Source organism: Amblyomma americanum, chromosome 3 (assembly GCF_052857255.1).
Source record: "Amblyomma americanum isolate KBUSLIRL-KWMA chromosome 3, ASM5285725v1, whole genome shotgun sequence".
Classification (NCBI taxonomy): Eukaryota; Metazoa; Arthropoda; class Arachnida; order Ixodida; family Ixodidae; genus Amblyomma; species Amblyomma americanum.
In genome coordinates this window covers 151,484,920-151,545,867 of record NC_135499.1, presented here as the reverse complement: position 1 = coordinate 151,545,867, position 60,948 = coordinate 151,484,920, and the positions used below count along the sequence as shown (strand labels likewise).

The 60,948-nt window shown below is 48.5% G+C and overlaps 2 protein-coding genes across 35 annotated transcripts in view; both read right to left on the bottom strand.

Annotated features, from left to right (window-relative positions):
- Nucleotides 1–17,940: 17,940 nt before the first annotated feature.
- Nucleotides 17,941–53,402, bottom strand: fbp (fructose-1,6-bisphosphatase). The gene is made up of 9 exons (XM_077658390.1): nt 53,260–53,402; nt 46,460–46,750; nt 32,051–32,181; nt 30,462–30,666; nt 25,738–25,993; nt 25,502–25,642; nt 24,168–24,305; nt 22,242–22,358; nt 17,941–18,228 (listed from the first exon to the last, which is right to left on the bottom strand). The coding sequence occupies exons 1-9, from the start codon at nt 53,385–53,387 to the stop codon at nt 18,037–18,039; spliced, it is 1,599 nt and encodes a 532-aa protein (XP_077514516.1). The 5' UTR covers nt 53,388–53,402; the 3' UTR covers nt 17,941–18,036.
- A 1,037-nt stretch (nt 53,403–54,439) lies between these two features.
- polybromo (protein) overlaps nt 54,440–60,948 on the bottom strand; it is a 92,447-nt gene continuing 85,938 nt past the window's right edge. For all 34 annotated transcript variants that reach the window (XM_077658364.1, XM_077658368.1, XM_077658381.1 and 31 more), the window contains 2 exons: nt 57,071–57,173; nt 54,440–56,085 (listed from right to left, as the gene is read on the bottom strand). In XM_077658364.1, coding sequence (XP_077514490.1) covers nt 55,869–56,085; nt 57,071–57,173 — 320 coding nt within the window. In that variant the 3' untranslated portion in view covers nt 54,440–55,868. The remainder of the gene's footprint in view (nt 56,086–57,070; nt 57,174–60,948) is intronic.

Genomic DNA, 60,948 nt, shown 5'->3' with positions numbered 1-60,948 from the left:
CCTTTCCAGAGCAGGCAGCACAAAATGAACAGTGGAAGGAAGGGAGCCCCGCCGTGGTGGCTCAGTGGTTAGGGCGCTCGGCTACTGATCCGGAGTTCCCGGGTTCGAACCCGACCGCGGCGGCTGCTTTCTATGGAGGAAAAACGCTAAGGTGCCCGTGTGCTGTGCGATGCCAGTGCACGTTAAAGATCCCCAGGTGGTCGAAATTGTTTCCGGAGCCCTCCACTACGGCACCTCTTTCTTCCTTTCTTCGTTCACTCCCTCCTTTATTCCTTCCCTTGCGGCGCGGTTCAGGTGTCCAACGATATACGGGACAGACACTGCGCCGTTTCCTTTCCCCCAAAACCTATTATTATTATTATTATTATTATTATTATTATTATTATTATTATTATTATTATTATTATTATTATTATTATTATTATTATTATTATTATTATTATTATTATTATTAAAGAGAGGGAAGCCGTTAGCCAACGTTTCGACAAGAAGGCTTGTCTTGGTGCCCGGATGAGTCCTCCACTGTAAAACGTTGGCCCAGGGGCGGATTTTGCGTGGGGAGGGGGGGGGGGGGGGTTGAGAAATTTTACTTAGGGAAAACATAATGAACCCCACTTTTTCACGAAAAAGTCCAAGAAGTACATTGTTCCAAGGAACCGCCGCCTCCTCGGATGAACAACAAATCCGCCCCTGCGCTGGCTAGCGGACTGAGGGGTCCCTCGCACCCCTTGTTCATTTCGTGCTGTCAAGAATGCAGATCTTGCCTGCCCTCTAAATATCATGGATCCTCAGAAAAGAGTGGCAGTGCAGAGAAGCATCACTCAAGCGCACTTCTCTGCCTTTACTCGTTAATCGATTTCTCTGTCGCTTGTTCTCAGAATTTCATGAAACTGTGCCCACGAAGTTTCCCAATGTGCAGCACGGAACAAAACCTTAAGAAAACAAATCTCCAGCACGCCGCCGCTCAGCGGTACAACAGCAGCTGGCGTTTAAACTAGAGCGCCAGCTGCCGAAGGCGCGTGATATACTCACGGGCCTCCGAGAATCGCTGATGGTGGGATCGATGCCTGTGGCTTGCTCGGGGAAGATCGACAACGCGCATCATGGATGCAGCAGAAGTAGAGGGAACAGCAGCAGCACGTGCGCTTTTTCGCACACCTTCGTCAGAGGGTCCGCGTCGTCGTCGACTGCGGCTCACTTGACAAACGCGACCGTCACGCGCCACCACATTCGACAGACGACATCTCAACGCGCAGACGAGTCGGAGGTCGCCCGCTACGCCCACACGCTATGCCGCGGTCTGTCGAAATACACGTGTTTCTTCGGCAGTCGGCTTCTCCGGCTAGCTGCGCCGGCACGTGGACAGAGCGCGAGAAACCGCCGACAGGGGGAGTCCTCCCTCGTCTCCTGTTCACGTACTGTCCGCGCATTCCCTTTCGACTCCCCCGGATGTCAGTTTCCCCTCTCCCCGGTTCCCGATTCGTCGAAAAGGAGTTGTGCGCCCCAGTTCCCGTTCGGAGCGCCGCTCTCTCTGCTCTGAATCGGAGCGAGCGGCCCGTCGAAACTAGTTGGGCAAAGGCTGACGGAAAATGCGGGAGGGGTGGCGACGCGTTACTAGGGTGGTAGGACTAATGAAATTTCATCAGCCAACCGCATCTAATGAAGGGATGGCCTAGGAATCGTATTCTAACGCAGTCAGTAGAATAAAAACAATTGATGCAAGGAGAAAAACATGGCAGGAGAAGACCTATACGTAAAGTTGGTATGCTATTGTTGCCGCAGACGTACGCTAAAAAATGCTACCCTTTGTCCGCCCGTCGCGCCTACTGTGTACCACCGGAACTAAGTGAAAAGCCAGGTAAAGTAAGAGCGCTGAGGAAGTTTAGTCTCCCCCTCCTACCCCCAAATTTTCATAGCAGTACATTCGCTGGGCACGCGCCTTCAAGCGCACCCCCTCCCCCGCCTTTAATTAAAGAAACAACCTTGAGCCTCTCTATAAAATAAAAGCATCCTGGTGGCTAAGTGCCTCGCTACGCCGAAAGGTTTTATCGTTGCTTTGTGCAATTACGTGCAAAGTTTGAGGTGTAAATGGGCATGCTGTTAGTGTCCGGATTTAGCCGCGCATTGCAGTCGGCTCATGTTTGTTCAAACTTTGGGCCTCTATTATATTAATTACGGTGAAAAAAAGCTAAAATATCAGTTCAGTTAATAGCTTGTAACTTGAATGACTTAACGAGAACTAGGAAAATTCGAATCTGACTCCTTATGAGCCCTGTGTACGTCTGTTTTAGTGCCGCATTCGCCGTAACCAAGTCCCTTTTTTCTCGTCTTTCTTATTTTACAGAAGGACGAAATGTGGTGACGACAGCGCGATCGAGCGCAAGTGGAGTGCTCACAGTGGTCAGGAACTGGTCCAGTCATGGGCGTGGCACAGATATTCGACTGGCAACAAATAATAACAAAAACTTGCGGTGAATTTACGATATAACTACTACTGTCTTGCTCTGTTTCGCAACTTCGAGCTGGGTCTTTCCTGTGCCAGTGTCGACACACAGAGTTTACTTATTTTCTCTCCGAAACAGATTGTTCTCCTTTCTTGCATGCACAGTTTGCTCGGAGTCATTGTCCATCATCATCAGCAACTGCTCAACTACAGCCCTTTCAGGACAAAGGCATCTGCCATATATCTCCGATCAACCTGGTCCCGTACCAGCCTGTCCCATATTCCTGAAAATGTCCCAATCTCGCCTGCCCACTTGTCTCTGGCGCGCCCTGTTCTGTACGTCCTCCTTCCCTTCGAGTCCCCTCGGCTACTCTGACGAATACATTGTTATGCAACGCCATATAGTGACGTTCAACAATTATGTATTGAAATCCCTCAGAATGCTCGGCGGAGTTAACTTTCAGCTCGGCTGGTGCGGTCCAGAAACAATTTCGGACGACGTCTGCGCAACAAGTGATTACCTGTTGCGCAACCGGGCATGCGGGCACGCGAGCTAAGCAAACTTGGCGCCATCGCTAGCGACGCTTTGAAAGCTGCCGCGTTCTAAATAAGACTATCGATCAGCTGAGTGCAGACAGTCGGAACTCTGGCGACTCATCTCTTCTCCAAATCCCGCTGCGCTCAGCGCATCGAAGGTCACTTGAACTGAGCACGGTTTCGCCATTGTCTGCACGTAGTTTTTTCTGCTTTATTTTTTATTTTCTGCGTTTTTCTTTTTAATTTCAACTTCGTTTGAAATGCGCACACGTCACTAAACAGACGGGAGCTTTTTCCACGCCGAATCATCGGATCTTAACAAACGTTAACAAACGTTAAGAGGAGTTAAAGCTGGCGCGAAATCAAACTTTGAGAAACATGCACCCAAGCGTGACATAACGGCAGAAGGAATAACAAGTGCTAGCTGCCAACTAAGCGTTCCAGTTGTGCTTTGTTTTGTTTCCGTATAGACGCAGCGCTGTTACGAGCGGGGAAGGGGGTCTTAAACTTGAAGGCAAGAAAAAAAGTAAAGGAAGAGACACTGCACTGTCTTCCCCATTCTCCATGTTCACGTAGAGCATAAATGATTTGATTTTATTTGATTTGTTATGTTAAGCGATTCTGCCTGTTACCTGTCCGGACACCGTAGAGTATCTGTTACGGGTCCAACTGGACTTATTTTTGGAAATGTGGCGGAGAGTCTGAAGGATGTTTCACTCCCGCCACCAGGTGGCCCGGTATTGCACTACCGGAGGGATCGGCCTTGTCTTTAGCGCGTCTTTACTATCCTGTCTTTCTGTCCCATCTTTCTACTCTCCTACTATGTGGGCGTGGTAGCGATTGTGGCTCGGCTTGAGCCAGTGGGCAGGCCTGTGGACTTTCCTTTTCTTTCTTCCTGGCAACAACTTCTCTCTCTTCTCTCACCCGCCGTGGTGGCTCAGTGGTTAGGACGCTCGGCTACTGGTCTGGAGTTCCCGGGTTCGAACCCGACCGCGGCGGCTGCGTTTTTATGAAGGCAAAACGCTAAGGCGTCCGTGTGCTGTGCGATGTCAGTGCACGTTAAAGATCCCCAGGTGGTATTATTATTATTATTATTATTATTATTATTATTATTATTATTATTATTATTATTATTATTATTATTATTATTATTATTATTATTATTATACCTGCTTCGCTTGCTCCCTAACTGTTTCTAAGCATTTGGCATCCCGAGCAGTGTATGCTTGCAACGTGAGAGCCCACGCAGAGACTACTATAACGCAAAAAAGAAGTAAAAACAAACAAACAAGAAGCTAAACGTTGTGTGTGACTGAGCATCCCAAAAGGGCTAATTTATGGCCAAACCCTGTTGAAAAATCTTTCGGATACGGCTCAAGGGCCACATTGGGACAATTACATCAGACTGTAAGGATGTCCAGGAAGACCTCGATAAGTTATCCTTATGGTGCTGTGAATGCATGGTTGTTGGATATTAATACTTCAAGGGGCATGCACATGACTTTTTCGGCTCGAAAAGCGCCTGTTGGATGCAATTACACTCTCGCTTGTGAGTGCCTGAAGACAGCAACTCAATATAAGTACTTACGGGTGCATTTAACTCCCACTATATATCTTAGGACGTTCATATCGACAATGTACGATTGTCTGCTGGCCTTACCTTGAGTTCGCCGGCTTTGCGTTGTTCTAGATCCAATAATCAACTCATTTCATACAAAACTAGAATGTGTAACTTTTGGAGCCCTGGTTCTCAAACTCTTCAATAACAGCCTTGAGTCCCTGAGAATAAAGCAGCCGTTGCATTGTGTCCGATTACAACCGAACATCTAATGTGTCTGACATCAAGTGAGCCTTATGTTTTTTCCGCCCCGCTAATATTTTTTCACGAAATAGTTTAGAATGCTCCTCGCCAAAAGCGCCTATTCTCTTCGTCCTGTACCCACACTTCTGCAAGACCCGATAACTCTTGCAAGGTATCTCTTCCACTGGCGCGTACGTATACATTTTCTTCCTCAACGTTGCTCGACCATGAAACAAACTCCCTGACTCAGTTATTACCACAGCTAATACTGAAAAATTTCCCTCATCGCTCACTGATTTTTTGAAGTGTTTTTAATTACTGTTTTTTTGCAAATTATCCATCTGTTGTCACTGCTATTATTGTCTGTGGTGATGGACATTGTTGAATATTTATGACTGTCATTTTTCTCACCAAATTTCTTATATTTGTAGTCGAGAGCTTGTCGGAAAAACATCTGGTCTGGCCCGGTGATACCATGAAAGGAAGGGGTATTCCCTGACCACAGTCGAAATAAAGAAAGACGTTTCGAAACCTGTGCGGGTTTATTGTTCACAATGAGCAGGACAGGAACGATGGCGCATTCACTCTCAACAAGAAACCGGTACAGGTTTCGAAACGTCGTTTTATTTTTTAGATGATGGAATCGGATTTATTATATGCGTGCTAAAACTATGCGACGTTCGGTGACGTTCATGTGCCATCTCCTGTGCTTTCATCGTTGCCCTTTATGCAATTCTCTTGGCACTGCTAGGGGTATAACAAAAGATGAATTAAAAATGATTAAATGATGTGTCCCATGGATAAATGAGGCAGGAGGTATTCTAAAGAAACTTCCATAGGCCCCCTCTCAGTATATGCACAGAAATGCCGCAGCGAGGGCATCATGAACAACAAAATAAAGCAAGGGAGTGAATAGACGAAGGTCAGTGCATGTCTGCTCGTGGTTCGATATTGAAGCGTTGTGAAGGAAGAGTTGCGATTAAACAGAGAACTGAGGGAAGGAAGGCAGGAAAAAAGGAAGCCTTATCTCGAATGCAAATTCAATTCATCCCATATATTGAAGTAAGCAGAGAGAGCATAAATCACGCAACTGCATGCTGTCCCGATTTCGAGAAATGTGTCTCATCCAAGGCGCGAGTTTAAAATCGGGAAGCAAGATCTCAATTCAAGCGTTCCGTATTTTTTTTTAAATACAAAGACAGCGCCATTTTTAATTTTGGCATGTCGTTATTACAGCTCCGGTATAGATCAGAAAAAAATCTGAAAACAAATCTATTAAGTTTTCCAAGTGAAGAATCTGAGGTAATGACTTACAGTTCTGGGATATCGGTACAAACTAAACATGTAAATTTTATCTGGCTTTCGAATGCTCATACAGATGTAGTTTACATAATTCTCGTACGTTTTTATTGCGCAAATAGAGGTATGCCGAAACGAGATTTTATTACCCACTGAACAAGGAATATTTGGCATTCGTTTTTCTTCAAATCAGGGGCAGAAATTAACATTTTGCTGAATACGACCACTGCTGACATTTATACTTAACATCTGAAATGCAGCATGTTTTACCCCTTTCTCATGAGTGGCTGCCAACCAAAAGTCTTTATCTGTTTCCAGGCGTATGAACTGTATTTCCCGCTGTAAAGCTTCCGTTTTACTAAGCTAAGGATGAAGGATAGAAAAAGCAGGCGTACGGGGAATTATTACGCAAGGTATTCCTTCTCAACGTAACCAATAATAATAATAATAATAATTGATTTTTGGGGAAAGGAAATGGCGCAGTATCTGTCTCATATATCGTTGGACACCTGAACCGCGCCGTAAGGAAAGGTATAAAGGAGAGAGTGAAAGAAGAAAGGAAGAATGAGGTGTCGTAGTGGAGGGCTCCGGAAAAATTTCGACCACCTGGGGATCTTTAACGTGCACTGACATCGCGCAGCACACGGGAGCGTTAGCGTTTTGCCTCTATAAAAACGCAGCCGCCGCGGTCGGGTTCGAACCCGGGAACTCCGGATCAGTAGACGAGCGCCCTAACCACTGAGCCACCGCGGCGGGTAGCAGCGTAACCAAACTGGGCAAAAATGACGCGCTACGTGAATATGAGACTAACTTACGGTGCTTTCGAAGGAAGTGTCGAGCATGTAGGGGCATTTTTCTTCTGGAATTCGCGGCTCATCGATTTAAGGGTAATCAATAAACGTTTTACACTTTTAAGTTGCGCGAAATTTTCTGAAAAGAAGGTTAATGGAAACTGTGCCTCCTTGCGCATGCATTTTTACGTATTGGACGCCTCTGTTTTAAAGCTTTTATATACCATTCTTCTCAACAAGCTTCGCATAAAACTGTAACCAGCCCAAGCCACAAATATGCGTGATCATACCACTTCCGAACTATTGGGATGCCAATACGTTTTCAGATCCATACCGTAATCATACCGCTTCCGAACTTTTGGGGTGCCAATACGTTTTCAAATCCATCACGTTGCGAATCGCGCTAAGTTGCACAGGACGACGTGAACACACACAGACGAAGCGCGAACCGCGCTTCGTCTGTGTGTGTTCATTTGTGAGTTGTCGTAAGTTGGAACCAGCTGTAGTCAAACTGGACAGGGCCGCTTTGAAATAGAGTACCGCTTTCGAGTTGTAGCTACCGTCAGCTCAAATTCATAGCCAGTGGCGCTCACGCCGTAGCATATTGAAAATGAAAATTGGTTTTTGAGGAACGGAAGTGACGCAGTAACTGTCTCACATATCTCGGTGGACACCCGAATCGCGCCGTAAGGGCAAGGATATAGGAGGAGTCAAGAAGAAAGGAATATTTCTCTTTCCCCAAAAACCAATTTACCAATTTTACCCTTTCAATATTTGCGCACTTTAAGCATGAAATCCTGCTAGCTCTCATTCTCGGCAAACTAATGCAAACATTATCTAGAAGCTGCGGCGAACATGAGGCCGAACTGATCCGAAACATTCCGGAACATTCTGTCAGAAATTCGAGCCAGTGGGGGCACAAACAGAGCAGTAACATTTCCCGATGCCTTGGACCACTCGGCCATTGCCGCAGTTTCAAGAGCGTTAGCTCTTACTCATCACGTTTCTTGATTTCTTGGGATCGGCTACCACCTCCCTTCGACGTGAAATTTTCTAATTTATGGTGTATGGTTTAACGTCCCAAAGTGACTGAGGCTATGAGGGCAGCCGTAGTGGAGGGCTCCGGATAATTTCGACCACCAAGTCCGAGGAATTCAAGATGGCGGCCTTCATAGTAAATCGATATAGCAACCAAATTGGTGATGGATTGGTGACGTCAATTATAAATCCAATATTTCGACCAATAATTGTAATTAATTGATGACGTAATTAATTCATCGACGATGGTGGCCTACTTAGACCGACACGTGACTATGACGTCATAGTCTAAGATGGCGGCAAAATTCGGGTTCCAGTGATTATGTCAAAATCCAATGTGGCCGACAGAAGTGAAACTACGTGACTATGACGTCATATTAATTCTAGTTAACCAAACAGCTAACGCTCGTCACTTCAACGACTTCCAGATATGGTGGCGGCAACTTTTTTAGACATGATATTTGTTACAATGAAATAATCTTGTACGCACATGAGCTATTTAAAAATGTAGTCGTTGTTGCTGTTGTAGTACATGGGTGCAAGGTACCACGACAGCAAAGTTCAGCATTCACTTGGCAACAGTAGGCTGTAACTGGTAGCCCCTCGCTCTGCGTGTTCGAAATTGCCGTCTTCGCCATCTTTCATCCGTTCGTTCAGCGCAGAGAACAAGGCAGCTGAATAACGGGAGAGCGCTATCGCCCATCAAACAGTGAAAGCAGCGAGAGGCGCGCAGCCGCGAAAGCAGCCAGGGAGACCAAGCACGCTGCATAGCTCGAAGAGCAGAAGCGCGCGATGAAGGGTGAAGGGAACACGTTCAGCAAACAAAGAACCTGTCTGATTAATACCCGTTAGGGAGTCTTCATGTGCTTAAAAAAAAAAAAAACATATGAAGGCTCCCTAATACCCGTGCGCAGCTAGCGCCATCTATGAACCATCCTATGGAATGCGCTGCGCCTTTCTTGCATCGCGTGTCATGCTTACACTTATTCAAGACGACGAGCAAAACTATTATTTCTTTGTTGTAAGAAAAAAATAAGAAAGATAGAAAAATTTCTTTTAAGTTAAAAATTTTTTTGCACAATAAAGTTAGCCAAGTAAGCATTGCGATCAGTGTAGGAAGTTGAGTGCGCATTTATATACCGGAATTCGTCTGCCTACAAGACACTTTTCTTCCCCGCACGCTGTTACGCACATGGCAACACGGAAGTCGTGCATGCAGGCTGCGCTGGGTGCACAAGGATAGGCAGCAGAAGCGACACTAGTCTTTATACTATGCTGCATGGCCTTTTGAACTGAACAGTCCGAAATTGCTTACACAAGTTTGCTGTCAGCAAGAAATTTAAGATTATTTAGTCGCCCCCTTATTTCATGTATACACCGACGAATGGCTTTAAGAGCACTGTTAAGGGACAATGATGGCGCTATTCCATAGCCACCGACAGCACGCAAAATATGTGCAGTCAAAGACAAAAGTTTGCGAGGCGCGGATTCGTAGAAAGCAAAAAAAAAATACTTCCGCGTGGTCAGAAAACCAGTTCACAGAAAAGCATGTATACATGGACATATCTACATGCTTCATGTGGTGAAAAGAACACCAGCTGACTGGGTAGTGTGGCAACGCAAAAATAATTACTTCCTCGCCAAACCAAATTTTGTACACTTTTGTCCAAGTGTGTACAGCAGTAAAACACAAGTCACCGTAGAGCAGCATTTCTCAGAAAAACACTAGGCTACCAGGCTTTCCTCTTGAGGTGTGTGTATCGTATACTAGTTCTCGAAGGTACGCGAACAACTGTTTTCATCATCCCTCCAGAGCTCAGGACCTCCACTGCACGGACCACTAGCATATATATCTCGTGGATTACATGCAGCTATCGACAAGCGGTACACGCAGTCTGGATCCAGCCCACGGGGCCACGCAGGCCGGAACTATATCCAGCCCGCATAGTCTCGTATGACGGGTTGGCACTATCCAGTCCTCGACGGAATTAACGAGATGCTCTCGCTCCCGTTTTGCGCTAGCGCTTGAAGACTGCAAAGCACCTCCGAACCATCGCCACCTAGACAGTGTCGAAGCTACGTGCCTCAAATTGAAGTGGTCGGAAAAGGGAGTGCATCCCTTCGGCAGTAGCCAATTATCTGAAGCGTGAACTTCCAGCCAGGTTGCTGCTGCAGAAATGCAGAGGAACTCGGCACTCGCAATTTCACATCGGCGCAAATAGGCCACGCTAAACTCAGTTAAATCAGTAAAGTTAAGTGAATTTTCAGTGAATCAGTTCGAACCGTTGATTAACCCATGATATGCTTGGGTATCGGGACCGAGGTCTTCACCGCATGACGATGAACTCTGCAGACGACGGAGGGAAGCCTTCAGGAGGGTTGGTAAACTTGAAAGTTTATTTACATATTTACAAGAGAAGCAGGGAGACCAAAAGTCAGAGATGAAGTGCCGTGAAACCAGCCAAATCACGGCTTAAATACAGTGGATATTCCCTAGGCCCCTAGCTAGGAAAACCGGTGGCTGATAAAGCGTCCAATGGGCAGACACACTCTTCATAGTCTCTTCCCTAACCCCGTGACCGCTCCGCCCCCACAAACACGTGCACAGGCGATAAGGAATCCTGGCGCCTTGAGGTCCTGGAATGCTGTTTCCGACCGGTTGACCAGGTGCATAAGGTCGTTGGCTTAGCAGGCGGTGATCCCCTCCGTGGGAAAGAGGCGTCCTGGAATGTGGTTTCCGACGGGTTGACCATGTGCATAAGGTCGTTGGCTTTGGCTTTGTAGGCGGTGATCCCCTCCGTGGAAAAGATGCGTCCTGACGGCCCCGGGATTCCAGAGGGTAAGATGAATCAGCCGTGTCCGCCCCCGCTTTGTCTGGCCGCGCAGGTGCAAGCGAGCGAGGCGGGTCCGGCGCCTTTGTTCGGGTCTTTCTGCCGGTCCACATGAGGGCGCAGTTCGGGAGAAATGCCGCATTCCATACTCCGGACGAAGGGATGAGAGGCCTTTCGTCACAGCTCACCATCGTCAGGAGCCGTTCCTAATCCTCTTCTCAGGACGACAGCACCTTTGGTCAAACATAGTTCGATGGCGCCTGCCGGGCTCGTCTGTTCCCGCTGTCGGGGTCTCCGATCACAACAATCCGTCCGCCGCCAAAAAGACGCCACGAAGTGGTTGCAGCTGGTCGGTGCACCACGAATGGGCGTCAGAGTCCCAGTCAGCCTCGTAGTAGTCAGTCCACTTGACCTGCACAGCTGGCAAGGGTCCTCAACGGAGCATTAGCGATCCGATCGGAGCTCAGCCCCTACCTCCGGCTAGGCAGCACGCGGCCAGCCTCAGAACATTGTCAGGTCTTTAATACAGAGCAATATGGCTGCAAATTTTGGATGACTTGACCCTCGCCAACAGCTCACGCCTGGAAGTCTGCTGAACCAAAACTAGTTCCTCTTTTTGTTTTTCCTTTGTTCGCAAAGACATGCGTCGAAATCTCGGGTGGCTCCTGGGAACTTTACAGTGCAAGGGTTGGACAGGGCCACTTCCTCCTCTCTCTCTTTCTTGCATGTTGTGTCCCCCTCCGACCCCTGCGCGTTCTGTGGCGCCCTTTTGTGTGGCAGCTGCGCGCCCTTCTGCGCAGCACGCCGCACACGTAACCTGTCTCGCGACAACTCCTGTCATGGTCCCATAATGGAACAGGTGGCTTTCGCCCTGCACGCTTAGTTGGTTGGTATGGCACGCGACGCCTTTCTGATTTCCTGTGCCGCGGCGAAGATGTCGGGCCGTTACACTGCTGATTAGTTTTCACACTTCCGGTGCTTTTGACCCGCACATCTTTCTTTGCCTGCAGCCGCCTTCGGGAAACTACCATTGTTGATTTTCCCTTTCTGTCATCAGTTCTCGCGGTGCCGTCGCGTGTTGTTAAGCTGCCGGCCTTCGCCTCAACACCAGTAGCCGACGTAGCATTTGGCAAATGCTTGTCGCGTTCTCTGTTTTTCTCGCGCAGCGAAGCCACTCGCTTTTTGCTCTCAGTACCCGGTGACGGTTTCCCTGACGAGCCGGTCGCTGCTCTTTCTTCTAAACAAGGTAGCTCATTTTCTTGCGGTCGGTCACTAGCCGCTGTGATTTCCTCATCACTGTGCTTCTCTTTGTTTCGATGCAGCGCTGAGCCGCATTCTGCGCTTACAATCGAACTGTCAGCGGGCGCTATCCGTGGGCCACTACCCGTCGGCAACTCAATACAGTCTGCCCGCATTTGCATCTCCGCAGAGCGTAACACTTCGCTGTCCATAATTCTGGATATCGGAGCAGCGTCATTGCCATTCCGGGTTACAGTGACATCGCACTTTTCAACTAACGCTGCGCTCTGTCTGGGCGCTTCAACGCTGCTGTCAAGTGACTCTGCGTTGCGCTCTTCGACGGAAAGCTCTCTTTCCGTGCGGTGACATACAAGTTCGCCGCAGTCTTTCTGGCGCGGAATCTGTGCCTCATTTGCCATAGCGGCATCTGTATCAGGGCTATAACCGGCCCTTTCTCTGCTCTTGCGAGCAAAAATTGTGTCCCTAGCTGACCAAGCGGGGTTCGTGGGCTGGTCGCTGACACCCTGATGGGAGCGCGGCCCGCTGCCATCACTACGATCTTTAGAGTGCGCCTCTGTACGTATGCTGAAAAAAGTGGAAGAGGGCTCTTTTTTCCATTTCGTAGTTGTCGGCATCCTCGTCGGACAAACGCGCTAATACGGCGCTGACATAAAAAGGGTGATGGCCGTCAACATCCGTGGCCAGTCGCCCTGGTCTACCTGCTCATCTGCGCAAAGGTTTCAAAATTTGCGAGAAAATTTTGGAAATTTTCTCCTCTTCCAAAAATTCTCAGACGCGCTCTCGCTCTTTGCCATCTGAGCAATTTAATTTTACGCCTGAGCTCTTCCAGTTCTCGTTCGCGTTGCTTCTCTATCTCTGCCTGGCTTGCCACTGTGTTCGGCACCTCTATATCCTAGTGCGTTCTGCCTGTGCAGCATGAGCTATCTGTAGATCGAGCCGTTTTTTCTCGATCTCTCTTTCATGCTCTCTTTCCTGCTCTTCGCGCTTCCTTTCGTGCTCCCTTTCCTGCTCTTCGCGCTTCCTTTTTTCTTCATCCTCTCGCTTCTTTTGTTCATCCTCTCGCTTCTCTTGTTCCCTTCCCTTCTCCTCCTTAATTAGCTCCCAACATTCTACTATCTCCTCCTCGTCCGCACCGAAATCCTCAATTGCCCTAATCAATTCAGGTTTTCTACGGATCGACCCATAATCAATGCCCAATTCCCCGCATACGAGAACTAGGTCTGGTTTGCGCAGCTTCTTCCAGTCCATGACTATTTAAGCAACGGCAAGTCTCTACTCACGTGGTCAGAGGAGCCCCGGCTGCGTCTTATACCAACCTTCGATTACCTAGGCTAACAATTTTCCAAAGTTGTAAAACCTGGCAATGCTCCAAGAGAAAGACCGCGCACTTACCATACCAGAGTCAGGACCAGGCGCAGGGCATCCCACCGCTGCCAACCAGTTGATATGCTTGGGTCTCGGGACCCAGGTCTTCACCGCATGACGATGAACTCTGCAGACGACGGAGGGAAGCCTTCAGGAGGGTTGGTAAACTTGAAGGTTTATTTACATATTTACAAGAGAAGCAGGGAGACCAAAAGTCGGAGATGAAGTGCTACATATTTACAACAGAACCAGAGAGACCCAAAAGTCAGAGATTGAGTGCTACATATTTACAACAGAAGCAGGGAGACCCAAAAGTCAGAGATGGAGTGCCGTGAAACCAGCCAAATCGCGGCTTAAATACAGTGGATATTCCCTAGGCACCTAGCTAGGGAAACCGGTGGCTGATCAAGCGTCCAATGGGCAGACACACTCTTCATAGTCTCTTCCCTAACCCCATGACCGCTCCGCCCCCACAAACACGTGCACAGGCGATAAGGAATCCTGGCGCCTTGAGGTCCTGGAATGCTGTTTCCGACCGGTTGACCAGGTGCATAAGGTCGTTGGCTCAGCAGGCGGTGATCCCCTCCGTGGGAAAGAGGCGTCCTGGAATGTGGTTTCCGACGGGTTGACCATGTGCATAAGGTCGTTGGCTTTGGCTTTGTAGGCGGTGATCCCCTCCGTGGAAAAGATGCGTCCTGACGGCCCCGGGATTCCAGAGGGTAAGATGAATCAGCCGTGTCCGCCCCCGCTTTGTCTGGCCGCGCAGGTGCAAGCGAGCGAGGCGGGTCCGGCGCCTTTGTTCGGGTCTTTCTGCCGGTCCACATGAGGGCGCAGTTCGGGAGAAATGCCGCATTCCATACTCCGGACGAAGGGATGAGAGGCCTTTCGTCACAGCTCACCATCGTCAGGAGCCGTTCCTAATCCTCTTCTCAGGACGACAGCACCTTTGGTCAAACATAGTTCGATGGCGCCTGCCGGGCTCGTCTGTTCCCGCTGTCGGGGTCTCCGATCACAACAATCCGTCCGCCGCCAAAAAGACGCCACGAAGTGGTTGCAGCTGGTCGGTGCACCACGAATGGGCGTCAGAGTCCCAGTCAGCCTCGTAGTAGTCAGTCCACTTGACCTGCACAGCTGGCAAGGGTCCTCAACGGAGCATTAGCGATCCGATCGGAGCTCAGCCCCTACCTCCGGCTAGGCAGCACGCGGCCAGCCTCAGAACATTGTCAGGTCTTTAATACAGAGCAATATGGCTGCAAATTTTGGATGACTTGACCCTCGCCAACAGCTCACGCCTGGAAGTCTGCTGAACCAAAACTAGTTCCTCTTTTTGTTTTTCCTTTGTTCGCAAAGACATGCGTCGAAATCTCGGGTGGCTCCTGGGAACTTTACAGTGCAAGGGTTGGACAGGGCCACTTCCTCCTCTCTCTCTTTCTTGCATGTTGTGTCCCCCTCCGACCCCTGCGCGTTCTGTGGCGCCCTTTTGTGTGGCAGCTGCGCGCCCTTCTGCGCAGCACGCCGCACACGTAACCTGTCTCGCGACAACTCCTGTCATGGTCCCATAATGGAACAGGTGGCTTTCGCCCTGCACGCTTAGTTGGTTGGTATGGCACGCGACGCCTTTCTGATTTCCTGTGCCGCGGCGAAGATGTCGGGCCGTTACACTGCTGATTAGTTTTCACACTTCCGGTGCTTTTGACCCGCACATCTTTCTTTGCCTGCAGCCGCCTTCGGGAAACTACCATTGTTGATTTTCCCTTTCTGTCATCAGTTCTCGCGGTGCCGTCGCGTGTTGTTAAGCTGCCGGCCTTCGCCTCAACACCAGTAGCCGACGTAGCATTTGGCAAATGCTTGTCGCGTTCTCTGTTTTTCTCGCGCAGCGAAGCCACTCGCTTTTTGCTCTCAGTACCCGGTGACGGTTTCCCTGACGAGCCGGTCGCTGCTCTTTCTTCTAAACAAGGTAGCTCATTTTCTTGCGGTCGGTCACTAGCCGCTGTGATTTCCTCATCACTGTGCTTCTCTTTGTTTCGATGCAGCGCTGAGCCGCATTCTGCGCTTACAATCGAACTGTCAGCGGGCGCTATCCGTGGGCCACTACCCGTCGGCAACTCAATACAGTCTGCCCGCATTTGCATCTCCGCAGAGCGTAACACTTCGCTGTCCATAATTCTGGATATCGGAGCAGCGTCATTGCCATTCCGGGTTACAGTGACATCGCACTTTTCAACTAACGCTGCGCTCTGTCTGGGCGCTTCAACGCTGCTGTCAAGTGACTCTGCGTTGCGCTCTTCGACGGAAAGCTCTCTTTCCGTGCGGTGACATACAAGTTCGCCGCAGTCTTTCTGGCGCGGAATCTGTGCCTCATTTGCCATAGCGGCATCTCTATCAGGGCTATAACCGGCCCTTTCTCTGCTCTTGCGAGCAAAAATTCTGTCCCTAGCTGACCAAGCGGGGTTCGTGGGCTGGTCGCTGACACCCTGATGGGAGCGCGGCCCGCTGCCATCACTACGATCTTTAGAGTGCGCCTCTGTACGTATGCTGAAAAAAGTGGAAGAGGGCTCTTTTTTCCATTTCGTAGTTGTCGGCATCCTCGTCGGACAAACGCGCTAATACGGCGCTGACATAAAAAGGGTGATGGCCGTCAACATCCGTGGCCAGTCGCCCTGGTCTACCTGCTCATCTGCGCAAAGGTTTCAAAATTTGCGAGAAAATTTTGGAAATTTTCTCCTCTTCCAAAAATTCTCAGACGCGCTCTCGCTCTTTGCCATCTGAGCAATTTAATTTTACGCCTGAGCTCTTCCAGTTCTCGTTCGCGTTGCTTCTCTATCTCTGCCTGGCTTGCCACTGTGTTCGGCACCTCTATATCCTAGTGCGTTCTGCCTGTGCAGCATGAGCTATCTGTAGATCGAGCCGTTTTTTCTCGATCTCTCTTTCATGCTCTCTTTCCTGCTCTTCGCGCTTCCTTTCGTGCTCCCTTTCCTGCTCTTCGCGCTTCCTTTTTTCTTCATCCTCTCGCTTCTTTTGTTCATCCTCTCGCTTCTCTTGTTCCCTTCCCTTCTCCTCCTTAATTAGCTCCCAACATTCTACTATCTCCTCCTCGTCCGCACCGAAATCCTCAATTGCCCTAATCAATTCAGGTTTTCTACGGATCGACCCATAATCAATGCCCAATTCCCCGCATACGAGAACTAGGTCTGGTTTGCGCAGCTTCTTCCAGTCCATGACTATTTAAGCAACGGCAAGTCTCTACTCACGTGGTCAGAGGAGCCCCGGCTGCGTCTTATACCAACCTTCGATTACCTAGGCTAACAATTTTCCAAAGTTGTAAAACCTGGCAATGCTCCAAGAGAAAGACCGCGCACTTACCATACCAGAGTCAGGACCAGGCGCAGGGCATCCCACCGCTGCCAACCAGTTGATATGCTTGGGTCTCGGGACCGAGGTCTTCACCGCATGACGATGAACTCTGCAGACGACGGAGGGAAGCCTTCAGGAGGGTTGGTAAACTTGAAAGTTTATTTACATATTTACAAGAGAAGCAGGGAGACCAAAAGTCAGAGATGAAGTGCCGTGAAACCAGCCAAATCACGGCTTAAATACAGTGGATATTCCCTAGGCCCCTAGCTAGGAAAACCGGTGGCTGATAAAGCGTCCAATGGGCAGACACACTCTTCATAGTCTCTTCCCTAACCCCGTGACCGCTCCGCCCCCACAAACACGTGCACAGGCGATAAGGAATCCTGGCGCCTTGAGGTCCTGGAATGCTGTTTCCGACCGGTTGACCAGGTGCATAAGGTCGTTGGCTTAGCAGGCGGTGATCCCCTCCGTGGAAAAGAGGCGTCCTGGAATGTGGTTTCCGACGGGTTGACCATGTGCATAAGGTCGTTGGCTTTGGCTTTGTAGGCGGTGATCTCCTCCGTGGAAAAGATGCGTCCTGACGGCCCCGGGATTCCAGAGGGTAAGATGAATCAGCCGTGTCCGCCCCCGCTTTGTCTGGCCGCGCAGGTGCAAGCGAGCGAGGCGGGTCCGGCGCCTTTGTTCGGGTCTTCCTGCCGGTCCACGTGAGGGCGCAGTTCGGGAGAAATGCCGCATTCCATACTCCGGACGAAGGGATGAGAGGCCTTCCGTCACAGCTCACCGTCGTCAGGAGCCGTTCCTAATCCTCTTCTCAGGACGACAGCACCTTTGGTCAAACATAGTTCGATGGCGCCTGCCGGGCTCGTCGGTTCCCGCTGTCGGGGCCTCCGATCACAACACCCAGCAGTGCACAGCCCAATCTCTGAAACTTACCGCCGTGGACTGCGGTCCCGAATAGTGAAAATTCTATCCCACGCTTCCAGTTGAAGGTGAGCGCTCCTTTTTGCAGCCACTGCCGTGGTTGCGTAACACCGAGAGAGCACTTGAAAGCATGATGGCATGAAGTACAATGGGCACAACACCGCCGCATCATCATGGTGGCTTGATACGATCCTATAGGTATGAAATATTTTTTATCTTATATTCATGCCTTCTAGACCTCGCTTGGCACTCAGGCTGGCAGTATTCTAAATGAAATAAATCGCATGCAGAGGAGCAGCAACAAGTGTGTCTAGTGTTTATTGAAAAAGAAGAGTGAGTAGAAGAAACGAGTGCAGGTGGCTGCAATTTCTTTTTTTCTCCTTGGCGCCGCTGCCCTCAGGCCAGCTTGTGCTTCTTGTAGAGCTCGGCCAGTTCGGCGACGTCCTCCTTGGAGCCGAGGAAGATGGGGCACCGGCCGTGCAGCGTCTCCGGCTGCACGTCCAGGATGGGAATCTTGCCCGAGTGCGCCATGCCACCAGCGCGCTCGATCAGGTACGCCATCGGAATGCACTCGTACAGCAGGCGGAGCTGCGAGGACAAAAAAAAACCGAAAGTAATCGAAAAACACGACACAGGGGACAGCTTCAAAACACAAGGGAGCGCAGTTTTGCGATGCTCAGAATGGCTGTCACCTCTCTTTGATGGCCCAGGGTGTGTAAGACCTACATTGCCAACTAGACCCGTTTTGACGCTCAATGCGCGTCTCTCGGGCTTCTCGGTTCCTATTTCCGAGCTTTAGCGCATCACAGGACAGTTAAGAATGGAGAACAGCGCTGTGTATGTAATTTCTTGTTCTCCGCTTTTCTGGAACGCTAAGGCGCCCGTGTGCTGTGCGATGTCAGCGCACGTTAAAGATCCCCAGGTGGTCGAAATTATTCCGGAGCCCTCCACTACGGCACCTCTCTCTTCCTTTCTTCTTTCACTCCCTCCTTTATCCCTTCCCTTGCGGCGCGGTTCAGGTGTCCAACGATATATGAGACAGATACTGCGCCATTTCCTTCCCCCCAAAACCAATTATTATTATTATTTTCTGGAAGCTCCCGCGTTGCTTCATCATGAACTAATCACGCGCGCAACCTGTGCACTTTTCTTATTGTGTAAATAGTTTGTGTATATTACCTCTCCCCCTATCCTCACTTCCTGTCCCCTCACCTCTTTGATTTCATCTCTCCATTCTGCCTGCTATCCTTCATTTCCGCTGCCCCAGCTCAGGTGCTTCAGTATCGATGGCAGATGCCGGGGCTAGCAAACATCTTATCCTTCCCTTTTATTATTATTCTAATAAACCACTACTACTACTACTCCCGCGAAAACACCCGTAGCGAACTCGCGCTGAGCGACCAAACGCCACAAATAAATTGCAGGAAAGGAACGACGAAGCTGCTGTCAGACTTTCGGTGGACACTTAAACCAACCGTGAGGGAAGAACCGCGTTTCGACGGAGGCGAAACGCAGAAGGCTCCGGTGTGCTGTGCGATATGTCAGTGAATAATAATAATTGGTTTTTTGGGGAAAGGAAATGGCACAGTAACTGTCTCATATATCGTTGGACACCTGAACCGCGCCGTAAGGGAAGGGATAAGGGAGGGAGTGAAAGAAGAAAGGAAGAATTAGGTACCGTAGTGGAGGGCTCCGGAATAATTTCGACCACCTGGGGATCTTTAACGTGCACTGACATCGCACAGCACACGGGCGCCTTAGCGTTTTTCCTCCATAAAAACGCAGCCGCCGCGGTCGGGTTCGAACCCGGGAACTCCGGATCAGTAGTCGAGCGCCCTAACCACTGAGCCACCGCGGCGGGGCGCGATATGTCAGGGCACGTTAAAGATCCCCAGGTGGTCGAAATTACTTCGGAGGTCTCCACTACGGCACTTTCTCTCTCCCTCTCCTTTCACTCCCACCTTCCTTCCTTCCCTCATGGCGCGGCTGAAGTGTCCATCGAGAAGTGAGACAGATACTGCGCCATTTCCTTTCCTCAAAAACCAATATACTGAGAGCACGCTCAACGGCCCAGAGTTGGGTCTTCGGGCTGGAGCTGAGCAGCACCTCCTCCCACCGCTCGGAGGCCCGAATTATGTGATCAAGAATATCTGTTGCCTGGTACCTGCTGGGGAGTACTGGCCAGGGTAGACGAGAGGGGGGAGGGAATGAGTAGATTTGATAGCGGGACAAGGTGGTTCCTAGGCCTTATAGGTATACCTCTCATAGACCTCTGGTTAAAGTCGCCCACAGCCCGGCTGACAAATCCTTGGGCATAACTGCGGTCGGCTCAGTGGCTTGATTGATGGAGTGGGCCGGAACCCATTCCAGGGTGATGGGGCGAAGGGGGGCAGTGATGGTGCGGAGAAGGGAGGGGGTAGTGGAAAAGACTCATCCATTCGCAAAGTTGCGCACGGCTGTTTTAGAATCGCTGAGGACGAGGTCGGCACGAGTAGAAGTTACAGCGAAAGCTATTGCTGCTGCCTCCTCCATTTCTGGTGACGTAGTGCATGTTGCTGCCGCGGATACGAGCATACAGGTCTTAGGCACCACGGCTAGGGCAAAGGCCCGGCGGTCGGGGTGTTCCCGTCGTCCACGTGTGTTGCTGTAGGGCAGAGTCCGTATTTCTTGAGTAATCCCTTGGTCCGTGCTCGGCGTTGCCTGTCATGATCCACAGGGTGCATACTAAGTGGTAGGGGAGGGATTTCGAGTGCTTAGTGAATGTGAGGTGGGAGCTGTATGTACCGCGGGTACGAGTGATGCGACTCGTATCCAATGTTGAGCCCGAAGTACCGAGCGCCCCAAAGGCTCTCATATTGAGACGAGATTCGCCTCGCAGGTCTCGCGTGCAGTACTTTGTAATCTTCGACCAACTAGGCACATTCGAAGCTCTTCTTTATACTTTGTATCCCTAGTGGATATCCACAGGGTGACGTATCTGCCTAGAGCGAATGATGAGCTTCTGCGGTAGTGTAACGGGGGGTGAGGTTGAGGAAAGGGGTGTCCCTCGGCTGCCGATAGGAATAATAATTAAAATTGGTTTTTTTGGGGGAAAGGAAATGGCGCAGTATCTGTCTCATATAGGAATGGGGTCCGATTCGATATTGCCGAGTGTCAGTTACGCAGTGCGCTCGGAGAGAAAAGCCCTTATGTAAGGGAAGGCTCGTTCACCCTGATTGAGAAGTGAGAGGTTTGTGAGAATCGCCTTATGAGAGATATTGTGTGGCTGCTGAAGACATGCATCTTTGTACCTTTCGCGATCGCTGACCGCATACCGGGTTAATTTAAAACAGCATGGACATTGTGATATTACCGATTTAAGCATTACTGCTCTTTTTCTCACTCTCTGTACCTTACAGAGCTTTACGATATGTATATAGTACCGTGTTCGCTGTACGCCGGCGCGTTCTGACATTAAACCTCGATTGCTGCTGGGACGCACCACTCATATGCACGAGGCTCGACGGCGCGCAGTCCACCACTGTATACAACGCGAACAGCTGTTCCGACCGGCTTTTGTTCGCCATTAGAAGAAGGCAGCGCTAGCAGCAGAATTCCTGCACAGGTGCACCCCTATTCAGCGATCGCAAAGCTGAGCGCCGGTTGCAGGCGGCGTGCTTACGCTAGCCCCCTTAGCTACTTCGACAGCAGAGGCAGTTGAGCCGCCCGAGAAAACTGCGGCTGCTGGCCAGCTGCCAAGCCGCAGTCAGTTACCGTCAGCTCGTCGCAGGTCTCGCTGCCCGGACGCAATGTTACACCGGACGTCGCGAACGCGACACCAGAGCGATTGCTGCTGCTACTACTACATACATTCCATAGCTTTCGCCTTGACGGAGGAGCGCCAACTTGCTCCCTTCCCTTACAAAAATTTCTTTAGACAGACTATAGACTGTCCATAGACTTCTGTCTATAACGTCTATAGACTCTATAGACAAACACTAGAGAACGGTCTATAGGCAATATAAATCCCCTAGACAGTCATAGACAATCTATAGATCTATAGTAGACAATCTATAGTAGACTTGTCTATGGACAGTCTATAGACTATGAACAGACAAAAATAAATTTCTATATAAAGGAAATATAGTCTATAAGAAGTCTATAGACTGTCTATAGACCATTGTAAGCTGTACTGCTAGCAGCGAGACAAAACGTGTAGAATGTAAAGCAGCCGCAATTCGGCACACGGGGCCTTCACACACTGAACTCGGCTGTCGTCCAAACCGCTGGTTATTTATCGACGCGCCCTAGCAAAGCAATCGTGCTATAAGAAGGAAATTAAGAAAAAAACGTAGTCATGCTCGCGCTAACAATTGAAGAAATGTATTTTATGTTTTTAGGCGATGCCTACGTCAACGATCTCTCCTTACGGGAGTTCCCACAGAAGTCATGTGCTCCATCGAGTCTAGTCGTCTACTACTTCACCTTTTACATTACATAAACGTTTCTGCAAATCATTTGTCATCAGAAGGGGCAGTGTCTTGTGAGCGAAGACACGCTGTGCAGTTGATAGGCAGGCAGAAAGAAGAAGAAGCGATCGGCACCCCCCCACGGCGGCTCACCTTTCCGTTTGGCGAATCCTTGGTAGCGGGGTATATAAATATGCCGCCGTACTTCAGCGTCCGGTGGACGTCGGCAACCATGGAGCCAATGTAGCGGGCACCGTAGGCTTTGCCACTCTGCAAACAAAAAAAAAAACAAAGAAAGACAACGCTTGCTCGTCGAAGCTGAAGCGCTGACCTTGGCTGGAGTGCACTGGGATATATATGTTTCACAGATGCTAAGGTCAGCCGAGGCGAACGAACCCGATGCACTCCCAAAAGAATGCAATTTAAGAGTTTCGACTGAAGCCAGCGAACCATAGAACAATCTAAACGTCAAATGCCTGCAATATGACGTGTGTCTAAAAGAAAACGAAAGAGACGAGTCCGAAAGCGAACGGAAACTGCGCCTATGGAAACGGAGCAGCAGGCATACAGTGCAGCGCAAGAAAAAAAAAAAGACGCTTCAATCATGGCCACCCCGGCTATAATTCTCCCGTGACAGGCGGTACATCTACTTTTGCGCGCCAGTGCAACACTGCGGGCTATGAGGCAGCCGGCAATGGAGGGCTCCGGATTAGTTTCGTACGTACAGTCAGGCCGGAATGAAACGCGAACAGCGCATGTGAACGAAGAAAAAAATACTTTACCTTCGTTCTTTAAGCCGCGGTAAACGACTAGCCTACTTCTTGTTTCTTTCTATCGAAGTCTATCGAAGCGCACGGTATTCACAAACCGGTCGTAAAGGAATCTATAATAATAATAATAATAATAATAATAATAATAATAATAATAATAATAATAATAATAATAATAATTGGTTTTTGTGGAAAGGAAAATGGCGCAGTATCTGTCTCATGTATCGTTGGACACCTGAACCGCGCCGTAAGGGAAGGGATAAGGGAGGGAGTGAAAGAAGAAAGGAAGAAAGAGGTGCCGTAGTGGAGGGCTCCGGAATAATTTCGACCACCTGGGGATCTTTAACGTGCACTGACATGGCACAGCACACGGGTGCCTTAGCGTTTTTCCTCCATAAAAACGCAGCCGCCGCGGTCGGGTTCGAACCCGGGAACTCCGGAGGAATCTAACGCTGCAAAGTAGAAAAGGACATCATATGCGTGTTCGCGTTTCATTGTGGCCCGACTGTACACCGACATATCACAACGGAGCATTACGCAACTTTATTGTTTACTCTTCGTTAATTATTTTCTTCATTTTTTTGGCCTGAATTATAACAAGGACGTACATATAACCTCACAGTATATGAATACCACCCTTAGCTTCCCGCCGCTAAATCGTTTGCATCTGCTTTTTCCATAAGGCATTTCATCATCCGTATTTCTGAAGGGAGGAACTTACCACTCCCCCCATCAAGTTTCACCTCGACTAGATCATGCTTACAAAGCCTAGAACAGACACGCTTTTTTACGGCCGTTTCTACCACGGATACAGTCGCGCCAAAAATAATACGGAACACGCCTCGGCATTCTAACTATTCTTGTGTGTTATGTAAAGGGGACAGAAAGTATTGTGCTTATGCACCAGAAGACATGCGAAATTTGCCAGAATATGCGTTAAGTTCCGCCTAAATTTCGCTAGGAAAGGCGTGAGAGGTTATGGATCGCTTAAGCGTGCTCCGTATTGGTATGGCCGCGACTGTACACAAGCGCAGTAGTAACCTTCCCGCAGAGACGGCAACCATAAAAGACCACACCAACTCTTGAAGGAATGCCTCATCTTGCATTGTATAAGCAGGAACGTTTGTAACTGTTCTAATAACGACAGCAACATTCCTTCAGAGCCCTGATGGTGCACTAAATATATCAAAACTCCGTACGCTGACCTTAAGTCCAATATAGACGGTTCCACGGTAAAGCTTGACACACTGAGATGAACGCATATACGAGATCTGATATCAGACGCGAGATGTAATCGGCGACGACTGACCTTCGGGAACTTCTTGCTCTGGACGTACTCCGTGACTGCCGGATCCCACAATGCGGAGTATCCCTCGTTGATACTGTAGATCTTGCCTCGAGGCTTGATCTTCATGTCGGGATCGGTCAGTATAAACTCGCCGAGAGCCTGCGAACGGTTGTGAACGATGCAATTAAGCCACGAATTGCACTCACTTGGCGGCGCACAAAGCGAGGAGGCATTACGAAAGTGAAATGTACCACACATGCGACACCTCGAGCAAAAATAGCTTTGGTATTCGCATTAGGCGAAACGCCACTGAGCTCGAGCCTGCCTTACAAGATGAATAATAATTGGTTTTGGGGGAAAGGAAATGGCGCAGTATCTGTCTCATGTATAGCTGGACACCTGAAACGCGCCGCCGTAATGGAAGGGATAAAGGAGGGAGTGAAAGAAGAAAGGAAGAAAGAGGTGCCGTAGTGGAGGGCTCCGGAATAATTTCGCCCACCTGGGGATCTTTAACATGCACTGACATCGCACAGCACACGGGCGCCTTAGCGTTTCGCCTCCATAAAAACGCAGCCGCCGCGGTCGGGCTCGACCGCGGCGGCTGCTTCGATGACGCAACTTTTCGGCACATTAGTACACCCATGGGTGTCGGTACAGGATTTATAGACGAAAGGCTTCGATTTCTAAGTTCCGCAGCCGTGCCTATTTTATGAGCAACATTTCCCACCGTGATGAAATCGGAAAGAATTAGTTTTTTTGCCGTCACAAAGCCCAGGAAATTCAATATAGCTTTACGGAGTCACCCAATGCTCACTCTGGCGATGAATATATATCAAAGGAAAAAAAAAAACACGGACACTTACAGTAATTTCACTGCATTTCTCGTGTAGCTTTAAATTTCGTACTCATCACGCATTTTTAAAGCTTTAAATTTCGTACTCATCACACACCCCGCCGCGGTGGCTCAGTGGTTAGGGCGCTCGGATACTGATCCGGAGGTTCCCGGGTTCGAACCCGACCGCGGCGGCTGCGTTTTTATGGAGGAAAAACGCTAAGGTGCCCATGTGCTGTGCGATGTCAGTGCACGTTAAAGATCCCCAGGTGATCGAAATTATTCCGGAGCCCTCCACTACGGCACCTATTTTTTCCTTTCTTCTTTCACTCCCTCCTTTATTCCTTCCCATACGGCGCGGTTCAGGTGTCCGCCGATATACGGGACAAATACTGCGCCATTTACTTCCCCCCCCCCCAAAAAAAACCAATTATTACTCATCACGCAGCCTAATGCACAGTATAAAAAGCGCCGGGGAAAAACAATAGGCACTACAAAAAATTAAGAAATATGGTGTACTCACGGGGTCCAACATGAATCCATTGACTCCCTGGCCTAAGCTTAGGACGACCATTGTCGCGCTACCATACAATGCATACCCCGCGCACACCGCGTTCCGCCCCGTCTGCAATGCATCTTTCGCGTCTGGTTGTCCTGAGCTTTTCTGCAAGAAAAGGGGAAGGTTTTGTCAATGCGCCACTCTGCAGAAAGCGGCTACTCGTACAAGGGGGGGGGGGGGGGGGGGGGGGGGGTGCGTACCCGTCGAAAGATGGCAAAGATGGAGCCGATGGACCCGAGGCAGTCAATGTTGGAAGATCCGTCCAGAGGGTCGAAGCACACGACGTACTTGCCCTGCTTCTCGGTCTCAACCTCGACCACCGTGTCGTTCTCCTCGGAGACCAGGAGGCAGGTGGTGTACGAAGCCTTGAGCACGTTGATGAAGAGGTCGTTGCTCAGAACGTCCAGCGTCTTCTGCTCCTCTCCCTGGACGTTCGTGTTGCCCGCCATGCCATACCTGCGACGGTGGCGGAAGAAGGCGACCGGAACCTTGTAGCGCGTGGCCTCGCGGACGACACTGAATTATCTCCTAGTATCCTAGCCCGCTGAGGGCACTGACTGCACAAAGGCGTTATGCCATATTCCAAAGATAAGGTCCCTTGTGAACTTTCTTGTCTTTTCCCTTAACGGGACACAATTTTTAGAAGAAAAGATAAAGAGCTTTTAAGGAACCGCTCTTTCAGGATGACGAAGCGCTATTACAGCAACAGCGGTATGAGTGTGTCACTTATTAGCCCAGGAAGGGAATAAAAACGTTTAGAACTTTTTTCGCATTCAGCTTTTGGTTAAATTCAGTTGCTGCATATGAACGAGACTTGGCGAATAGAGAGATTTTCCACTGTACTTGAGAGCTTCGCGGATCAAATGCAAGCCACGACTACGACGCTTCTATACAGCAAAAAAAAAAGAAAAAAAAACTGACTCGTTACGACACCCGGCATAGAAAAAGGCATTGAAGGAAAGCAGAACGCGCGGCTTAAACTAACAAAGGAGTCGCCCGGCTAGGTATAGCTTGTCAAAAGGCGGCGTAACGGTTATGTAACACGGCGGCCCACTGAAACTGGCGAGAAAGTGAAACGAGGGTTCATGCACTCTCCGCCTACGGGGTAGCGAGGATTCCAAACATTCGGGACAGAAGTATATATGTGGCATTGAGACAACAGAGGCGTTTAGTATAGTGAACCCGCCTGACCCCAGCCATGCCAATGCGCCTGAGCAGGAGGCGGTCGGTAAACAGGTGTAACTGCATACGTTTATGCGTCTCCTTTATGCTAAAAGTCTAATGTAACGAGTCCACACGTAGGCGGAACTAAGGCCCAGACTAGAGTCACTAAATAACGACTTAGAGTACCGGCACTCTTTTCTCCTATTGTTCTGTGCCGCCGCCACGATCATTGGTGAGTTTGCATCACGTGATATTTGTTTACACTGCGACGGTTCATGGGGGCTGCCATTTTGTGGCTTATGCGTTTTCAGTCGGGCAACTGTGGTAGTCCTAGTGCTGCGAGTGCTGCCGGTGACCGACCCAGTGACCAGGGATTCCGCGCCTCGCAGCATTTCAGCTCCGCACGACGAAAGCATAAACTGAAGGCAACAGCTGTACCGTTTGCATCTGAGCGGCTCCATGCCGTACGGCTACGATCCCCGCCGCAGCGCAGGGTGGCTAACAGCGTTGTTTACAAAATGGCCGGGCCAAAGTTAGCGGCGAGGTCGCCGAAGCGGCAATCTGGCAACAGTGATAAACAACAAAATGGCCGCCCCTGCTTACCGCCGTGCTGCAGTGACGGTACTCTAAGTCTTTATTTAGTGACTCTAGCCCAGACCAGGCTACGGCGGGGTACACAGAAAGCAGGTCTTCGTGTACGAATTTTACTACCTCAACAAAGCAGCGGACAAGCCTGAATAGCCGCAGAGGAGGTCAGACACGGAAAAGCAAGAAGGGAAGGCGCAACCAGCACACCGACACCAGCAAAAAAAAAAAAATATCGAATGCAGGAAAACCAGGCCTGTAAACCAGCCCGTGAAATTTACTCGTGAACAAGGTATACGCAAGATCGAAACAATTCTGGAGTCCGACCTTTGGCCGAACTGGTTCTCACTGATAGACAAGCGGCCGCGCGCTGAAGTCTAGCCTGCAGGGCAGGATTGTAAAGTTTTTCCTTACTATGCTGCGCGGACGTGAAAGAAAAGAAAGCTAGTGGAGGTGGACTAAATGCATGGTCGGCGTTAGAAGTGACAGCGGCAAGTGTGTCGCGACACGCCCACCCCTCCCCCTTAGTACGCTCACTTCCTCTGCAGCCCGGATCGCATACCCGGAAAAGGCCCTTCGTGCAGAAATGTCTCTCTAGAGAAGGCATGACAGCCTAGGGCGAAACAAAAACTGAAAGCAAATAAGCTTGATGAAAGGCGTTTTTTGACCTCTAAAAATCCATGTTAACCACGAATTTTGCATAACGGAAGGAATAATGTTGTTAGTGAAGCAGCACGCAACGTGCAAGCCTTAAAAATGTTTCCAGTACCGTACACAGGGAAGCCACGTACAGCCCACAAGGGGTGTCGTTACTAGCATTAGTCGGCGGTGCTGCATCAAATTCCTATTCACATCACCATATTCTTGAGCCACTGTTATGCCGCCCGGGTAATGAACGTGGTATAGACGAGCAGTAACAAAGACTCTGTCCTACGGATTCCTCATTAAAAAGTGCCTTTCCGTGGCACACCGAACAGACTAGAACAAGAATACCGCGAGATTTCTTCAAAGCTTGGCCAGTATGACCGGCCTACATGACGAGATGGGCATGACAACAAGGGCGGATCCAGACGCCCAATATTCGATTGGGAAGGGGCCGTTTTTGAAAGCGAGCAGCGGGAGAGGTGGTGTGCATACACAAGGAAATGTCTGGATGTTTATGCCTTGATTTTAGCTGCTTAATTCCCTTACTGGCTTTTGCGGTTTACAAAACCCAACGACTAACTTGCGACTCATTCAGAAAACCAGTGATACGTCATTGTATCAGGCAATCGCTGAAGAACCGAGACGCGGCGCAGTATTCCTGCATGAAGGTGGCAGATCAGGTGGGGTATGGCCTTCCCCATGCCGTTCTCGCCCCTTACCCAACTCGGACCCGCCATTGCTGCCACTGGTGCAGTGCTACAGCTCTCTGCGCCTACATATTCGGCCTTGCGTTGAGCCGTCAAACGTTAATACAACTACGCGAAGTTACGAAAGCAACGCCGCGGAATTATCTCTAACCTCCACTCCACGCAAGCCGCTCGAGTCTTTACTACACGGTCTGCAGACTGCTCTGGAAAATACGCCCTGCCTGCTTTTGAAGTCCAGTGGCGGATTTAGGCGGTCCGACTGCATAATCTCTACACAGCGAGGAATGTGACGTCTGTGTTGAATAACTGCTCTGACAGCCACTTTTATTCTGCGTGTAAAGAACAAAAAGTGGATGGTGCATATCGAACCTACTTCCCCACCCCCACCAAACAGCCACGTCTAAGAGTTACCCGTAAAACCGCCCCTGTATCTCCTTTCCTCTTGCAGAACTTCATTCAGCCAAGAAAGCAGACAAAACGCAGCCGAATATGGCGAACTGTGAGCGCACTTCACGCCCTTTACCGCACACATGCTTGTGATGCTGACGCAACCGCTTACGTGAGCACGAACCTGCACAAGGTACTGGTCGATTTAATAACCGCAGCTTTCGAGAGCAGAATTACAGGGTGGCGACACAACGACCGCAGTTGTGAAGTTGCCGCACGTCGCATTCCGCGATAATCTAAGCTGGCGAGCAGTACGCCAGAAAGGAAAAGGAAAAAAAAAAAAAAATCAGCGCGCGCGTATTGGCTTTGAGCCAGTGCGTCCGCAAAGTGGGCTTGTTTACACCACCACGAGAGATCGGAAGCCTGCACAGCGCCGACCAGAGGGCAGCCTTGAGCAGCTCTTTTAGGAGCCTTCGCGATCTTATATTTATCTGGAAGAGATACGAGCTCTAGGACAGTAGGGCACTGTTGTTGAATGACGAAGTAGTTTTTCAGTAACTTCTGTTTGCATATCTGAAGCACGCAATTTCGGATAGATTTTTTTTTGACCGTTTTTACACGAGTGCTTGCACAGTACGCGAGTAGTGCAGTGTGCGCAATTATACAGTTGTTCACTTCAGAAGCTTTGACACCGACACAGCGAGAGTCCATTAATGCCACTTAAGGTTATCAAGTAGGAACTCGCAGCTACGTTGCTAAACGTGCTGTGTTCCGCTTAGCAAACTACCGATACATAGATGTCACGTTACATTTACTGTAGTATGTCACTTATGTTCCCGATGTGAGACAACCTGGAAGCCATTGTCCTTCAACGTCCTTTCAAGTGTGGCGCCAGCTTATCAAGAGGCACGACCACTGTGTCCTGTCTGGCAGACAGTGCCGTCTCGAGATAGAGCAGCTGCGAATAGTGTTTATCTCCCTTTCAGGTGAATTGCGGACAGTCCTTGGGGTAACCCCGGGAAATGCGCATGAAAGCAGGCTCCTGGAAGCGCACGTATCCAGCTGTTTTGTGCAAAACGGTCAGAACTGCTTTACTAGTGTACAGACATTTCCGCACATACTTCGCTGGCTGACATTCACGGGCGGTCTATTTATGCCGCGCTTACATAATAGGAAAAGTCGTTGCGCGCGGAAGTTGAAAGTTCGGAAGTGGTGGACAACAGTTCGGAGTGAGTTGCCGTTAGCAACGGTTCCACTGTTTGTAAATAACTACAGTTTGCGAGTGCCCTAGAGCTTCATGGCTTTTTTGTTTGCTCACCGCAGCAAGCACGCGGCCCTTTTCTCAAACGCGCAGTGCGGCACCTCCTACACGTGCGTCAACAAGCACGGCAGGTGTTCTGGCCTCATCGCAAAGGGGCACACTGGCTGCCACTCACAGGTTGGCGATGCCGGCGCGTCGCACGGACGCTGCGACGGCTTTGATGGCAGTCTGGATGGCGGTCAGCAGCTGCGTCAGGTCTCCCGTGGCGCCGGGCACCTTCCGCTGCTCGGCCAGGACAAACCGCGTCAGCGTCATGACGTTCGTGTCGATCGTCTGTGCAGAGGCCATGTTGGGAACGGTCGTCTGCGTCTCCTCCGCTACTGCGAGGAAAGACCCCCAAGAGCGAGACAACGCTACCGGTCGGCGCGGTAGCCTACGAAGCTCTGAATACGCTAGCCGTCGACGAGATTCGCTTTCGTGGGATTCACCCTCCTTCTCTCACCTACCCCGTTATCGCGATGTGGGCGAAAAGAGCGACCGGGGGGTATCTCGTCTCCCCCAGCAACGGCGGCAGGGGAGGGGGGTCCCGCGAAGGTCGCCCGCCTCGACTCGGCTGCCCCGGGGAGGGCGCAACAGCAAAAGCGGCGGCGGGAGGCAAGCCGGAGTTGCTGCTTCCTGCTCGCCGATCCTCCGCTTACATGGGAGGAGCCGCCCTGCTGCTGTCGCCGCTGCCCCGAGCCGCGGCGAGCCGGACGCGAACAGGCAGGAGGTGCCACGCGTGTTACAAACACACGTGGACACCGCCCACCGAGCGAGCCGAATGCAACATTCTATGGATTGGATTGGAACAAAACGTACCCCTCAAAAAAAAAAAACAGAAACTAAGTAGTTTCGGTTTCGTTTGCAGCGCAAGGTTTTTGTTGTTACGCTGCGTTTGTTCTGTTAGGCATTTTGCTCCCATTCCCGGCACTTTTCTAGAAAGGCTTCCTTTCAGCATGTACAACTGCAAGAGTAGTAATCACTGCATAGCCAACAACGGTGCTGGGCATTGCCGGCGATGCTTCAGTTTCTGATTTCACAGTTGAATTTGCGTGCGTCTGCCACGATCCCCTCTTTGTCATCTCTGCATTGAGCTTGAATGCACTTGACATTTCTTCATTCGCAGCATCGATTTGTTATCTCCCTCCACACTTAAAAATGCCTTTACGATTGTGCTTTCTCATTAATGCATTTGGCCAGCGCAGCTCTTTTTGCTTTTGCTGTTTGCGATGAAATGAATAGACTCTACCAACACCTGTGCGCTCAGACAGCTTCACGTCGGAGACGTCACGGTTAAGTGATGACAGTGACCCTGAGGTGGTCGTGATATGTTGCGCAAACGGTGCCGCTCCCGCCACAAGTGAGCCACTAACAGCTTCACTGTAAAAAAACAAAAAAAAAATTCAGGGCACTTATTCGTGCCAAATCAGCCAAGCCTCTTGGTTTCATTCAGCCTCACTGCAGGAGTGTTTGAAGTGAGGTTTATGATTTCTGGTACGCTATTTGGAGGTTGCCCTGGTAAATATAGTTTCCATTAATTTTGTCGTTCTGCGCCGATTTTCTGCTCTGCTGCCTCCACATGTCCAATTCTGGTTGGTCCTCCGTGTGTGCATTAAACATTGCGCGATTCGACGAAAAGAGCTCTCTCGGTTTACGGTCCCATTTGAAAAATTGAGTTCGAACAGCATTCAAGTTTCCCTCAGTTGAAATGCGCACGCCAATCACCTGGACATGGCGTGTCCGCACTGCAGCAAAAATGACTTTCGTCAGTTGTTTCGGGCAGGATGTATTCGCAGGGCTCCTGCTTCACAACCACCTCGACGGGCAGTACTTCCATGCCGCAGTCATCATCGCACCTGTAATGGAAGAAGACATTGTAGCAAGCGTAAAAAAAAATAGCTAAGCTGAAGCTTAACGCGAAACGTTCAACGAAAGCTGTACAGGTCACTGAGCTTATTGCTCTTTCATTTTTCCCACTCAGCCTTAGCTCAGCCGTTGTATTTTGGGGTGTTAGACGAGCAGCACATACAACCGATGGCCATTACTAAACGGAAAGTAAATACAAGGGAACGCAAATGTTTGTGTCATTGGTTTATTTCACTGCTTATAGCGCACCATACGATCAATGCTTTATTGGCTTTATCGTCGCTGAAATGCGCACTAATCACTTGTAAATTACGTACCACCACTTGGAACCCCGAGGACAAGATCGATACAAGTTGCAAGTGTATAGTTGTCAAAGTTTTGGAATCCATCTTGAGATTAAGGGCGAGGTCTTCCATCAATTGGACGAAGGAGCTTTGCTTTGCATCAATTATAATTAGTCTCCCGCCGACAGTTTGGCGCCGGCCGTTAACAAGTGTACGTACTCGCGCATAAGCCGCACAACTACATTCGCCACACTTGGTGAGAAGTATGTGCACACAACTACTATGACAGCGTTATAAGGTATTTCGCAGACTTCGCCAGTGTTTTCTTCAACATGGCACAACAGCTCCATAGTTTGTGCATCTACTGCCCTTCCGCTCCGCTTGTAAATTTCCAAGCCGGCTGCTGGGTCGTTGACCCGTTGTTGGCCGCACGCGATGTGTAGCCAACAATTTGAAGGGCGTCCATGGATCCATCCACGTTTACGCTATGCATAATAGGGCTGCGTGACAAAGCCAAACATTAAGCGCAGCCACCGACAGGTCACCGTCGTCTCGTGCAACATTTAGATGTCCCTTGAAACTCTCAGTGACAGTGTCAGGGCGATGTCACTCCAGTCGTCTAAACTCGTCTCCCAACAATCGGCCATGTTGTCACGCTTGCCGCGGAGAAACGTAAAGTCAACATACGATTGTGAGGTCAAGTATAATCCATCCAGGTCCGTACAACGGCTGAGAGCAACATACACAAGCTTTTGAGGATGAGCGTTGTTGTACTGTCTTTGCCAGAAGTAACCATGGAATGTAATTCGCTTCTCAGCCGTATCGTGCAGCTCTTATGACACCCCTAAACACCAAAAAGTCTCTAAAGGTGAGGACAAGGTTTCTTAAAGGGGTTTACATCGCAGACAGACAACCACAGGAAGAAACGAAATGGCAGAACAGAGCTCTAACAACTAAGGCATTTCATTGACCGATCAGTCGCTTATATACGGCAGCTGCTCATATAAACGAAACAGAATGGCAGGATAACGAAGGAAGAAATCAAAACAACTGATATCCCCGTCATCGCACAAAGTGAAGGCATGCGACTGGTTCTCTTACAGGGTGAGCTATTTCAGTTTTTTTTATAGAAAAATTGAGGGGTTGTTGACACACGAGCTACCGCACTTGGCAATCTCATCAGCTTCGGTATAATCTCTCTTCCTAGCTGCGTCGTGCATCTACGCAGCGCCACTGTACTGTCTAGCCTCGGAGCACAGTTACTGCATTTCTTAATGTGTTCGATCATTTTACTGGCCGAATTATTTCTAACATCTTTTGCGTGCTCCCTTAACCTCTCGTTTAGGCACCGCCCGGTTTCACCAATATAGCGCTTACCGCAGGTCAGCGGTATGGAGTATACGACGTTCTTCGAACATCCTACGAAGCGCTTTTGGTGGCGTTTTGAACAGGGTACGTGCAAGTCTTCCGCATTCATTCTCCTGCAGATTCTGGAGAGTTTTTCAGGCGCAGAAAAGGCCACCTTGACGCCGGCCCTGGCCCCAATTTTGTTAAGGTTGTGCGAAATCCCGCGAAGGTACGTACGGGATATACAACTGCCACCTTCTTTTGATCTGTTTGATCGGGCCGCCTGCTTACTGGGTCGTTGAGTAGGTCTTTCGGTAACTTACGTCAACAAGGATGGCTTGTAGCCTGCACTTGAGAGGCGCTGCACCTGACGCTTGAAGCTGCGTCCTGCTAAATGGGGACAGGGATTGTTCAGAGCGCTCGATAGGCACGATTTTACGATACCTCTTTTAACCAGCTTGGAGTGTGCCGAGCTGTAAGGGAGCAAATGTTTGCTGCCTCTGGGTTCGAAGGCCCAGCAAACACGTCTACTTGAAAAATGAAGTCCTAGATCTAAAAACCTGATGAAATCTTCTTCCGGTAATGCGTGCGTTAGCTCCAACGCTGCTAGCCAACCCGAAAACGTGTTTAAATGTTTGGTCACACATGCAGAAAACGATTCCTTGTCACACTCCACAAAAACAAGAAAGACATCAAAGAATATGAAAACTTGTAAAACGGTGGTGTCACGAAAGCGGGCATGCAGCATCTAGCTGTCACATGTTGACAAAAAGATATCACTTAGGCATGGTGCTAGGCACGAGCCAAAGCAGATTCCTTTCTTTTGAATTATTGTTACATCATTCCATGAGCATACGTCGACCTCAGGTACATTGTGAGTAGTTGAGTGAAGTTGTTCACCTATAATACACAATGATTTTGCAAGGCAATAGCACCATGCCTGTCAACACAATCGCGGACGCTCGTCAAAAGAGATTCGTGGGGAATGGAATAATACAGGTCCTTAATATCATCTGAAAATGCTGACAAATGCTTATGGCTATTGCTTTCTAGAAATTCAATTCGTCAGAATTCTTCACCGTGAACGAGTCGTCAATATTCAAAACCCTCAATTTTTCCTGTAGAAGCCTAGCTACTGAGTGTTGCCAGGTGGCCCGTTCCGAAACAATGTCACTAAACGGGCATGCATCCTTGTGAGTCTTCGCGCTGAAAAATATTTCCAAGGCCAATTTTTCTCCCGGGTTCGAACCCGACCGCGGCGGCCGCGTTTAGATGGAGGCGAAACGCATAGGCGCCCGTGTGCTGTGCGATGTCAGGGCACGTTAAAGATCCCCAGGTGGTCGAAATTATTCCGGAGCCCTCCACTACGGCACCTCTTTCTTACTTTCTTCTTTCAGTTCCTCCTTTATCCCTTTGCTTGCGGCGCGGTTCAGGTATCCGCCGAGATGCGAGGCAGATACTGCGCCCTTTACTTTCCCCAAAAACCAATTTTCAATTTTTCAATTTTTCTGCGTTGTCAACAAGGCTTAGTAACTTGTCTAATTTTAAGTCTTCAATAAGCGCCTTAGCTTTAGTCTTAACTTTCTGCAACGAAATTTTCTTAATTTTTGGAAATTTTCCGAAATAGTGTCTGAGGCCTTATGAATATAGATCGTTCTTTCCCCGACGCAGAAGTCCCCTTCCTTGTTTGCCGGTATAATGTTCAGGGCGTTATCATCCATGTGACGAATAGCGTTTTCAACAGGGAAGGCTCTTGTCCATGGATGACTTATGTCGTAGAAGTAGGTCCACGCCTTCGGAAACACACCTCTCAGCTTCATCCCCAGAACGTCGTGAAACCTGTCTCACCATCTCCACCAACTCAGCCGGAGATCTACGTGGTTCGGTGGCGAACTTTGGGCCGAAGCTGAGGACCTGCTGGACATCATTCGGAAGAGACACGTCTCCCAACGTGTGTACGCTGTTACCAGTCGTGGAGGTTGCTCTTGGGACACAACTCCGAAAAAAAAAAAGGATGCACTTTTTTTCCATAGGAATTCTGTAGTCCTGTCGATGACCACGCAAAACTGGCGCCACTACATCGGTGCACTGGATGGATGCGAGGACTCCTGCAATCGTAGCCACAGCAACTCCTTGTACAGCCGGCACAGTCTTTGGTGTTCAGAGCGCAGTATTTTGCAAACTCTGCGCCCGTGTCCGGGAGATAGTCTGCAGCCACTAAACAGTGCTATCACCTCAGCAGGAAGCACCTTCTTGCGGATACAAAAGCCAAGCCCCCTAGACTTACAGGCCACATGGGCAATAGCGGGAAGAAATAAGTTGCGATGGTTTCTAAGAATAGAGCAAAGGATTGCCTGCGGAACTAGAAATATAACTTGCGAGAACGTTTTTGTATGCTAGTTTTTTCATACTTATGGAGTTTACAGCGCAGACAGACAACTGCAGGAAGAAACGAAGTGGCAGAACAGAGTGCTGACTAACAACTCAAGCATTTTATTGACCGATCAGTAGCTTATATACGGCAGCTGCTCATATCAACAAAACAGAATGGCAGGATAACGAAGGAAGAAATCAAAACAGCTGATATCCCGTAATCGCACAAAGTGAAGGAATGCGACTGGTTCTCTCATAGAGCGCGAGTTATTCCAGTTCTTTTTTTTTATAGCAAAATTTACGGGTTGTAAACCCCTCAATTTTAATAAACCCCTCAAGGGCTGTAAACCCCTTTCAGTATGAACCAACTAGCCTTTAAAAACGTTCTCACGAGGTTTCTCCTTACCTTACACACATTTAGAGCTGAAAGGGTGCCATAAGTGTACCCCAACACGACTGAGAAGCAAGCCACATTGCCTGGCTACTTTTGGCTAGAGCGGTACATGTAAAAAAGGGTTAGATACGTGCCCCCTTGGGGCTTGCGAATTGCCACGGCTCTTGCTTGAACCAACGGAAACTGCGATCTATTAAGGTAAACTTTACGAGCTCTAGCGATGTTTATGATGGCCGTCAGCAGTTCCACATCAAACACTCATATCGGTTCGTCGGCCCGAGTGCAGCGCTTGTGTTGATTGCATTTGACCTTACACGAGGCTCCACCTCTAGCCACACTCGCACGGATCGCCCATCCGGATCGACCTCGATGTAGTACGCAACACGCCAGCGGTGCCATTAGTCAGGTAGTCGGGAACGTCAGTGTTTCCAGTCGTCATGTAAGGTCTACGGATTAACAATGCCAACACGTGCGGCAGAATATTCGTTTAGCCACCCGTCATGCGCTTGACACGTGTTTCGTTTCGTTCTTTGTCGTCGCAGGAACAACGGAGCATAAGTGTTTAGTCACAGCCCGCCACATGCGCTAGGAAAATGCGAAACGGCTCGCTATAGAGTTATGCGATGGGCCACCTCCCGTATGTCCTCGTTCTGTTCTGCGTCTGTTAGGCGCATTTATATAGGCCAAACAATGGTCTAGCGACGTCACATCTCATCTTTTCATCACTTCCGAAACTGCCGTAAAGCGCTTTATCTCCGCAATGATGTCGAAAGAAGTTAATGAATTTAGCTGTACCGTAATTTATTCAGAATACGCGGCCTTCATGCCAGGAAATATATATATATATATATATATATATATATATATATATATATATATATATATATATATATATATATATATATATATATATATATATATTGGTGCGTTTCGGCCGGAACGAATTCGATAACCTTGAGATCGCTGGAGACTGTACTTATCCTTGAGGGATTGATTACTTATTGATTACTGGCCTTTTGGGCTTCGCTCGTAGCCCCTTGAAACGGTAAAATCAGTAAGTATTCAGTCTATCGGCATAGATGGTATGTCGAATCGGTACTTCGTGCTGGACCGGCACTGCATGCGCAGCAGCTTCAACTCCGCCGCATCGAATGACAATAACTGCTCTGCCAACGCTGCAAAGGCATCTTCGAACCTTATCCATTGGGAGCGCAGTCTAGCCACACCAAAATGTGCGCGTGTGAGCTATACCCTGTTTTGGAACTCGGTTCTCTAGAATGAGTTCACGAAACAGTGCATGCGGTTTGAACGGAGATATTCGCTTGCGCTTTAGGATGTTCGTAATTGCACTCACTAGCCTGTCAATATACACGGCGCAGACCACAGGATCTTCGTTCACTATAGTTACGCGTGGTAAAACGAACGCATTTCCTCTGACCGCTATTTTTTATTGCGGGAGCGTGCCTTCAGTCGTAATGCGTTGCTGTAAAGAAGATGACGCAGGTTTGTTACAAGGGCGGAGATGAACATGTGCTTCGGCAGCTTCGCCACGTGCACGTGTTGCTGACTTGACTGACCTCGTACTGTTTTCGCCGCTGCTCCCACCGACCCTGTTCCTTTCAAAAATTGAGATCACTGCGGGACCCGCATTGGAGGAATGCTTAAGCATTGATGCCTCCTCGCCCCTCTTTGCCTAAATGAATCAAGTTCCATCATTTCCCATGTTGAGTTTTCAAACTTGGCGCCACGCTTCGTTTTCAAATTTGGCGCCACTGTTCGCTTTGTCCACACTTCCGGTTTTTGAAATTTGGCGCCACTTTTGCTCCGGCCCCGCGCACGTTTAGTACATTTTTGGCCCTAAATAATTACCTAATTAAACCACCTTAACCATTTTGCCACTTGCACATCCTCTTTCGATGCCCTATCCGATGACACCATTCTTTTTCCGATATACCAACAAATTCATCCGTCGTAGAACCGAGATTATCTAGTCCACGCCGAAATCGCCTACGTAGCCATACAATGATTACGCATTAATAAACCCCCATTACATTTGGTGGAGGTGCTGAGTGGAGCCTTGGAACTCCGCAGCCGTACTCTCCCGACGCCTGTGATGCCTGGCAACGTTCAACGTCAAGCCGTGCAAGTGCGCCAAGTTATCTCTGCCGACTCCTTTTGCCAACGGGACCTGGCCATCTTCCGCGGAACCGATGTGCAGGATGACCAAGATTGGCTAAAGTCTTACGAATGGGTGAGCCTCTACAACAATGGGACGATGCGACAAAACTAAACATTATTTTTAATCTCACCGGCGTGGCTAACCTGTGGTGTCGGAACCACGAGGTGGGCATCCGGACTTGGTATGCCGTCAAGACAAAACCTCTCCGAGGTGTTTGGTCGTCCGGCTGCCTAAACCCCGCGCCGAACAACGCTTGCGCGAACGGTTCACAAGCTCGTCGAAGATGTCCTTGACATATGTAAACGTGCAAACCTTATGTAAACCTCCAGACCTCCATCTCCACGACGTCAGTGCACATTAAAGATCCCGAGGTGATAGAAATTATTCCAGAGTCCTCCGCTACGCGTCACCTCTTTCTTCTTTCATTCCCACCTTCCATCCTTCCCTCAAAACGCTGATGGGGTGTCCACCGAGAAGTGAAACAGTTACTGCGCCATTTTCTTTCCTAAAAAAAAATACTACGGTGGCTCAGTAGCTATAGCGTGCTCGGCTACTGAGCCGAGGTAGGGTAGCCGAGGTACCCGGGTTAATAATAATAATAATTGGTTTTGGGGGAAACAAAATGCGCAGTATCTGTCTCTCATATATTGTTGGACACCTGAATCGCGCCGTAAGGGAAGGGATAAAGGAGGGAGTGAAAGAAGAAAGGAAGAGAGAGGTGCCGTAGTGGAGGGCTCCGGAATAATTTCGACCACCTGGGGATCTTTAACGTGCACTGACATCGTACAGCACACGGGCGCCTTAGCGTTTTGCCTCCATAAAAACCCAGCCGCCGCGGTCGGGTTCGAACCCGGGAACTCCGGATCAGTAGCCGAGCGCTCTAACCACTGAGCCACCGCGACGGGTACCCGGGTTCGCAAAAGGCGCATGTGTGCTGCACGACGTGAGTGCACTTTAAAGGTCCCCGGGTGGTCAAAATTATTACGGATCCCTCCACAATGGAACCTACTTCTTTCTTCTTGCAATCCCACCTTCCTCTTTTTTCTTAGCGCGGTTCAGGTGTCCACCGAGAAGTGATCGAGACAGTTACTACGCATTTCATTTAAAATTTCAAATTTGGCTCAGTGGTTAGGGCGCTCGGCTACTGATCCGGAGTTCCCGGGTTCGAACCCGACCGCGGCGGCTGCGTTTTTATGGAGGAAAAACGCTAAGGCGCCCGTGTTCTGTGCGATGTCAGTGCACGTTAAAGATCCCCAGGTGGTCGAGATTATTCCGGAGCCCTCCACAACGGCACCTATTCTTCCTTTCTTCTTTCACTCCCTCTCTTATCCCTTCCCTTACGGCGCGGTTCAGGTGACCAAAGATATGAGACAGATACTGCGCCACTTCCTTTCCCCAAAAACCAATTATTATTATTAATTGTTGAGGAACGGAAATGGCGTGGTATCTGTCTCACATCTCGGCCGACATCCGAACCGCGCCCCATTGGAAGAGATAAAGGAGGAACTGAAAGAAGGAAGGAAGAGAGAGGTGCCGTAGTGGAGGGCTCCGGAATAATTTCGACCACCTGGGGATCTTTAACGTGCACTGACATCGCACAGCACAGGGGCGCCTCAGCGTTTCGCCTCCATCGAAATTCGCCTTTCGTTACCTCAGAACCCATTTTTCAGGCCTGATGCGACGTGGCTCATTCAAATGCTGTTTGTATAAACGACAGGTCCTACACGTGCTCGTCAAATAGAGTTCTCATTGGGGTCCGCTCTTCGTCGGACGCCAACCCAAGTACCTTACCGTCGTCGCATACAGCCGTGTGATGGTCCATATTCAAGGCAATGGCGGCTTGCGTGGGACCCGGAAAGGTCGCTGCAGTTAGGAATTGCCTCGATTGTTTCTTCGTCGACCTGAGTAACCGCATAGCGTTCTAGGCTCTAACACGGTCATGTCCACATGCAATGTACGTGTACACTTGTAGAGTGTTCTGTCGCTCAACACGTCGAGTCACGCCTTTACGTCGCACGACGCACAACTCTGCACAAGTGCTTGGCGATCATGCGTCGCTTGACGTAGGTGTCGAGTGCACGGTTGAACTCCGCGTTTCTCAGAAGCGGTCACCATGTTGTCGACATCGAATGCTACGTTGACTGCCTGGCTAGTCTGCATATAGTCGCGTGAATGACAGGCGCGGCACAATTGACACATTCGCTTTTAGCGCCGGCAAATACATTGGTATTGCCGGGTAGCCGTAGCCATTGGAAATCGACAGATGAGGCACCTTGTTATGAACAGCACCCATACACGTAGCAGACAACATAAACGTTTTTGGCAGAGGCTGCTTAGCCGGTTCTTGTTAGATAAGTTGGGTAAGCTTGATATAGAAGACCCCTTTCTTACCAAAAAGTCCGATCAAGTGTGTGAATTCTTTGAATCGCATCGTGATGTTGGACGCGCCTTTTCGGTAGATGTTGTGGATTTATTTTATTCTGTTCCTCACGAAGCCTTGTTTACTGCTGTCAGAGATTGCATTGAAAGTAAAGACCCTATTTCCTTTCAAAATACTGCGGGTGTATCCATCGATGACTTTTTAACCCTTTTACAGTTTTATTTACAGTCTACCTTCGTAACTTTTGACGAGCAGTGTTTTCTGCAAAAAGCTGGCATATGTATAGGCTCCTGTGTTGCACCGGTTTTGTGTAATATTTTTCTTTCCCAAATGGATCAAGTTTTGAACCAGGTTTTACCAGCCAGCAAAGTTTTTAAAGTGTTCAGATATGTGGACGACTTTTTAATCATTCTTACCAAGGACGGAAGTTTAAACTTCGAAGAAAGTGTGCGTGATGTGTTATCCTTATTTAGACAAAATGGAAATGGCTTAAGTTTTACTTGTGAAGTTCCTGAAGGTAATGTTTTACAATTTTTAGATGTTAGTTTTGATTTTTGTGAGGAACAGGTTTGTTGGGCGTATGCTCCGCGCGCAAAAAAGGGGCTTCTTCCATATGATTCTGCTCACTCCAAGCTAATAAAAAGGGGGATTGCTACACTCTGCCTCGAATCCGCCATTAGAAAATCATGCTCTCACAAGATGCAACTAAGTTTCCAAAACCAATTGGCTAGGCTGTCTTCAGCCGGGTTCCCTGGTTCGCTCGTAACGGCGGTCGCAGAAAGCCTACTACAGAAAATAAAAAGAAAGGCTGTGAGAGCTGGCCAAGATGTCCCTCGAGAAGAGGTGGTGCGACCTGTGGTGGTGCCCTATGTGCACAAGTTATCCCACAATTGGAAAAAGGTTGCGAGCAGGCATGGTGTGCCGCTTGTCTTCTCAGCCCCAAAAAAGCTCGGAAGCCTTTGTTCTCGCATTGAAAGAGAACGAAATGATGAGAGAGGGTGTGGCACCAAACATGGGCGATCGTTCATGAAGTGCACCGAAGGTGTGGTCTATGAAATCCCCCTCTCGTGCGGCCGCTCCTATATAGGGCAAACTGGACGCTGCGTTAATGAGCGAATCAGGGAACATGAAAGAAATGTGGAGCAAAATAAGGAAGGGCCAAATTTGCCTAAGCATATAAGGTCTTGCCCGTCACGCTCTTGTGAGCCATGTTTTTCTGGTGTGCGAATTTTATCAAGAAGTAAAGACACAAAAGCCAGGGAATTAATCGAAGCATTCTTTATTGCTAAGAAAAGAAGCATGTGTGTCAGCGACACGTCCATATCGTTGTATAGGGCAGAGAACGATTTTTTCACGCGTTCGCTGTCATATCAGATTGGAACATGATAGTATTCCTTGCGTGTCAGCTGGTATATATATGTTTGTCGTGCCTCTGAATAAATCAGTTGTGAGTGGCGCTCCGTCCCGTTTATCTACCTTGTGGTCTGTCTGTTGTCGCGCCTGTAATCCAAAGATGTACCAACTTGCCCAGCAAGACGTTCTTTTAAACATAAACGTGTTCAGGCTGCATCTGGAAACACACTTATCGAGCTACATATATAGTGCCTTGGCTGTAGCTGTTTCTGGCAGCGCTTAAACCAAATGCGATCGCATACCGAACACGCATGACCAAATCGATTTTCCCGCACATCGCACGTCGCAGTGACCCAAGTAGGTAATACCTTGGTTCTGCGAGCTGGGGCGATGCATCCACGGCTGCGGCTGCTCGCTTCCGTCGACTGCGTTCCCGTTGCTGTTCCATCTGGTGAGCCCGTTGCTCCTCTTTCGTGCACGTTGAGAACCGGAATGGCTGCGTGGGAAGCCTCCCTCTTGCGTTTAAGTAATCTCGAGCACAGGCTGCTCCACTCAGGCAGCCAAGTGGAGTTGCTCGGTTTGACCGCGAAGCCTCTCAGCTTAGCGTTCTGCTTCACGTGAGGCTGGGTTCTGCCGTTGTTGACACTTTATAGCGCACGAGCTTTCTGAATCTCGGCTTCCGAAGATCCAGCGTTTGCCACAGTGAAGTGATGCACGCGGCAGTTGTTGTCGCCTCAAAAGCGATGACATTGATTGACTGAACAACTTTAATTTCCACCATAAAAGACGCTTGTCCCGGCCCCTGGCACGCTGGCCTGGGAGACGGGGTGTTGCGCGTCCGCGGTTAGAGGCTGGCTGGCAGTCCTTCACTGGTAGCGGCCTCTTCCGCCAGATGGACGGCGGTGCGCTGGAGCTTAGGGTCCGGGCCTCTTGGCAGGGTCTCACAGGCATCTCTATCAGTATTTTTGCCCGCCCCGGTAGAATTTGACTGTCGCGCAAAGAATATACTATATGCATTCTCCTTTTCTTTTTCGCGACACCCGCTCGTGGCACGTGTTCGTGTGGGAAAATGCGCAAGTCGTTAATAACGACTAACGACGGTTTAGGAAATAATACAATATTACTATTTCTTAATAATATACTGGTGTGCCACTCCTATAAACAACTGTTGCAGTTATGCGGTAGGACACGAAAATTTTATCGTTATGATGAATACTGTTTTTTTTGAGGAAAGGAAATGGCGCAGTAAATAATACTGTCTCACAACTCGGTGGACACCTGAACCGCGCCGTAAAGGAAGGTATAAACGAGGGAGCGAAAGAAGAAAAGAAGAAATAGGTTTGGCTTATGGGTGGTTTAACTTTCCAAAGCGACTCAGGCTATGAGGACGCCGTAGTAAAGAGCTTTGGAAATTTTGACCATCTGAGAACAAGATTGAAATCTTAATCAGGAAAGGCGTCAAAACAGCTCCGTGCACATCCACCCAGAACATATTCTGAACATGGGAATTTCAAACCACTAGACGAGCTCATTGAGGCTACCAGAGTAGCGCAAAAACGGCTCCTATGCAGCCATTCGGGGCTAAAAATAAGAGAAAAGCTAGGCCTAATTCCAACCTCGAGCGCAGCGCAAACACACGTAGAATATCCCAACAGACAAAGAATAAAATCAGAATCCCACACTCCCAAGGAACATGCATTCGGTACACCATAGGGGTAGACGAAAGGACAGAGCGAAAGCTCTACAGAAAATGTCGTTTAGCTCTGGTTAAACCTGGAGTGACGCGATAGCTACAGCTGGCCAAGTGGAACTCGCTCAGTCGAACTGCAAAGTCACACTTTCGCCGCTCCGTTTCACTGGGCGTTCCTTCTTCATCTTCGTCCCATTTGACACGGCGCATGCGCACAGCTGTTGCGGCTGTTGCGCGCCGCACCACGTGACCAACCCACGTGACCAGCCACGGTGGCCACGGCGCCGCCACGCTGAAGGCTCGTAATGCTAGCCTAATGTATCTATCGCTGCAAAAACTATGCAACAGACTGGACGTGGTTTACACGGACGTGGCGGAATACGAAGGCAGAACGGGTTTCGTAGCCCTAGCAACCAGGGAGGGCGGAGACCGAGTCTCATGCTGCAGCATCCGACAGAGGGACGCAACAGCGGCTGAGGTAGCCATTGCGCTGGCCCTAACTCAACAGAATATCGGCTAACCGCAGACACCGGCAGAGCTAATTAATCTAGTCCCAAACCACTAGCACTAAGCAGGTAGCATCTGGCGATCCAAAACCCGAGGTGATAACAGTGTAATGAAATTGCAGACATGGTCCACATGGTGTGGACATCCCCTAGCCACAACGAACCAGACAGGAATATAGAGTCCTGGGAGAAATAAGAAGAACTAAAAACAAGTCATCCATCTGGCCCTGGACACCGATGAATCCCAAGGGATCCCAGCCTGCTGAAAGGGGGAGGAAGATGACGGCGGTCAAGACTCAAGTCTTCATCGCCCTCCGATTCCTTGTCGGGTGCAAATAAAGTTATTTCATCCCCACCACCTGACGTTCTTTAACGTGCACCGACGTCGAACAGCACACGGGCGTCTTCTGCGTTTCGCCTCCATCGAAACGCGGCAGCCGCGGCCGTATTCAAGCTCGGTATTTCACGAAGAAGTTATCATTACGATGACAGACACGGATTGAGTAAAAATTATATATAGGTACTTTCGTACACTTCAATAGCGAGTTTGGGTGCTTTCGCAATTAACTGGCCCGGGGCCATATCCTGCTTTGACCAGTCATTCGAGCTTGGTTTTTTTTTCTTTGACCGGTCATTCAAGCTTTGTTTTTATTGCCTTGCTTCGCACATTGTCGTTATTTCAAGTTCGCGTGCCACCTGCTGACAGGATCGAGCGCTTAACTGTTGAAGGGCTACATGGTAGTTCCTTATGCTAAGACGCTCTGAAGTGTGGATGAAATCATATATACACGAGATGCCTATAATTAATGACCTCGTGTACAAGTGACATGGGGGAATCCTAGCACGATATGAATTCGCAAGAAATGTGACGTAAAGAATTTTAGAAATCATGGGACTTAAAGTTTCACTTTTCATTTCTTGCATGACAGTAAACTAATGAAGTCTTTGCTAATAACCTCTAGGACAACGTTAGATCCGTTCCGAGGAAAATATCTGCTCCCTTCCACGTGATTAACAATCACTTGATCTTCGCGCTGTTTTCTCTCTATTCTTTGTTCGCGAGGAGTTTTTTTTTACTTCATTACTGACAACCGGAATTTCTGCTCTTTCGGCGCCATTATCGCTACAATATCTGCAATATCTGCTATAGGTTCGCTAACTGTACTATTGAGCTCAAAACTCCCTTGGTGTGCCTTAACTCTGCCAATATTCTGCCCATCTACCCTACGCACTATTTCAGTTCCGTGCACACTCTGTGGTTGTCACACCTGTGCTCCCGGCTATACAAAAGCAGTGGATGCAGCTGTTAGGGATAAGACAGGGTGTCGCGTGCTCTTAGCAGACACCTGGCTTTTCCTTCTGCAGAGGGTTGTAACCCAGAACGGAGGGATCCAATCCTTGTATGCAATGAAACATCCTCAATAATAAAAAATAACTCTTAGGCAATCCTCGGCGTATCGTTTGACAGCGTTAGCACACAAACATATGTTATAGCCGAGGTGGTACACTTAGGTTCGTTATATCCGAGCTCAGCACACTAAAGTTCGTTACGTACGAGGTGGCATACTAAAGTTCGTTATATCCGAGGCATGAAGTGTACTAAGTTCGTTCGCAGCCTCGTGGGCAGCACCAGTGGCACCTGTAACTGGCTATACTGGCAGAAAGGCGGTCGCCAATTCCACTAGCTCTGACTCCTCTATAATACTAACACAAGAATGAACCAATCACTTCAAACTGGGACTGGCCCAGTGTAGATACGCACTCCCGGGAGTTGATGGCCCTGCGGCGCGCCCTGTAGAGCGTGTTGCGTAGCCTGTCGTAGCTGGGCACGTGTTGTGGGTGGGCGGCGGCAGCCTCCTCGCGGTAGATCTGCGCCAGGCTCTTGGAGACGTCGAGGCGCGCCTTGCGGCGCAGCTTGGACTTGACCAGTTCGAGAGCGTTGCGCTGCGCGTCGGCCTCGTGGTTGTGCACAGTGGGGCGGGCGCCCGCCACCAGGCAACCGCCCAGCGTCACCACGCGGCCCGGGCAGCGCTCGAGAGACGCCGACTTGTACCTGCACACGCGCACTCAGGCTCTTGCAAGCGGACAAAAATCGCACCGCAGACACGCATATTCCATCCCACAACATTTTGAATAATAATAATAATAATAATAATAATAATAATAATAATAATAATAATAATAATAATAATAATAATAATAATAATAATAATAATAATTGGTTTTTGGGGAAAGGAAATGACGTAGTATCTGTCTCATATATCGTTGGACGCCTGAACCGCGCTGTATGGGAAGGGATAAAGGAGGGAGTGAAAGAAGAAAGGATAATAGGTTCCGTAGTGGAGGGCTCCGGAATAATTTCGACCACCTGGGGATCTTTAACGTGCACTGACATCGCACAGCACACGGGCGCCTTAGCGTTTTTCCCCCCTAAAAACGCAGCCGCCGCGGTCGGGTTCGAACCCGGGAACTCCGGATCAGTGGTCGAGAGCCCTAACCACTGAGCCACCGCGGCGGGTACAACTTCTTGCAACTAACGAATTAGTTTTGACGCGTTCGAGGCGGTCACTTCCAGAAATGCGCTCTTAGCTCGCGAGAGCGCGAGGACAGCGCACTTGTGGAAGCTGTCGCCTCCATACCCAGCAATTCTGAAAATTGAAAATTGGTTTGGTGAAAGGAAATGGCGCACTATCTGTCTCATATCTCGGCGGACACCTAAAGCACGCCGTAAGGGAAGAGATAAAGGAGAGACTGAGAGAAGACGGGAAGAAAGCGCGCGGTGCCGTATAGTGGAGGGCTCCGGAATAATTTCGACCACTTGGGGGTCTTTAACGTGCACTGACATCGCCCAGCACACGGGCGCATTTGCGTTTCGCCTCCATCGAAACGCGGACGCCGCGGCCGGGTTCAAACCCGCGGGTACTCTGAATCAGTAGCCGAGCGCCCTAACCATTGAGCCACCGCAGCGGGGTACAGCAGTTCTGGACAAAAGCATTTTGAAGCGAAAAGCTGTACTACGCTAGTCAACACCGCGCTTCGCGCGAGCCGGCGTATGTCGGAACACGAGTGACGTCACGCATGGCGCAGGTGGCCGCCGCCGACTCCGTCGCCTGTTTCCATCCGTTTGTTTCTCTCTCTCTCTCGCTCCCTAGTCACAACTGCGCATGCGCCACTAGTAGCACCGAGCCACAGGTGTTCCGCCGCTGCGCAGTGCCGCGCCTTTCCTCAAAATGCAACTCAATTTTCAGTTTTCTCTTTTCTTTTTTCCTCCCTCCTTTATGACGCGGTTCGGGTGTCCACTGTGATATGTGATACGGTTACTTTGCCATTTCCTTTCCTCAAAAACCAAACAAGTGATCCGACGGCGTTCATAGAGTTCATTGGCGCTGACAACTTTGCAAAGACCGTTAAGATCCCCAGGTGGTCGAAATTATTCCGGAGGGGGAGCCCTCCACTACGGCACCTCTTTCTTCATTTCTTCTTTCACTTTCTCCTTTATCCCTTCCCTTACGGCGCGGTTCAGGTGTCCGCCGATGAGACAGATACTGCACCATTTCCTTTCCCCAAAACCAATTTTCATCAATCACCGCGCCTCGGGGCAGCTGCGGCGCGCGGAGCCGGCGGCATTCGCTCGCCTTCGCTACTGCGTTGAACAAAGCCGACTACGTGGTCAGCGTACGCTTGGTAGCATACGCAATCATGGAGTGGGGTCCGGCGGTTTTGATCTCTGTCAGACGCGATTATGCGGGAAAAATATATTTATCTCTCCTATAAAAACCCCACAAGCTAGCCTCCAACCAGACTAAGAAACGTATGTTATATGGAACGAGAAACCGTATAACACCACCCGCAGCGGTGTAAGAAGAACGGCTGTGTTACAATTTTAAGACGAGAATTGGTTTGCTTGGCAGTTTATGGGGTTTAACGTCCCAAAGCGGCTCAGGTTATTAGGGACGCTATAGTGGAGGGCTTCGGAAATTTTGACCACCTGGTTTAACGTGCACCAACGTCGCACAGCACACGGGCCTCTAGAATTTAGCCTTCATGGAAACTTCGACCGCCGCGGCCGGGATCGAACCGGCGTCTTTGATTTTTGAGGCATAAGTCTTTCTTGGCTCATGAGTGGTGTGGACGGAAGTTGTCCGCACGAACTGTCAATCGTAAGTTGTATGGTAAATAAAACAAATGTAAAAGTTGATAAGCAACAGTTCATACGCAACATATATGTAATGGAATAACAAACCAGAAATGAAAAAAAAACACAAAAGACAAATTTTTTAAAAAGAAATTAAAATTAAAAATAAAATAAAAATAATACTAAAAAAATTAAGAGAATGAAAATGGAATGAGATGTTTAGCATACGCCCCTACGTATTTCCGTGCAAGTTTTACAATATCTTCCATCTACTTGAGAATTCTCAAGAATTTCCCGAAAGACGTGGAACTGGTCTGAGTACCGGCTCCCTCCTCAAACCCGCGTAACGATGCAGGCCAACGATAAAGCTCGAGGATCTGTTGGCTGAGCTGCGGATGCCAATTCATGCGTCGGAATGACAAGAGACGGCCTTAATACCTATCGCGAGATCATTCAGCGTTACAGGCTAAAAAGGTTAATCTTCCCACTTTCGCACACTTCCGCATAAAAACCTAACCAAATAACAGGAGGGAGACAACCCCAAACTAAAACTCTCCCTAACCCCGCCGTTCTTAGCCATGTGTACCCGGATAGATTTAAACCGGAGTGCAGCAGATGCGGCGGCAAAGCCACCGTGGAACACATCCTCCTGGACTGTCCGACAGATCCCCCTTCAATATCGCTTCAGAGGCTCGCGCACGCGGGCCCGTGGGAGACATTGCTGCTCAGCTCCGACCTGGAAACCCAAGTACAGGTCGCGACAACAGCCCAAGAGGTCGCCGCCAGTCTCCACTGACATGCCACCTGTAGCAAGATCAACTAACCTACTTGCAACCCAAGCCGGTAGTAAACGTGTTCCAATTCAATTGCGCTAAGTTGGAACGCTATCGAGAGAGAGAGAGAGACGTTTAATGGATAGAATGTTTGGGTGGGCCTTCATCAGGAGCCCATTGGCTTTTGCCGCCGCTCTTGTCCGGTTCACCAGCGAAAGCTGGTACTCCGAATGTGAGCTGGACAGCTAGCACCGCCTCCCAGTCCTCAGTTGTTGGCTTATTGAATCTTAATTGGCATAGCTGGCGAGTCCGGACCGCCACCTTGCTGAGTGCGTCCAACGTGCGTGCCACGTACGGATGCCATTCTTATTGATTTATTTGTGCACACTGCTGCGTCGATGAGGTCATTGCGTACAGTAGGGCAGAGGAGAAATGAAATAAGAATTTCAAGCACAACAAGAGTGCTAACATAAATCACAGAATATTAACAAGACACAATGGCTTATACAAAAATTTACATATGGTCAAAAAACGGATGTCTCCAGGCAGCGAATTCCAATGATCAGTGACGGAAAAAGATTATTTGTTAATTATCAGGAAATGAAAGGCGCGGTAACTGCAGGCCTCACTTCTCGGTGGACACTTCAACCGCGTCAGTGAGCGAAGGGAGGAAGGCGCCCGGGAGTGAAGGAGGAGGGACTGTCATGATGACACGGTCGAAACATTCCGCGAAGTAAAATCGGTAGTGAGAAAAGTGAAATCGAACCCGACCGCGGCGGCTGCGTTTTTATGGAGGAAAAACGCTAAGGCGCCCGTGTGCTGTGCGATGTCAGTGCACGTTAAAGATCCCCAGGTGGTCGAAATTATTCCGGAGCCCTCCACTACGGACCTATTTGTTCCTCTCTTCTTTCACTCCCTCCCTTATCCCTTCCCTTACGGCGCGGTTCAGGTGTCCAACGATATATGAGACAGATACTGCGCCATTTCCTTTCCACCAAAAACCAATCATTATTATCATTAAAAGTGAAAACGCAGTACGCTGCTAGCGGGCGACTGCAGTGAAAGCAGGGGAGAGCTGTTATACTAAAATTTACAGAACGAAGTAGTTTACGAATAACGAACACTTCGGAAAACGGGAGGACAAGAGATTAGAAATCAGAGGCGCCACTATAGAGTCAGCAGTAGCAAGTGCGGTACACACCCACCTATATGTTGACGCGTCAGCCAGAAATTCAATAGAATTCATAATCTACGCCCATATTCCAGCATTGTGCAGGATGTGGAGGTGCTAGGCTATAGGTCAGGTGTAGAGACCATCGGATGGTGAGGTCTCAAGGTTTGAATAGGGAACGGGATAGTCAGTAAGGAAGCACGTAAACAAGTTAGGGTTAAGAGGGAAAGTATAGAGGGGTTCTTCATCTCGCTCGGCAACACATCTGCCGATTTAACCGAAGACGACGGCCTTAGCGTGAAGGCAATGAATGACAACTTTGCCATTATAATTACGGAGTACGACATAGAAGTAGGGGACACGGTAGCGAAGCATGCAGCAGGGTGGTAGCAAATTCCCTCGGAGAAAAGAGACCTGATTAAGGGACGCGAGAGATTATCTCGAACTCCATCGATGATATGGAGCTAGAACTGTCGAAGGTAACCAATAAGCGCAAGGCAAGCGACGTAAGGGAGTATATCGCATGAAGACGGCCAAGCAAGGTCTAAAAAATGGAGGAGACCTAAAGGCGGTAAAGAAAAACTACAGGCATGGGCAAGGATCAGTGTGGATAGTTTATCGGGGAATTCTACACTGAATTTTATAGTAGTCGAAATAATCATGTCGGTAATTACATAGGCAATGGTGTCGAGGAAGTGAATATCCCGCGGGTAACGAAGGCGGGAGTAAACCGTATACCATTTCAGACACGTACTATATGTTCTACTTTCAGGGGAAAAAAAATAAAAAAATTGTGGGTGTATATTCGAACCGCCTAATTCCAAAAACAACATGAATGGCTCAGAAACGGAAATTCAGCTACAGTGCCATTTCGTAAAGCTCTCCACCGCGTCACAGAAGGAAGTGACAACACCAGACAGCCCTTCCTTGGTCAATCCCCCAATGTGGGCATGTGCCATGTTTTAAGAGGAAGAAGACAGGCCTTTCAAGGCGCGCCACAGAAATTGGCAACGTCAATCTTTAATTCTTGTTCTGGAAAAGGAATCCTTTTTTCTAGGCACGAAATCGCCCTGTCATTCTGTCCAGAAGGCAATTTGAATGTAACCGCGGCGTTAAACTGATTTCGTGAAAACAGCCATATATCCGATTCGAAAAAATAAAATTGAGAAGTCGTGTGCACAATCTTAGACGCTGTGCCATAAAGGGATAAGCGACGCAGGGTGAGCGGGCCAAATGGAAGAGGAGGATCAAGTGCAGATATGTTGAAGGATACATTGTGACTGACTGACTGATGTTGCTGGTAGGAAAAGGAAAGAGCCCGGGCCTGCGCCAGAAAAGCCTGACACCTATAAACAGCACTGCACGCAATGCCTCATGACCTCGGGCCTAAAGCATAGAAAAATGCTGATATCATCTTAATCGATGAGAAAGGGGATGCTAAAGACTTGAAAATTTAGAGACCGATTAGCTTACTACTTATAGTAACCCGTAGAGTCGCATGCGCACGCCCGACAGGTCCTAACTGCTCCTCCGTGACCAGTGCATGCGCCTGACAGCGATAGTAGCAGGAGCGGCATGCAAACAGCGAATAACATTTAAGAATGAGCTTATGCCGAGCCGAATCGGAACCACCTAGGCCGAACCGGCAGGAGCACCCGATTTGAAAGGCACGCTTTTGCCAACGCCTTCTGTAATTGGCTATTGCCATGAAGACCGCAACAAGCCCAAGTACGCGCGGCCATAAGTTCTCGGTATAGGCTCTCTACTGCTTATTAGCCTTCGCGAATAGTGGGGAAAAAAATTTTTTCTAACCTCAACAGACTGCCTGATTAGGAAATGAGTCTGCAGTTGCGCGATTCCATTGATGAAACAACCCGGTGCAATTAAAACGCCTCGTCTTTTTTCCCACTCAGTTACACACAAAACACCCTGTACCGCGAGAATCAATAAAAGTCTTATACACGACATCTATAGTGGGCCACGTAACAGCAATTAAGGTATTTCTTTAACATTGCCAATCGGACATACTTTCGAGGTTTGTCATGCAAACTTAAGCATCACTCGTTCGTTGCCAATCATTCGATCGACATGAAATAAACAGCACGTTCGTTCAGACCCCCACTGTACAAAAGTTGAACTGGCATCAACCACGATGCCAGACAAACCGTAGAGTTTCTTAATATTTAGAAACTCTACGAGACAAACCCAATGGCGAGCAGAGCAGAGTTCAGTCGCCGCAAACTTGAGCGGCGAATCGCGCAGCCCGCAACGCAACAGCGTCGCCCATGCATGCTACGGTTTCTCCGCATCAATGCTCACAGCAACTTTGTTTTTCGATATTTGTTCTTCTGGCGTGTCGCCCAATATTGATTCACGCCGCGAATACATATCGTACGTCGCGCGGCAGGCAGGCAACACTGCGTCAGAGCCGTTCGACCATCCGCGCAGCAACCATGAACCGAAACTCGGCACAAATCACTCGCCTGTCGCAGACCCAGTAGACCCTGTCGCCTCTGCGCTTGTTCTGCAAGTAGCGGTAGCCGTCCAGCAACATCACGATCATCCCTTTGCTAGTCTCCGAGAAGGACGGCCGCCCCGTCGGCAGGTCCATGGTGGCCGATTCGACGAACGCGCCGAAAACGCTAGCTCGGCGTCTCAGCAGACAGCGCGCACGCACCTCGGCTACCGGCCTCCCCTCCTCTAACGGCGCCGTTGGATGCGACCGGTCGGTTTATCGACAGCTAGCGTCGATAAAAAGCAGCGGCCCGGTCGATAAGGTGGCGCGTTCAGGGAGTCTATGGCATGCGGTCGTCTGCTTGGTAGCTCTTTTCGTCGACGTTTGCAGGCCGGGCAGGAGCTCCGACAGGCATTAATAATTGAAAAAAAAAAAAAAGATTCCGGAGGCCCGCATCCCCGACATATTCGTGCTGACTCCAAAGCGCTGATAATTGTAAGTTGCTAGAAGAGGCTGAATGAACAGCTGCTATTATCGTGGATTTTGAGCTTAAAAAAATTGGAGGACGCTTAAGCTTCGTGTTTAAAAGTGAGACGCGACAGCGTGTTGCAGCGCTGCCAAGGAGCCCACAGAACGCGAACGCCCGTTCGGCGCGACGCGTGGCCTGTTGGACAATTTAAGGAAAGGACACCTGTCTCACATATCTCGGTGGATACCGAACCGGGCCCGTAAGAAAGGAAAGTGAAATGAAAATTGGTTTTAAGGAAAGGAAATGATGCCTGTCTCACAATTCTCGGTGGACACCTGTACTGCGCCGTAAGGGAAGGAAAATCCCTTCCCTTACGGCGCGGCTCAGGTGTCAACCGAGATTAGCCAAATTAGCCAAAGACGCCGACGACACCGGCTTTTCTGCGACACAGCTCCTTAACGCTGTCGCGTTAATAAAAGTGTATGTCATAGCCGCGCGGTCAGGGTGCTTCAGCACTGCATGAACAGTGTCACAGAAGCAAATTTCCTTATTTCAGAACACCCTTCTCAGTGAGGTAAAAGATTATGAAACACAGCAGGTTTTTCCATTTGTACGCAGACAGAAAAGGAAGGTTAGGTGCACTAGATGGCCATGAAACATACAATAAAAACATGCTTCATTAAGCAGGTGACAGATAGACACAAACCAACAATGCCATATGTACCAAAACTGATGATCGTTCATTAAAAATCCAATTTATTCCATGACAAGAAAAATATTCGTACAGCAATATGCACACCAGGTGTTCCACCCACAATTATATATCAATTTAAATCGATCACAACAGTGATTAAATGTCCAGAATGATGATGATGAACTGTGAAACACACACAATAAAGAATCCAAGGTGGCACAAATACAAAGGCACACACACACACAGAGCTGCAAATGCTGAGTGATCCCAGAACATTGACAGCCTTGAGCAGCTCGACACAATGAATGGCACACATTACTAAAAAATATGCTGGAAAATCCCCCTGCCTGCATATTACATAAATGCATGCAAGATGTTGCACCCATGAAATATAACGAAGCATTCACATTCATTTTTGCAGCTCCAGAAGTGCAAGCATCCCAGCCCAATGAAATAAAATGTACAGAACTAGTCAAACAAACCACGTCAATAAATAAAGCGAAGTAGACCTAAATCAAATTAACTGCGATGTGAAAAACGAAAGTAAGATAAACTGGAACTTTACAACTGTTTCTTTTCGTGCTTGCAAAAACTGAGGCTCTCAACATGTTCAAATGCTTACTTTCAGATATTGCATGAAACCTGCTTTTAGAAGAGTAATGTGAGACACATATTGCACTCAAAAAAGAAAAAAAAAACAAACAAAAATAAAGGGTGTGTAGAACTATTAAGAACACTTCTCACCCACACAAAAAGCCACAGCAAATTACTTTGTGAAGCTACCTCTGAAAATACAAGCGTAAACCTGCTGGCATTCTGCCAATCCCTAACTTTTGACAGTGTACACAGCTATGGAAAATATGTACTTAATAGCACAAGTTACTTAAAGAGCTATGGCAAATATGAACACAATGTAGACAAACTGGCTGATAGTGTGCAAACAGCTGCAGTGGTCTAAGGGAGAAAAAAAAGAACAATACAAACTAAACAAAGTCACCGAGAGATTGCAGCAACCAGAGACTGAATCAGCAGACCAGAGTCAGTAGCACAAGAAAAGTTAGCGTGGCTTGGACACAGTTAAGAAGCAAAGCTTAGAAGGGCCTTCCCACTTGTCTCGTTGACAAACCAATAAGTTCAGCACCTCTGAATTGACAGAAAGGTCAAAAGAACTGGGACGGCAAAGACCAACCTTGCAAGAGATACGCTCCATTTTACGCAGTCCATGCGGTTATAAATGACGGCTTCTACAAACAACTTCCCTCACACACTACTTGGGAAACTGCACCACGCAGGCAATGAATGCATAATGGGCACACCACAATGGAATGACACGAATGGCGCAATGAAAGTCGCAAACTGCACAGACGTGTAGTGTGTCTCTGAGCATACCACCACTGATGGTGGTGTTGCAGGACAGGTGAAACGAATGTTGCGCAGTGGTGGTGGTGCAAAAATGCCAAATGAGCTGGAACCTCTAGGAGATGCGTGCAATGCCGAGGGCGTCACGCAGCATGAAGTCACGCAGGGCCCAGAGAGCGTTGACGGCATTGCCGTGGCTTCCAACACCATTGCCAAGCCAGTGGGTGGGCAGGCGGCTCGTGTCGTAAATGGGCGTGTTGTCCTTGGTGGCTTTGAGCTGGGCATCCCAGTTCGTCACATGTTTGCTATCGGGCTGCAGGTTCTCGATGTACCTGCAAGCAGGGTAAGCAAGCCTACAGTTACAGCACAGCAGCAACTTCTGGATACTTCCATTTTTCTCAAGGATCTGGGAACCAATGCTACGATTGACTACAGAAGAAAGACAGTAGAAAAAAAAAATGGCTGAGAAAGTATGTTGAGAAAGAGGATTAAGTTTGAAAAGGAAACAAATGCCGCTTGTAGAGGCACTACTGAGGGGCTCTTTCCATATCTGGGCATACATGCTAAGCATCCTCATATGAATTTGTTGGCTGACCATTATTATCATGGACAGCTCACATGCTGTTCTCCTCTCGTTATTACAGTTAAAAAACATTTTTCGATGTGAAGTGTTAAAACAAAACAACCCTGACTGTTTTGAGATGTCCTGAGAAAAAGCAGTGGCCAGACAAGGGTTCTGGTAAAGCACACAGAAAAAGGCAGAGAAGAAAGGAACAGCAACTTTGGAGAAGTCAACATCAGCATGCCGAATGGTGACGAGACCACAGGGTGGACAGTATGGCATTTGTTTCACTCAAGGCGCAAATGAAGAAAACTGGCATAAAAATGTTCAGACTGTTAGACTGCTGCTTGCAATTGTAAGTATGAATTCTTGAATAATTCACAGCAATTTTCAAGGAGTTTTTGTAATTGGAGATGAACAGAATGTTAAAGAAAAGCTACAAGGCTTGTAACAGTTTAGATGGCCCAGATGTCAATGTTGAGTTTCTGCAAGCACGATGTCCTCAGCTTATCCAGACACTTCCAAACATTTTTATTTAATGATAGCAAAAAGAAAAAAAGAAGGAAGCTAGAAAGCACCACTAGTTTGGCTCAACATGCAAAAGTACTTTCTGGCATGTGATTACAGAGAATCATATGTATCTTTGCTGTTTCTAGTAAAGAAAACTTTTTTTTGGCTTAAATGGTGGCCAACGTTCCTTTTTCTCAATTTGACGAAACTGAGGAACTGAAAACAAATGTGACAAGAAAGGTCACCTGATGTAGGCGTAAGTATGAAGAAGTTTGTGGGGATGAGGAGGTGGGGCCACGAAGATTGGTTCCAAGATCCGCTCCGGAGGTGGCAGTGGTGCTCCAGGGGCTGTAGTGTGCATGCAAGGAGCAAGAACTAATGCAATCCCCACCGCCACTGACAGTACCTTCACACAGCCACTGTGTGGCAAGCGTCTATAAGCTACCATGTTTTACATGAACAAAATGTGTTTGAAATTTTAATCAGCAATACTGTTGAAGTTACCGCAGCAAGAAAGCAGTGCCAATATGTATCACTCCCTGATGAAAGGGCGAGCAAGCCCTCCCCTTGAAAACGTACCCCACAGTTTAAGAGAAGAAGAGGGTCTTAGAAATAAATTTTTATTAATGAAGTCACAATTATGCAATCTTCAGGTAACACATATTTTTGCATGCTGATTCCAAATGTGCAATTCAATTTTATGTCCAACAAGTCCTTGTGCACTAAGCATTAAATTATGTAACTTTTTGCCAGTTTGAAAGAAATTCTGGTGCAGGGAGCTTGTTAGATTGCATGCCATTGGTTTCTCTTCACATCAAGCTATGCAATAAGGGTATATAATTACCGTGCTGCCCGTTGTAGAAGGTGAGTTATAGGATATTGAAATCATAAAAAACAAGTTTTTCTTCTCATTTGTGAAGTGGCAAATCCAAAATCCTGTAAATCAACTTCTATAATAGGCAGGATAGTAATTCTAACCTTGCTGCATAGCTTGATGTCGAGACAAGCCAATGGCATGTGTTCTAGCAAGTTTCCTGCAGCCAAACTTATTGAAAGCTCTCGGCAAAAGAATAAATGCACCAGGACTTGTTTTACATAAAATTGAATCACACGTTTAGAATCAGCACGCAGAAATACATGTTTCTTGAAGATTTCGTTACTGTGACTTCATTAACAAAATTTTTTTTTCTAAGACCAGCTTCCCCCCTTAACACAAAAAGATTAGAAAATTTTACCATGGCAACTAGCATTTGCTAAGCTCTCTCCATCAGTGTCAAAGCCAGCCAACCATAAATTTCAAATTACTATGCTGTTTGCTCACATATGCGTGCCTCTGAAGAAGTACCAAAAAGAAACCTGGGTAGCAGGAAAAGCTGCTGTATCCAGCACATGCTTTTGTATTCCTTGCAAAGCTCCATGTTTAAGAAAAATTACTTGGATCAAAGCAACTGCTGCAATTCAGATAAACAAACTGCCCAAATTTATGTAAGTGCAATTACCTATGCAATTTCCTGAGGTGACAAATCTGCTCACCACTGACTAACACACCGCTTCATTTCGGTACGACAGAGCTGTAGAGCTTGAATGATATTGGAATCACATTCAAGTAAACAGTTTTTTTCCAGCCCACTGCCACCTCTTTCAATTACGCACATCAGATCCAAGCCAACTGCCACACGCACAAAAAAAAGGAAAGCTGTGCTGAATTTTGTTACCAAACAGTACATGAGAATTCTTCACAGCAAGCAAAAAAAACCAAATGCAGCAGCAAAAGACAGAAATTATCAGAACAGGACAGCTGAATGAGCTAGCTCACAGTTTTACTCTCTACTCAAGTGCTGCACAATGCTCTTGTGTTTGAGTGTGACATGTAGATTTGCAAGAAAAAAAGCTAAATATGCACTGAGGAGCTGGTTATGATAAGAGGTTGTACTTTTCGGTTTATACTGTAAAAGCTCGTTGAATCAATCCCTGCCTCGCTCATCTTAAAATCTTCAAAATCGGCTGCCGTGATGGCTCAGTGGTTGTGGTGCTCGGTCGCTGACCCGGAAGACGTGGGTTCGATCCCGGCTACGGCGAGTGAAATTGAATGAAGGCGAAATTATTGAGGCCTGTGTACTGTGCAATGTCAGCGCACGTTAAAGAACCTCAGGTGGCTGAAATTTCCGGAGCCCTTCACTACGGCATCCCTCATAGCCTGAGTCGCTTTGGGACATTACACCCCAAATAAACCAAACTAATCATCTTAAAATCAGGCAACAACTGCCCAGTCTTTCCTCAAATAAATTTACCATGCTGTCAGAATTCTAGACAGTTTTTTTCGGGCTCATTCGACAATTAAAACTTTTGAAAAATTCAAGCATTTTTTCCTGGTCCCTTGAAGTTTGAATCGAGTTTGTACTGTACCGATAACAGTCCGCCGAATTCAACTTTTGAAACATGGTTTCAACTGAAAAAGGTCAGTATTATTTACATGCACACCGCAGCTAGCTGGCTATCAAATAGGAGCTACACTTAGTCAAAGGAGCAGATTAAGAAAGTGTTGAAACCAGCGTAGTGGTAAGACAGTGTATCGTTGGGTTAAGTAGCACAGTTTTTGTGTTCCAAGGCAGTGCTTTGCTACCTTTCATGCCTCCATAGGTCGGAGGCATGATCTGAGTTGTGAGTCCGAACTCACATTCAGATCATAAACCGAGTCTAGAGTGAATCTGGAGTGAGTCTGGGCTCATGCTTATTTTATGATCTGTGTTTTCACGACAACAGTGTGCACTTAGATTTTTTGTTTGCGTCCTTGTTTATTGGCAGTGGATGGGAGGAATGATTTACTCCGTGACTGAGGACCGAAGAAGAAGATTCCACGAGGATGTGTGGGGATGTGCTGGCAGCTTTGTTAAGAGTTCCACCGTGCGGCTGCGCGGGGGGGGGTCCTTTGTCACGTGATAGGTCGGCTTGGAGGCATGCCACTTGAGCACTTCAGTGAGCCCATGTCTATCGCGAGTCAGAACGAGCCAGCAAGCTCAACTGGTTTATGAGGTTTAACGTCCCACAATGGCTCAGGCTACAAGAGACGCCGCAGTGGAGGGTTCCGGATAATTTCGACCACCGGGGTTCTTTAATGTGCCCTGACATTGGACAGTACACGGGTCTCTAGCATTTCACTTCCATCGAAATGCGACAACTGCGGCCAGGATCGAGCCCACGTCTTTCGGGTCAGCAGCCGAGCACCACAACCACTGAGTCACCGTGGCGGTCTGACCCCAACTGAGCCGTGAGTTGAGATGAGTGAATGATCCCAAATGAGTCATGAGTAGCGAGTAGGAGAGAGTCCAAATGCGTTGTGAGCCTAAATGAGTTTTAGTTCGTGAGTTTGAGTAAGCCCATAGTTTGACCAAGCTTTTGTGAGTCAGCCTGAATAAGCACTCGTGATTTTGCCGAGTGCACGCATCTGCAGACTGGAAGCGTTGTCTGCTAGTGTGGCACTGTTCACTATCATCACCCACTTAGGGCAGTTACTTGGTTAAGCAGGTTTATCCACCGCATGTAAGGATACTTTAAACCGTTCTTAAAGCGTAATGAAAAAAAATGCCATGTTCTGGCTACTGCAATAGTTAAGCGGCAGTTCAACTACTGTCATCAACACACAGGCAATGGGGTGCCTTGCCCTCTTTGCTCAGAGTAACACAACAACCCAGCTATAACATGACAATCCACACTTTAGAAATAAACTTAAACTTGCATTTTTGTCTGACAGTTCTATCAATTTACTTTCCATACTTTATTTTACTTGCAATAACATTTTCTTGTTAAAGTGCTTTGCCAGTAATTAATGACCATTTGTGCTTTAATTATTGTTAAATTGAATTCTCAGGCTAACGAAAAATGCCAAGATAAATTCTCTATGACTTTTCATCCACAGAAAATAATGTACTCACTGAAATAAAAATTAAAAAATCGAACACTGCAGTCAAAGATAAACACCAAAATAAATGTCAGCCAAATTTTCAAGAACTGAAAAGTCCAACACCCCTAGTTTGACGGGCACAACAATCTGGCAGCATGCCCTTACTGAATAATGAGAATGCGACCAACATGCAAAAAACTATCTTTAAATCTAAACAAAGTA

Bases quoted from the DNA above. Each gene is read 5' to 3' on its own strand.
- fbp (XM_077658390.1), bottom strand. From the start codon at position 53,387: ATGGACCTGCCGACGGGGCGGCCGTCCTTCTCGGAGACTAGCAAAGGG. The intron at 30,667-32,050 runs GTGATTGGCGTG...CTTTCCTCGCAG, and splicing joins TGCGGACACGCCATGTCCAG to TAGCGGAGGAGACGCAGACG. The intron at 22,359-24,167 runs GTCAGTCGTCGC...TTTTGTTTGCAG, and splicing joins AGAGCAAGAAGTTCCCGAAG to AGTGGCAAAGCCTACGGTGC.